The sequence below is a fragment of the Lithobates pipiens genome, unplaced genomic scaffold, assembly GCF_037356315.1.
Source record: "Lithobates pipiens isolate NorthernLeopardFrog02 unplaced genomic scaffold, aLitPip1_a1.2 Scaffold_22, whole genome shotgun sequence".
Classification (NCBI taxonomy): domain Eukaryota; kingdom Metazoa; phylum Chordata; class Amphibia; order Anura; family Ranidae; genus Lithobates; species Lithobates pipiens.
In genome coordinates this window covers 12,961,034-13,033,122 of record NW_027507784.1, presented here as the reverse complement: position 1 = coordinate 13,033,122, position 72,089 = coordinate 12,961,034, and the positions used below count along the sequence as shown (strand labels likewise).

General features: G+C 43.0%; 1 protein-coding gene across 1 annotated transcript; it reads left to right on the top strand.

The window, feature by feature from the left end:
* Positions 1-38,119: 38,119 nt before the first annotated feature.
* On the top strand, positions 38,120-68,694 carry LOC144000394 (uncharacterized). Its single transcript, XM_077494203.1, has 5 exons — positions 38,120-38,438; positions 41,103-41,381; positions 45,860-45,945; positions 52,553-52,603; positions 59,702-68,694. The coding sequence occupies exons 1-5, from the start codon at positions 38,132-38,134 to the stop codon at positions 62,783-62,785; spliced, it is 3,807 nt and encodes a 1,268-aa protein (XP_077350329.1). The 5' UTR covers positions 38,120-38,131; the 3' UTR covers positions 62,786-68,694.
* The last annotated feature ends 3,395 nt before the right edge of the window (positions 68,695-72,089 follow it).

Genomic DNA, 72,089 nt, shown 5'->3' with positions numbered 1-72,089 from the left:
CTTCCTTCCTGTCCCTATACAAACTGGCAAAAAAGAGTAGACTGGAACGATTAGTGGTTACTGGAATAGATCTTTTGTGGACCTGATAGTAACAGCTAATGATGATGATGATGATGACGACTAATCTGGCTGTCCCTAAAATAGCAGCAGACACAGCGCTCTGTCCCTTTCTCTAAACTGACAAAAGACACTCAGGCTGCTGCAACAATCAGTAGCACAGCAAAGCTATATACACCTAACACCTATACCAGTCCTGAAAAGAACTTTTGTGTAGCAAATAGCTAGCGATTTATCTCTCCCTGCTCCACACAGCAACCTTTCCCTATAGTGGCAGAAGAAAGAATGTAAAATGGCTGCCGGATCAGGTGTATTTATAGGTTAGGGGGAATGTCCAAGTGTCCATGTGCTGTCATGTCTCAATTGGCTGTCCTGTACCCCATGATGGATGTGTCAGCATAGGTCAAAGTTCGTTTACACATTAAACACGTAAGTCCGCCGGGCGAACGACGCCAATAGTCGGCGAAACGCGCGGACCGCGAACGACCGAAATTCGCCGCGAAACGACCGCCGGGCGAACCGTTCGGCCATCACTAATGGCCGCCATTACCGTTCCAATGCCAGAGCTAGGAAATGTTAACGTGAACCTGTCCATGTGCTCACAATACAGTAGTGGTGTAAGCAATCTATGCTGTTCACATTTGATAATCCTCCAATCAGTCTCTGTAAAAAGGCAATGAATCCCTGGTCCATGCTTTAGGCATCAACTCTCAACTGATGGCGTTCTAAGCCACACCTCCTGTCAGCACTATTCCCGACTTCTACATTTTAAGAGAGCAATGCTCAGGGATGTAGATAAGGGTGGATAAGGGGAGCCTCCCAGAGTATTATTTTCTGTACCAAATGAGCATACACTCCAATTTCACACCACAGTCACACACTATTATTATTATTTTCATTATACATTTATATACTGTATATAGAATTTTCTTTGTATATGTAAATATGTTTTTATTGTGTTTTACGTTTGCAAGATTTTTAATAAACAAAAATTTACATTTGAATGTCCCCCCCCCACAGTCATACACTATTATTATTATTATACATTTATATAGCTCTGACATATACCACAGTGCTATACAGAGATCACTGAGCCAGTCTCATCAGTCTCTGCACCAGTGGAGCTTCTCCACCCGGTGGTGCTGTTTTGCAAGGTGTTGTTGGCTCACTCTGCTTTGCTCATAGTTGGAGGAAATATCAAGCCTGGGCCTGGCCTGCAGGCTTCTCCCCCAGCCACCATGCAGTGGGTGGGGGGAGACGAAGGTGGAGGCTCTCCGGAAGCACTGATGCCTAGTCCATGTACTCAAGCTGCAATGGATCTTGGGCCTGTCTCTATGCAAGAGGAGTCCTTCCAGGATAGAGTGGTGAACAGACTTCGCCGCATTGCTAAGGAGGAACAGAAACTTGCTGTCATGAAAGAAGATCTCAGGAAAAAGAAATCCCTGCACAGTAAGTCTGAAAACAGTAAGAAGGAAGTTTCCAAGCTGAAGTCTCTGTAAGAGGCATTGAAAAAGCATGATAAGCTTACTTGATGATGGGACTGCTGGTATCTGTGGTACTTCTGGGACAATGGTGAGTGGGACTGTTGTGCTGGAGGGGAGGAGGGAGGATCAAGTGGTGGGTAATTTACCAAACCAGATTTCAGGGGTTCCTATGCAGCCAGTTAATATTCCTATGCAACCAGTTAATGTGTCATCTGTACCAGTTAGGAATTATGCTATGGCTGTGTCAGGACAAAGTCATGCTGCTGGTGGTGTAAGGGAGTCAGTTGTGCGACTTTCACCTAACGCACCTGCCATTAAATGCAGGAATGTGGTACAGCTCAGGTGGGAAGGAGAAGGTATTCCACCTATCAGGAGGGTGGTTGTAGATAAGATCCTAGCCATAGGTTTTAAGGTGGAGGATATTTATGCTCTTATCAGTCTGGCTGGTTCCTTTGAATATGATTCGTCATTTGTGAATCTGGAATCACTGTATCTGTTTGGGGAGCAGTTTGAGCATGTACAGTACCTGACCGTGAGATTGTGTGTCAAGGAGTCAGAAGAAGAGCCCCGAAGTCGGAAGTAGACCCCCGGAGCTGCCTAATAAATTACATTGAAAACCTGTATTGTGTTTTTTTTTTTATTGACACTTTTTTCCCCAGGTGAATGGGTAGGGGTACGATGTACCCCATACTCATTCACATAGGGTGGGGGCTTATTAAAGTGAGATCCTGGATTCCAATAAGCCCCCCGCCCGCAGATCCCGACAACCAATGGCCAGGATTGTCGGGAAGAAGCCCTTGTCCTCATTAACATGGGGACAAGGTGTTTTGGGGTGGGGGGCCGCAGGGCGCCCCCCTTTCCAAAAGCACCCACCCCCCATGCTGAGGGCATGCGGCCTGGTACGGTTCAGGGGGGGGGGGGCGCTCACTCGTCTCCACCCTCTTTTCTGACCGGCCAGGCTGCGTGCTCTGATAGGGGTCTGGTATGGATTTTGGGGGGACCCCACGCCGTTTTTTCGGAGTAGGGGGTTCCCCTGAGTGACTATCCTATTCCTCTTCAATGTTCATGTTGATAGCTGGTTCTGGGCACCACCACCAGTGGCTAAGGCCCAATTTTTCTGCTCCTGTTTAACAGGGGCGTGTAATTACAATTTTTTCTATAATATTTTGCAGCAGGGCTTGTTCCTGCGCTTAACTAGAGTATCTGTGAGGGATTGCAGTGTTGTGGCACCAGTGCCTAAAGCCCAATTGTTCTGCCCCTGTTGAACAGTTATTACAATTTTTGATGTAATATTTCACAGCAGGGCCCGTTCCTGCACCCACCAAGAATAACTGTGAGGGCTTACAGTGTTGTGGCAACACCACCACACCACCAAAGACCCAATTTTTCTGACCCTGTTCAAAAGGGGCATGTAATTACAATTCTTGATATAATATTTCACAGCACGGCCCGTTCCAGCGCCCACCAAGAGTAACTGTGAGGGCGTACAGTGTTCTGGTACCACCAACACCTAAGGCTCATATTTCTGAAGAGTATATAGGGCAGGCCCCTACTTTCAAAAATCTGACTTACAAATGACTCCTACTTACAAACGGAAGGAGACAACAGGAAGTGAGATGAAATCTACCCTTTGGAAGGGAAATTCTCTCTTATAAGAGTTAATATAAGAAAAAGGTGTCTCCACTGATGCTTTATCACCTATCCTTGTTTCCCTAAAAAAAAACACATTTTCAAAATCCAATTGTCATTGGGACAGAAAGTGAGGTGAAATCTTCTGAACAGGGGCACAGACAGCAAAGCAAATGTTACAGGGGTGATAACCCTTCCCTATGTTATCCAAAAATCAAGATTTTTTGGCTGGAGCTACACTTACAAAATGTTCCTGTTCCAAATTACAAACAGATTCAACTTAAGAACAAACCTACAGTCCCTCTCTTGTTTGCACCGCCTGTATACTGCTGTTCAGACTATATAGGGCCTGGGGGCCCCAATGCCTTTTCTTTTTTTAATTTGGGTTTGGGGCTCCTTAATATCCATACAAGACCCAAAGGGCCTGGTAATGGACTGAGGGGGGGGTACCCATGCTGTTTGTCTCACTGATTTTCATGCATCTTGCCGGGACCCGACATTACATTACAGCCGCAAGCAGTTTTAAATTACTTTTATTACTTTAGAAATGTAATTTTGTGCAGGGACTGTTCTAAACACGGGAAACATGTGACACTTTACAGGCATACTATAGACATCCCCTAGGCACGATATTTAAAGGAATATTTCACTTTTATTTTTTTCACTTTAAGCATCATTAAAATCACTTCTCCCGAAAAAACTGCAATTTTAAAAACAGTTTTTTGCATTTATCCATGTCCCCTGGGGCAGGAGCCGGGTCCCCAAACACTTTTTAGGACAATAACTTGCATATTAGCGATTAATTATTCGCACTTTTGATTTCTCGCGTTTGAGTCCCATAGACTTTAATGGTGTTTGAGAGTTTGCGCAAACTTTTGGTCTGTTCAAATGTTCTGGATGCAAACCGAACCGGGGATGTTTGCCTCAGTTTCAATTAGGCTGAGTGTGTGGGAATGTGGTTCAGCATTTGCCCTCCTCTGCCTTTATTGGTAGAAATAGGATTACCGTCTTTTACCCTGGTCAACCTAAGCTGTGCCATAAATGTGGAGTCTAGGGGCATTTCTCCTCTAAATGTCCAGAACAGAAGTGTTCTTTGTCCCAGGAACTGGGGCATCTGGCAAGGGACTGTAACATCTTTAAATGTAACCTATGTGATAAGGTTGGTCACCCTTATAGCCGGTGCCCTGAGGCTGTGCACAATAATGCCGCGTACACACGGGCGGACTTTTCGAGGGATTAAGTCTGACAGACTTCCGACGGAGTTCTGCCGGAGTTCCGATGGAGTTCCGACAGAGTTCTGACGGACTTTTCGACTGAGCGGACTTGGCCACACACAATCACACCAAACTCCGACGGATTCGAACGTGATGACGTACGACTGGACTCGAATAAGGAAGTTCATAGCCAGTAGCCAATAGCTGCCCTAGCGTCGGTTTTAGTCCGTTGGAATAGCACACACACGAGCGAATTTTTCGAAGGGACCGGGTCCGGCGGAGTTCTGTCAGAAAAATTTGAAGCATGTTCCGTATTCTAAAGTCCGTCAGACTTTTGCGAATCAAAAGTCCGTTGCAGCCCACACACGATCGAATAGTCTGACGGAATCATTCCGTCGGACTTTGGATGTTCAAAAGTCCGCTCGTGTGTACGGGGCTTTAGTCAGAGTTGGTGGAGGAATTTTTCCGGCTGGCTAGAGAAGAGTCTGGGTAGGCGGGGGTTGTACCAGGGGATCCTGGTGTCTCTGTCCCGTCAGAATATGTATCCGTGAGTCTGGCTGTAGTGTCAGTGTCCCCCCCAGTCTGTGGTTCTCCAGTCAGTGTCTGAAAGTGTAGTTGTCAAGTCTGTGTCCGCACCTATTGTTTCTCCTAGTGTAGTGAAGGCAGTGGAGGGAGCTGGACCAGCGTGTATGGTGGTGCTAGCCCCTCCTTCTTGGCATGGCAGAAGTGTGGCTGGAGGTTGGCAGACACCGAGGGGTGGAGTGAGGGATGGATTGGATGATGGTGAAGGGGGAGGTGGGAAAGGAATGAGAGTGGCTGGTGCAGAATGCAAGGTGAATGATGTGGAAGTCGGGGTGAATGATGTGGAGGAAGGAGTTAATGGGGGTGGGGGGGGGTTGGAATCACATCCTATTGGCAATTAAAGTGGTTGTAAACCCTTACAAACCACTTTGACCTACAGGTAAGCCTAGATTAAGGCTTACCTGTAGGTCCAAGCAATATCTCCTAAACCTATATGGTTTAGGAGATATTTGCCCAAAAATGGGCACCGCTGTCTACAGCGCATGCGCCGTAGACAGCGGCGCGCAGGCGCACTGAACGCGGCAGTTCCAAAAATGGAGCTGCCGCATTTGTCGACTCCCGTGCGCATGCGCGGGAGTGACGTCATCGCGGCTTCATGACAGCGGCGGAGCTGCGAGACGCCACCAGAAAGATGGATGCGGCGGACTACAGGGGACAGCGCGACTTCGCTGGCTCCTGTGTCAGGTAAGTGACACATAATGGGCTACTATGCGATGCGATGCGATGCGATGCGATGCATAGTAGTCCATTATGCTTTACCTTTGCAGGGAAAAAAAGAGGAAGTAAACTCATCAGGGTTTACTTCCTCTTTAAATCTCCAAATGTTTCTTAGCCTGGCTTGTGTTTAAGTTGAGGTTTGAAGTCTCTTTTTTTGTTGTCATTAAAATATGTTTCTTTCTATGTTATCTTTTCAGGAAATGGTTTTCTTTACTTGCTGATATAAGCATGCTTGTTTTTGTTTAGTTCTTGTTTATTGTTGTGTAAATATGTTTTTATTAATGAGCTGTATGTTTTTAAGATTTTTTAATAAACAAAAATGTGCACTCTAATGTCTCCCCCCCCCCACAGTCATACACTATTATTATTAGCAATAAAGGTGGTTTTCCCTATTCCCTAATATGTAACTCAGATTACTCTGGAAAGGACTTTGAGATGAAAAATTCCAGCTTTAGATAAGGCCAGTTAGTAACAAAACTACCCGCAGTGTGTGATGTGCTTCACAAGCCTGGTAAGTACAACAAAGCTTTTATTATTACTTTTATAATAATATATAATATAATAATGTACTGTATAATTTATATAATATCACATCTGTCTCAATTGTGTTTGGTGAATCTATGAATGTGTCTGTCCCTGCGGTGTTCTGTTCCATCTCTGCGGTGTTCCGTCTCTGCGGTGTTCCGTCCCTGCGGTGTTCCGTCCCTGCGGTGTTCCATCCCTGCAGCGTTCCGTCCCTGCGGTGTTACGTCCCTGTGGTGTTACGCCCCTGTGGTGTTCTGTCTCTGCGGTGTTCCGTCCCTGCGGTTTTCTGTCCCTGCAGTTTTACGTCCCTGTGGTGTTCTGCCTCTGCGGTGTTCCGTCCCTGCGGTGTTACGTCCCTGTGGTGTTCCGTCTCTGTGGTGTTACGTCCCTGCGGTGTTACGTCCCTGTGGTGTTCTGTCTCTGCGGTGTTACGTCCCTGCGGTGTTACGTCCCTGTGGTGTTCTGTCTCTGCGGTGTTCCATCTCTGCGGTGTTACGTCCCTGTGGTGTTCTGTCTCTGCGGTGTTACGTCCCTGCGGTGTTACGTCCCTGTGGTGTTCTGTCTCTGCGGTGTTCCATCTCTGCGGTGTTACGTCCCTGTGGTGTTCTGTCTCTGCGGTGTTACGTCCCTGCGGTGTTACGTCCCTGTGGTGTTCTGTCTCTGCGGTGTTCCATCTCTGCGGTGTTACGTCCCTGTGGTGTTCTGTCTCTGCGGTGTTACGTCCCTGCGGTGTTACGTCCCTGTGGTGTTCTGTCTCTGCGGTGTTCCGTCTCTGCGGTGTTACGTCCCTGTGGTGTTCCATCTCTGCGGTGTTCCGTCCCTGCGCTGTTCCGTCCCTGCAGTGTTACGTCCCTGTGGTGTTCTGTCTCTGCGGTGTTCCGTCCCTGCGTTGTTACGTCCCTGTGGTGTTCCGTCTCTGCGGTGTTTCGTCCCTGCGGTGTTACTATCGGACTCATATGCCACAGTCGTGTCACCTGAAGGAAGTCTATAATCTGTCATTGTTACAATGTGATAATTTAAGACACTTTGATCCTTAGACTGTTCCTCTTTCAGAATCTATAAGGGGGGGTGCAGCTTATATATGAAGTATTCAGGAAGGCAGAGTTTGTTTTTTTCTGCATTTGCAGCAGATTATTCCCAATCTTGCAGATTTTAGTTCACTTTACATGTGTTGTGTGGATTGCTGCTCTAAAGCTACATTTCTTTGGTAATATGAAGATCTTTTTCTTTTTAGTCAAATGTTCCCCTTTGAAAGCAGACAACATGCATCCCCTGCATTAGGATCAGCAGGTGAAATGTTATTCATTGATGGTGTACTGTACTCATGTTTAAAGCTGGACTTTAAGTACAAAACTTTCATTGAATACAGTGTCTTATCAATAGTCACAAAGAATACAAACTCTACTAACCCCAGACAGGGCACTCGAAACCCTTGAAGCCATTTTCAATGCTAATTTGCAAGTGGGTAGCGGGGGCATGGGTAGCTGGCACTGCCATAGTGGACATTCAACCCAAACCTGGAACTCATTAAGTCTCTAAAATTGTACTAGTCCAGGTTGGAAAAACATGATTGCGCCGTATGGAACCTATTTGATAATTGACATTGTTTTAGTTATGTATAGAGGTTTGAAATTGTATTTAATATGTTTAAAAGTGTCAATCAAGGCATTACAGATTACATTCATCAAGCAATTTTAACCAGTTGCCACCCAAGCCAATTCTGCCAATTCTCTCCTACATGTAAAAATCATCATCATCATCATCTTTCACATTATACAAAACAATCGGACTAACTTTACTGTTTTTTTTTTTATTTTTTATTCATGAAATAAAAAAAACAAACAAACAGTAAAGTTAGTCCGATTATTTTGTATAATGTGAAAGGTGATACTACACTGAGTAAATAGATACCTAAGGCCGCGTACACACGGGCGGACTGTCTGCCCAACTTAGTCCGCTGAACCGTGTTTCAGCGGACAATCCGCTCGTGTGTGGGCTTCAGCGGACTTTTTCAGCGGACTGTCTGACGAACCAAGTCTTACGGAATTTCCGTAATTTTGTCCATCCAAACTTGGTTTCAGCGGACAGTCCGCTCGTGAGTAGGCAAGTTGGACGGACTAAGTACGGCGCATGCTCAGAAAGGATTTACACGGCGAAGGTTGCATTGCAGTGTATTGGACGTCGAATTTCTAGTCCCGTCGTACGTGCTGTACACGTCATCGCGCAAGTTTTCAGCGGACTGTTCGTTCATCGTGTGTGGTCAAGTCCGTTCATTCAAAAGTTGGACGGATTGTCTGACGAACTTAGTTGGGCGGACAATCCTCTCGTGTGTACGCGGTCTTTCATGTCACGCTTTAAAATTGCACACACTTGAGGCGCTGAGCGATACGCTAACGTCACCTCGTGTTTGGAACAGTTCCAGGAGAACAGGTCTGTCCGCATGCGTCCGGCCGGCGCAACGCAACTTAAGGCTGATGATTTTTTTATACACTGTAAGTGCAATTTTACTTTTTAGTTTTTAGTAATAAAGGGTTTTACACTATTTGGAGTTCTATTTCTCTTCCATGGTTTTGGTTTACCTATCCTGAGTCCCTCTGAATTTATGAGAAAGATTTTTTGGGAGCGTTTTTCTACAATCCTTATATTGGAGTGGTGGCGCAAGGAGAATATCGAGGACCCCTCTGGATTGGGAGACGATTATATATTCATATGCCTTTTGTGACCCTCTGTAGTGGAGGGTCATGATTTTCTGGTAAGCGGCAAATTTAATTTTTTTGTTGGCGGATCAAGCACTACGTAATCGCACACAGCAGTGGATCGCTTATGGTTCATTTGTGGAGGACTTTATTCACACTCTTGAGAGAACTCTCTTTTGATTTACACATACAGACTTGTAATCCATACACTGGGTGTATTTAGAGTAGACATGTGCAAAAGGAAAAAATTTGTTTAGTTTCGTTTCGTTTTAATTAGTTAATTCATTAATTTCGTTTAGTTATATTCATTAACTTCCTTAAATTCGTTTTCGGATTTCGTTTAGTTTTCTACCGAATTCAAAAAATCGGCCACATTTGAAAATATTTTAACCAAATTCGAAAATATTTCTACCGGATTCAAAATGATTTCAACATGATTCGACGTTATTTCAACCACATTCGAAAATATTTTAACCAAATTCGAAAATATTTCTACCGGATTCAAAATGATTTCAACATGATTCGACATTATTTCAACCGCATTCGAAATGATTTCAACATGATTCAACGTTATTTCAACCACATTCGAAAATATTTTGTGACCCGACTTTAGGGCCATGTATCTCGGGGTTACTTGGTGCTAGAAACTTTGGATATGTTGTAGTGCTAGTACTATTGTGTTTGCATACCAAATTTGGGGTTTCTAGCTATAAGTGACCCCGAGATATGTGGCCCCAAAATCGGGTCGCAAAATGTTATTAGTTATTAGAGCAGAGAATAACATTTTGCGACCCGATTTTGGGGCCACATATCTCGGGGTCACTTATAGCTAGACACCCCAAATTTGATATGCAAACACAATAATACTAGCACTACAACATATCCAAATTTGAAGTGTCTAGCACCAAGTGACCCCGAGATACAGTCAGGTCACAAAATATTTTCGAATGTGGTTGAAATAATGTCGAATCATGTTGAAATCATTTCGAATGCGGTTGAAATAATTTCGAATCATGTCGAATTCATTCAAATTCATTTGTTATATTTCTTTCGTATTCGTTGTAATTTGTTATTTTTTTATTCGGACATTCGGATGCATCCGAATGTCCGAAAGATGCAAAATTCGTCCGAATTTCGATTCGTTACGAAACGAATTGCACAAGCCTGATTTAGAGTATGTATTGCTACACATAGGGGCATGCGACTTGGTCCTATACTGCAAGGAATAGGCAGTTCGCATGGCCTGAGTTTGTAATATTTATATGCATTTATTATTTTTGGTTTGATTTCATATTAATTTATGTTTAGAGGCTGGGAACAGCCCATAATTTATTGTTACTTTATTTACGTATACACAATTTGATGTTTGTGGGATTTAGCGCAGCTTATATTTTTATCTTAACGTAAGTGACAATGGATCGTATTGCTGTCTTCCCTGTCTGCTCCATGGCCTGTGACAGGATAACCACCACTCCATTCCGTATAGTCTCCCATAACGCACAGGGATTAAATTCCCCATTGAAACGAAGGAAAGCTTTTCAGGCAAATTGTTCTCAACATATTGACTTGGTCTTTTTGCAGGAGACCCACTTTCCAAAGTGGTAAACCCCCTCATTCCTCCATGCTCACTTCCCCCAGTTCTCCTTAACAGGAGATAAACCATAAAACGCAAATTCACACCACAAATTGAACATAGAGACCCGGAGGGAAGGTTTCTCCTAGTCAAGGGGATTGTAGAGGACCACCTATACTCCTTCATATCTTATTATGCTCCTAACAGAGGACAGTCTAAAATTTTAGATACTTCAAACCCTGGGGCCTCTGATGGAGGGCATCACAATTTTTGATGGTGACTCCAACATGGCCTTTGAATTAGGCCTAGATTAAACCAAACCCTATAAGGCTCAACAAGTTTGGGCCAGTAATGGTAGCACCAAGATAGCCAAACTGATTTTTCAATGATGAAATGGTGAACCCATCAAAATGAGGCTTTACGCATTTTTCAAGCCTGCATCAGTCGTACGCCAGAATAGACCGTATCCTAATCTCTAGATACCATATCCCCTTAGCCATTAAATCCTCCATTATAGACACGGTCTGGTCAAACACCTCCATGGTCCTACACTCATTACGTCAAAACTCACCTAGACTAAATGTACCTCACTGGAAACTGAATCAATCGCGTTTGAGTGACCCAATCTGAATTGCAGAGCTACAACGAGCTCTACAAGAATACTTTCAACGGGTGGAATAAATTTCAGCTGAGACGCTCTGGGCGGCTCATAAGGTGATGATTCAAGGCAAAATTATGCTAATAGCATCCCAATTAAAAAGGGAAATAGAGAGACTCGAGAAGGAAATAGATAAACTACACTCATAGCTCAAAAAAGATCACTCAAAGGCCCCTATATCTAAACTAGACACAGCACGATTATTCCTAAACTTACTAATGGTTAAAGCAGACAAGAATATTAGGTGAACTGGGGCTACGTTTTATCAACTACGGGACAAAATAGGACCTGTGCTAGCTTCAAAACTCTCCTCGAAAATGTAATCGTACACACTCCCAAAAATCAAGATGAATGATGGCACCTCAACTCTAAATCCACAGCGTACAATGCAATCTTTCCAGGCATACTACTCTGATCTATACAGGGCCGACTCGAATACTAACCTGAGACAGATAGATGCATTTTTTATTTTTTTTTGGAGAATCTGCCACTCCCATCCTTAGGGGAAGGCCACAGGATAGAACTAGAGGCACCCATCACTACTGAGAATGTTTCGGAGACCATCAAAAACTTAAAAGGGGGCACGGCACCAGGGCCAGATGGATTCCCTGTCTCTTATAATAAATTATTTGCATACATTCTAGCCCCATACCTAACCAGATTATTTGACTCTAAAAAGAATGGCACCCCATTAGATAACCAGCTAAATACTGCATTTGACTCAGTCATACCCAAACCTGATAAAGACGTGGGAATTGTAGGAAATCATCTGGCTTCTTTTATCAGTCTGTACATACACAAGGTCCAGGTGGAATTTAGACCGGGAAGACAGGGCCCTGATCATGTGAGACGAGCCGTAGATATAGTCTCAATACTACAATCCAGATGGGAGGGAGGTCCCCGACAAGAGGGTATGCCTAGCTAGACCTTCAGAAGACCTTTGATTCGATCTCCTGGCCGCATCTCTTCAGGGTGCTCCAATGCTGGGGATTTAGCCCGAACTTTATTTGGATCCTAGAGGCCCTGTATTCCACACCAGAAGCTAAAGTCTGGTTACAAGACTATCACTCAGACTCAATTAGGATAGCTAGAGGCACACGTCAGGTTTGTCCACTTTCACCCTTGATATTTGCCATGGCAATTGAATCATTAGCGATAGCTATCCGAGCCCACCAAGATATTAGGGGTGTTTAATGTGGCCAGTCATCCCATAAGTGCGCTCTCTTCGCTGATCTTCTTTTTATAACTTCCCTGCTTACCTCTTTCCCCAACTTATGTCAACTACTGAACAAATTAGCCAACATATCAGGCCTCAGGTAAATATGGCTAAATCTCAAGCACTAAACGTTTCCCTACAACACACCCTAATATCGCAACTGTAAAACTCCTACAAATTTGAATGGAGTACTTCGTCCATTCGATATTTGGGACTCAGTCTCACCCCAGGGTCGAACAACTATATCAAGGAAACGATCCCCCCATATACCGAAAACTAGAGTCTGATCTTAGGAACTGGGCCTCATATAAAATGGCTTGGATAGGTAGAATTAATTTGGTAAAGATGACCCTCCTTCCCAGGTTAATATACCTATTTCACTCCCTCCCAATCCCTATTAGAAGAGACCACCTCAAGTACTTCCGGGGGAAATCATTTGTTTTATTTGGGACCAGAAAGGCTCCCGATTTTCATAACGCAACCTTTTCAATCTTAAATCCAAAGGCGTGCTAGGTCTTTCAAACTTAGTATGGTGCTATCAAGCTGCCAGGTTGGCACAACTGTCTACCATCTACCTTAGAGTGGAAAAACCTGATTGGAGCATAGAGAGGCAGTCAATGCCAACATTTAGACTGGACTTCCTCCTATGGTGTCCCCCCAAGGGTAGACCCCCTATTCTATCGCCTACTATTTCCCACTCCTTTTCCATGTGGGATTATATTTTAAAACTTCCCTCTTGGTCTCAGAAATTCAACCACTAGCACACATTTTCCACATTTTCAACAATCCCCAATTTAAACCGGGCATGGATATCAAAATCTTTAAATGGTGGTTAGACAAGGGTCTGTACCACATTGGACATTTTTTCTCCTGCACAGGACCACTAGCTCTTAAGCATTATGAAAACAAACTAGAGCTTCCCACCTCGGTAAGATTTAGGTTCCACCAAATTTCACATTTGCTTCACTCCCTTTGGAGAAACAAACCAAACCTCCCCCCCCCCATGTTTATGGAATATGAGAATTGGTGCGGCCAGACCATGGAGCAGAGGGGAGATTTTATCTATGATCTATGCATCACTTGTGAGGAATACTACCAAACTATCATATATGTTGGTGTGGGAAAAAGATCTACAGGAAACATCGGATTTGGAGGATTGGCATGTCATTCTCCAGATCACTTAAAGGTATTTTCAATACCTCTCTCATAGAAGCCAACATTAAAATCTTCAAGAGATGGTACCTGGTCACCACTAGATTAGCTTTAATACTTCCCTCTTCATCTCCATTATGTTTCAGGGGCTGTCAGAGCCTAGGCACCATGCTACATGTTTGGTGGGAGTGCCCAAAAATTAGAGGGTTCCGGAATAAAATATTCCACCTCATCCACAAAGTCACAGGTTGCTCAAGCCCACAGACCCCGTCCATAGCTCTGCTTAACGGTTCCACCCCAAGTATTCCCAAACTCACCCAAAAATGTATCCTTTTTATCCTAACAGAGGCTAAAATCTCTATTGCCAAGGCCTGGAAACAACACATGGTTTCAATAATACCCACTAAAATGAAAATCTCTTGGATAATGGCCCAAGAAAAGATAGTAAGCGCCATCCTAGACACATACAAAAAATTCAAAGCGACTTGGGAACCCTGGGCCCAATATATAGACATCTCCCTGCTACCTGGAAACAATGGATCCTGAATATCAGGGAGAGCCTCCTAGAGGCTGACGATCCTTTAATTTCTCCTCTATACTCTACCCTCACTTTTCCCTTTTCTTCTAGTCTTCTCTCCACTCCACACTACCTGTTAAAAGTTCGTACGACTTAAGGTCTTTCCTGAATAACCAGGCTCATAGACTTTCCTAATGCTGATGTTCCCATGTAGACTGATCCCACAGAGGACCCATTGAACTTTTAAATCTGTGCCCTGGCTGTTGCCACAAGTTACAGAATGCTATGGGTCAGTGGTACCTCTGGATTACCCCAGACCTGGCTTGTTCCCATAGGGGGCAAAGGGGACTACCTCCGCCCACCTAATATATTTGAAGTACATGCCTTTATATAGATGTTAACAGAACAGCATTAGACTTGTGCACAACGGAAAATTTCGTTTAGTTTCGGTTCGTTGTCATTCGTAAAATACATCATTTCGTTCTGTTGTATTCGTTATGTTACGTTAATACGTTTTCGGATAATTTGTTATTATTCGTAGAGTGTCAAATTAATTTGTTCGTATTCCTTGAAATTCGCTATTTATGTATGTATAGACATTCGTGATAATGATTCGTAGTTTGGAAAGTCGTTTGTTTATTGAATCTTTTAACACACGCGATGACAACGTCTCTTCTCCTCAGCTCAAATACAATACAACACCCTTCTAAGGCCGCGTACACATGAGAGGATTGTCCGTCCAACTTAGTCCGCTGAAACGTGTTTCAGCGGATAATCCGCTTGTGCGTGGGCTTCAGCGGACTTTTTCAGCGGACAGTCTGGCGAACCAAGTCTTTCGGAATTTCCGTAATATTGTCCGTCAAACTTGGTTTCAGCGGACAGTCCGCTTGTGAGTAGGCAAGTTGGACGGACTAAGTATGGCGCATGCTCAGAAAGGATTTACACGGCCGAAGGTTGCATTGCAGTGTATTGGACGTCGTATTTCTAGTCCCGTCGTACGTGCTGTACACGTCATCGCGCAAGCTTTCAGCGGACTGTCTGTTCATCGTGTGTGGTCAAGTCCGTTCATTCAAAAGTTGGACGGACTGTCTGTTGGATTGTCGGACGGACTTAGTTGGGTGGACAATCCTCTCGTGTGTACGCGGCCTAACTCAGTTCTCAGGAATGCACTTTGCCAGTAATCCAACCTCCGGAGCAAAATTAATTAGCCGATTGGACTATAAGATTTACTTTGAGCTGACCTTTTGTTTCATTAGATCTTTAAAGAATTACCGAATCATGTGGAATTCATTCGAATTCATTCGTTATATTTCTTTCGTATTCGTTGTAATTCGTTATTTTTTTATTCGGATGCATCCGAATGTCCGAAAGATGCAAAATTCGGCCGAATTTAGATTCGTTACGAAACGAATTGCACAAGCCTAAACAGCTTGACGGCATTAATCTCTGCCACACAAACCTGTATAACTCAAACCTCTGTCAACAATGTGATCAATGTTTTGTACTCTGAATTTTATTTCTCTGTATTGTTTCTTTATTGAAAATCAATAAAAGCTTTGAAATGAAAATAAAAAATAAAAAGGGTGCATACTCGTGAAATGGCGCCAAACTTCGGTACTTAAAAATCTCCATAAGCTAAGTTTTAACATTTTCTACAGGTTGCCAGTTTAGGGTTACAGAGGAGGTCTAGTGCTAGAACTATTGTGCTCATTCTAACGTTTGCGGCGATACCTCACGTGTGGTTTGAATGTAGTTTACATATGCCGGCACGACCAAGGTATTCATACGCTTCTGTGTAGAACGGGGGCACTTTCATTTTTTTTTTTATTGTTTATTTTAGTTACATTTTTTATTTTTTACACTTTCCCTTGAATTTTTTACTTTCTGATCACTTTTATTCCTATTACAAGGAATGTAAACATCACTTGTAATAAGAATAGGGCATGACAGGTCCTCTTTATGTAGAGATGGGGGGTCTATAAGACCCCCCATCTCTCCTTTATACTGGAAAGTCTGAGCTGAAAAGAAAAGAAAACGATCTCGGCTTCCCAGCCGAATACATGGCAGTGTTCATAACATCACGCCCGGCCTCTGAGAGTCATAGAGATGACCAGGGACCATCTTGTCCTTGGTCAACTCTATGGTGAATTTCCACTGCCGGCGGATTCCTGTTCCGGCTCGTCGATCGCACAGGTGAGACCGGATGGGCACCAGAGGGCGGTGGGCTGCCCCCTCCCGCTGCCTGCAAAAACAATCAAGTGACTGAACAGCCGCTATGATTGTTTTTACAGTGCAGGGGGTCGCTGGCTGAAAAGAATGATATCTGGATGATGCCTGCAGCTGCACCCATCTTTATGATATCGCCACTTCAATCCACGCCGTCATATGCCGTGAACCCGGGTGAAGAGGTTAAGACAGCTGAGTCACACTCCAAGACTGGCATTATATAAAATCTTTATGAGGAATAGAACTTATATAATATTGCTTCTCCCCACACTATTTCCAAGGACACTCCCCAACAGTAGGCAGAAGCTAACAATAACACTGAGAGTAGGAAAAATGGGAAGAAAGTGGGACCAGTGGCGGAATGACCATTGGGCCACTTGGGCACTGCCCGAGGGCCCCATGCCACTAGGGGGCCCCATCAGGGTTGCCAGCCTCAGTAAGACTGGGGACAGTATGTAAAAATTTGTGGGTTTTTTTACATCTGTCTCTGAAATGTGCCTTACCGACATCCTTTTGGTCTAAAAATTCTAAGATTATAGCTGCCCCACCTCTCCAGTACCTTCTCAGCCAATAGAAACATGTCTGTGTATACTGTGTGATTGTATACTGTGTATGTGTGTTTGTGTCTACTGCATGGCCCCATAATCTCTGATTGCCTGGGGGCCCCATAATCTCCTATTGCCCGGGGGCCCCATGAGTTGTCAGTCCGCCCCTGAGTGGGACTTTCAATTAGTGCTCAGGCTGACTTCACAGTGGTAACTAGGAACAATATATGGGGGGGGGGCACATAAAATACCACAGTCAATACTGGAGAGTGCACTAATAATTTTCACCATAAAATCATACCACTGAAAAAAAAAAACTCTACCCCGTGAGGGCCACTTAAAGCGGGATTCCACTGCCGTTTTTTTTTTTTTACCTGTGTCACTGGTGGGCGATTTCTACGGTGTCTTTGCAGTCACGATCGGCGTCTTTTTAACCCCCGGTGTGACGATTTTATTGCTAAGGAAAACTTTTAAAAAAGGCAGTCTGGCGGTTTCCATTTTCACTGTGGGCGTTTGAAGCCCACAGGCATTTACTTCCTGGATGCGATGACGCTGAGCTCCCAGCATCCACCGCTCCATCTCGCACATGTTCATTGAGTGTCCTCTTTGTTTTCCTTCCTCTTGCCTCGTGTGCTATAGTGGTAATGGCAGATAGAGCTGCCTGCCCACTTTTAAAATGGCAATTTTCGGACACGACCTCGTCACGTGACCGGCGTCCTCCTTCCGAAATCTCACGAGATTTCGGCATGACTGTGTCCCCCATGGATTCCTGGGAAATAGCTAAAAAAGTTCCCAGGGACCATTGCGAAGCCGATAAACACGCCTACTCCCACGGGAGGAGAGCCAGGAAGTCGGCATAAACATTAAAAATAAAAGGTAAATACTGCATATTATTTTATTTCAATGGTCATAACTGCATCTATGTTCCAAAGCCATTTGAATGAGATGAACTTGCAATTTTCTGTACAAAACCGCTTTAAGGATATTTGACCCCAATGGATGCCTTGATCTTGCAAATCTCCTGACGACGGGTTCCAACATCACTGAATGCAATTATACAGACACCAAATTATGACACAGTAATCAAATAGTTATTTTACTTAGGGTTCTGAAATTTAAACAAATCAACGAGGAGTGGCATAGGCAAATATCTAGTTATTAACATTTAGCACAAATAGACAAGATAATCACAACCATTTTGTTTCAATGGGAAAGAGAGCAGCAACCAGTAACCTGAATAAGGCCTACAGGTAAGAAAAGGGAAGGAGAATGATCGGTATGATGTCAGACTACTCCCCTTTGCCCTCCTGAAGCCACAACCCCACATTAAATACAAAAATTCAAGAAGGTTTCAAAAGACTAAACACAAGATATAGGATTGCGAAGGAATGTAAGGTATGGTAGCCAACATCCCTTTGGGAGCGAAGAGCGGTGGAGTCCTTTTGTATCTGGTATTCTGTGTCTTCAGCCAACTTAACCAAGGGCCCAGTATAGTTCCTGGATAATGGCGTTTAATGTTGTAATGTAATGTAATCTCCCTAATGAGACTTTAGTGAGGGAAGCAAAGTAAAGGTGTCTGCATGCAGTGTCTCTTGGAGTGCAAAAAGTCTGGATTTCAAATGGGAAAAAGACCCTCTTATGGGATTTTGAAGGCAACAATAAATGCATGCATGATGCTCAAGCAAACTGTCTGCTGAATATCAAATCCTCCAAAGAGAAATGTATCAACTGCATATTGATGTGTGTAATGGATCTTGGCCTAAATATGGCCATGTGTGTTTTTAGCAAGGCTATGGGATTTATTTTCTAAAACTGGAGAGTGAAAAATGAGGCTGACTTCTGCATAGAAACAAACCAGCTTTCAGGTTTTATTGCCAAAGCTTAATTAAACAAGTTGAGGTTAGAAGCTAATTGGCTACCATGCACAGCTGCACCAGATTCTCATTTTAGTAAATCTACCCCTATGCCTTTTTCGAGTTTTGTAATAAAAGTGGTTTTGTATATAAATGTTTATTCATTTTTATTTTTTTGGTTTCCTTCAAAATCCCATAAGAGGGTCTTTTTCCCATTTCAAGTACAGAAATAGGGATGGTGGCAACCACTTCTCAGAACAGAATAAACATATATTAGAAGGGGGGGGGGGCGTGTCCAAGCTGCTGACCATGATGGCCGCTCAGCTCAGATTCTCCCTGCCACACCGGGATTCAGCAATGGCTCACAGCAACATTGATGGCTGTTTCCACCTCCAGGAGGGGGGCACAAGTATTGGGCAACGTTCAGGCTATGACCTGAAGAGGAAACCAGCCATGGGACCATGCTGCCTGACTGATTTCTTCATGCAGCCGACAAGCAGGCATGTCCAGGATGGCACCTGGGAGAACGGCCGCTCTCTTCCACCTCACACAAAGCCACAGCACGTACAGGAGCAGGACAGCCTTTCTGACATGGAGTATTCCACACAGCAGCAAGACAATTCCCAAGAGTCTGCTAGAGGTAAAAGAGCAGCAGACTCCCCTGCATAGTCTCCACAGAAACAGCCCTCAGCAAAGAAATTTCACTGGGCAGATAGATCTGAACCACGGTCAGACACATCAGCAGAGCACGCTGCACCCGCTAGCTGCCTTCCCTGCATCAGATGCCCCTGCCTCTGAAAAGACCACCAAGGCAATGCTACTATCTCTCCAAGCAGGCCTGCACTCTGAGTTAAGCTCCTTAGTATCCCACCTCACTCACAGAATGAATGGTATAGAGGACCACACAGACTACATAGAATCCCAGATAGACGTGGTCAAAAAAGCACACAATGAAATAGTGGATGCATGTGAGGGACAGGCAGACACGATCCGCAAGCTACAGTTAAAAATTGCAGACTTAGAGGATCGCTTTTGTCGTAGTAACCTAAAAATAAGGGGATTCCTGAAGCTGTTAAGCCGCAGGATCTCATACCTTACTTTCAGAAACTATTCCTCATCCCAGCTCTCACCTCTAGAGATCTAATGATGGACAGAGCACACAGAATACCCAAACCAACGCATTTGTCTGACATGGTTCCAAGAGATGTGCTAACCCAGGTCTACTTCTATCACATCAAAGAACGCCTGCTGAGAGCAGCTAGATCCACCCGCACGTTCTCACCTCCATATGCGGGAATAGCCCTATACCGAGTCCTCTCCTCTGCAACCTCCAAAATGAGGAAAGAATACACCCCCATTACTGCGATACTAAGGGAGGACAACATTGTTTACTGCTGGGGCTTCCCCATCAAACTGCTGGGCACGTATCAGACCCAAAAAAATTACTATCACATCATGGAAAGATGGCTACAAGATGATCCTTAACTGGGGCCTGACACCCTCACTGTCTACAAGACATCAGAGAAATAATTCAATCCCTAAAACCTAAATGACCGGCTATGCAGAAACCACAAAACCCACCCGATGCTCTTATTAATACTACTGCCATCCATCCTGCCTCTTGTCTAACTTCTCACAGATCACTTGACTTGAGTCCCGGAATGTGGACTAATATGCTGTTCTATACTTATTTGTTAATCCATTTCATGGTTATAACACACCCCTGGTATGAAGTGTGATAAGAACACAGCCTTCACCCGGTTTAACTGGTTCTGTTCTCTTCTTTGTGATAAATACAACTGTTTGTTTAGCTATAACCTACTGTTTATTAGTGATCTAGACTGAGTCCAGATACCATTCCTCACCTCCCTGTACACCTGCCAAAGAGAGATATACCTATCTTCTTACCCTACACTTATTCAACGTTAATCCTTCTTATTACAATGTCCATCCGCATCACCACTAGTAATGCAAATGGCCTTAACAGCCCCTTTAAGAGGTCCCGATTCTGGCAGGAAGCCAGGAGCGGACTGACAACTCATGGGGCCCCCGGGCAATAGGAGATTATGGGCCCCCAGGCAATCAGAGATTATGGGGCCACACAGTATACACACACACAGTATACAATCACACAGTATACACATACATGTACACAAAGTATACACAGACATGTTTCTATTGGCTGAGAAGGTACTGGAGAGGTGGGGCAGCCATAATCTCAGGATTTTTAGACCAAAAGGATGTTGGTAAGGGACATTTCAGAGACAGATGTAAAAAAAAAAAACACAGATTTTTACATACTGTCCCTGGTTTTAGTGAAGCTGGCAACTCTGATGGGGCCCCTTAGTGGCCCGGGACCCTCGGGCAGTGCCCGAGTGGCCAAATGGTCAGTCCGCCCCTGCAGGAAGCCATCAACCTAAAAACAGACATCCTATCGGACAAAGTTGTCGGAAAATTCGATCGTTCGGAACCTGATGGCGTTATTTAGTTACGACGGGACTACGTTCAGGCTAGTAGCCAATAGCTTTGGTCTAGGAATTTGATCTACGCATGCGTGGCACTTTGTCCGATCGTAATTCTCTACAAACGATCGGACAAAGTCCGATCGGATCATGTTGTTGGAAAATTTTATAGCCTAACTCTCAAACTTTGTTGGTCGGACATTCCGACGGAAAAAGTCCAATGAAGCCCACACACGGTAGGATTATCCGACAACACGGTTCGATCGGACATTTTCCGTCGGAATGTCCGACTGTGTGTACAAGGACTAAGATCCTTAGCCCTCTCCACACTCATACAACTAGAAGATCTATATGATCCCTGGCAGTGTTTACATGGAACAGAAAGGAACTTTACCTTCTATTCAGCTGCGCAAAAATCCTACTCCAGAATCAATCATTTCTTGCTACACAAACGCACCTTGCAAACTATCTCCCAAGCAGAAATAGGTTTAATAATATGGTCGGACCATGCACCAGTTATGATCAATATCTCAAGCAATCGATTGGGTAAGCAGCCCATCATCTGGCACATGAACACTTCCCTTTTATATCAACCCAAGTGTCAGGAAAAGATGAAACAGGAATTGGAGAATTACCTTGCTAGCAATGTAAATTCTGTATCAAACAACATAGTACTTTGGAACTCACATAAAGCATAAAGCTCGCATAAAGCTTTTATGAGAGGTGTTTTGATTAAGAGAAATGTGTGCGAAGCGAAAAACACAACCACTTCCTTGATCACATAAAAAACTTGAAAAAACAAATAAAACCTTTCCTAACAACGCTGACACTACCGGCTTATGCATATTCATCGAAGAATTTCCCACCTTCCTACACGCCTCCTTTGATCACCACATTTAACGGTTGAAAGTCCACTGGTACACCTTGGGAAACAGACCAGGTGCCCTCCTAGCTAGGTAATGAATCGCAAATCTGCCGATTCCAAAATTCCCTATATGCACACAACTCAAGAACACAGGGTCAGCAACCCCAAAGACATTGCCAACTGCTTTCGGTGCAAGTAATTCAGCTGGTTCTGTACTGCAGGTGTTGAGGTTGACCTTTCCGATTGTCACCAAGTGAACTGGAGCTGCCGATGGCAGATGCATCCAGACACTCCCACCAGAGGCTTCCCTTGTTGCTTAGGCCACAGTACCATCTCGCACTCTATCAACCGTCCGGTTCACTGATTCCACCTGAAGGCTGTGGTTCCAAGAGAGCGACTTCTACCCAACACAGCTCATTTATCACCTCTCCCAGCATTTTGTTATTACCAACTGGAACTTGGTAGTCCACAACGATCAACCCCTAGTGTACATTTGGTCTCTTTGGACTACATGTCCCAAGACCTGTGAGTTCTCACTCTGCATTCAGGATGTGACATGACAGAGTCCAGGCTGAGCACTAGCAGGAACAGCTTCACTGTGGCAGATGCTGTAAAGTGTCCAATAACAATAGAAAAAATTTAGCCAGCTCCTGGCTACATAAGATTACAAAAGACGAGAGTAATGCTGTATGCAAATATACCATTTTATTGTACTAACCTAACACTTAAAAAACAAGCTTTCAAGAATTTTCCTTTCTTCCTCAGACCTGAGAAATAGAGGAAAACTTTCAAAAGCTTTTCTTTATAGTTTAAAGTCATTTCAGCAAATGCCGGGGCTGTGTAAATAATCATCAATGTTAAATATGTCACTAATGAAGACCAATGAACAGAGTGTGTGTGTGTGTGTGCATGCCAGTTTACACATAATAATCCCCAGTATTGGTGCCGGTTTACACAGAAATAACCCCCAGCATTGGTGCCAGTTAACACAGAAATAACCCCCAGCAAAAGTTACGAACTCTTGGGAGCCATGGCTCAAAATTCAACACACCCTCAGTTAAAACACCTCACTGTTTGTACCCACACGGGTATCCTTGTTTGAATCACTTTAAGCAAACAACCTGTTGAAATTACTGTTAAGTTTTCCTTCCAGCTGAAATACGAAAGTGATGCCTGTTATACATATCTTATGTGTCTTCAATTTACCATCTGTAAAAATGTTAACCTTACATACATCCTTGGCAATTGTAAAGTGTTGTGTTCTTATGAAAATCCAATTAAAAAAAATAAATAAATAAAAAAAAAAATAACCCCCAGCATTAGTGCCAGTTTACACAGAAATAACCCCCAGCATCAGTGCCAGTTTACACAGAAATAACCCCCAGCATCAGTGCCAGTTTACACAGAAATAACCCCCAGCATCAGTGCCAGTTTACACAGAAATAACCCCCAGCATTGGTGCTAGTTTACACAGATATAACTCTCAGCATTGGTGCCAGCTTACACAGAAATGACCCCCAGCATCGGTGCCAGTTTACACAGAAATAACCCACAGCATCAGTGCCAGTTTACATAGAAATAAACCACCAACATTGGTGCCAGTTTACACAGAAATAACCCCCAAAATTGGTGCCAGTTTACACAGAAATAACCCCCAGCATCAGTGCCAGTTTACACAGAAATAACCCCCAGCATCAGTGCCAGTTTACACAGAAATAACCCCCAGCATTGGTGCTAGTTTACACAGATATAACTCTCAGCATTGGTGCCAGCTTACACAGAAATAACCCCCAGCATCGGTGCCAGTTTACACAGAAATAACCCACAGCATCAGTGCCAGTTTACATAGAAATAAACCACCAGCATTGGTGCCAGTTTACACAGAAATAACCGCCAAAATTGGTGCCAATTTACACAGAAATAACCCCCAGCATCAGTGCCAGTTTACACAGAAATAACCCCCAGCATTGGTGCCAGTTTACACAGAAATAACCCCCAGCATTGGTGCCAGTTTACACAGAAATAACCCACAGCATTGGTGTCAGTTTACACAGATATAACCCCCAGCATTGGTGCCAGTTTACATAGAAATAAACCCCCAGCATTGGTGCCAGTTTACACAGAAATAACCGCCAACATTGGTGCCAGTTTACACAGAAATAAACCCCAGCATTGGTGCCAGAGTATACAATAATAACCCCTAGTATTGGTGCCATTGTACACAGTAATAACCACCCAAAAACATTTGCAAAAATGGTTAACCCCTTAGGAAAATGAGGGGGCCTCTAGCCAGTAATGCAGGGGGTTAATGACAATTGTCACTATTGCAGTTTTGTACAAATAAATGATTAACCCCTTGGGGGAGTGAGGGGGTTAAACAACATTTCCATCAGCTAGTAATGCAAGGGGTTAATCAACGCTGCCTCTGGCCACTAATACAGCAATGACCAGGCCGATGCTATCCTTAGCTGCTGCGCTCACACTTGTGTTACCTCCATGCTGTTCGCCACCCACTCACCTCCTGACCTGGATATGACATCATGTCCGAGGAGCAGCAGCGGGCCAGACTAGCTTTCCCCCTGTTTTTTTACATTTCTTTTTTTGGGAATGTTTTATATAGTAACGTCAGAATCTGAATGTATTCAAAAGAAGCACGGCATATGATAGCTCTACGCACGTTTCGTGGCCTTTGTACCACTCATCAGGAGCAGAGCACGTGTTCAATCTATAATAAATAGTAATATGATATTCAGAAATAAGGTAAATGAAAAATAATAATAAAAACGCATGAAAAAGGGTGGGGTAAACAAGTCACCCACACCTAATACATGCTTACTCACTTAGGTGAGTGCACTAGTGGTCTAGTAGGTGGGTGCCGCAAGCCGTCCAATATACACCCCCAACAGGGAGCCGTGGTGGGTAACTCAATGGGGATAGCCACAAGGGCCGCAACACAAGCCGGCATGGAGTCACCACGAGGCACTTCTATAGAAAGAGTGAAAAATTAGAACCATTAAGAGATTTGCAAGATGTGAAGAGAGTGAAGGATTAAGAAAGATAGTTAGTGGAGCTGAATGTTAAGAAAAAAAGAAAGATATAAAAGGTGAGGGCTCACCGAGACAAAAAAGTGAGGGGACCAAACATAGCTGTGAATATAGGGGTAGAATAATAAGTAAATTTAGTTTTGAATTTAGTTTAGTTTTTTAGTTGAGACTTTAAGTCCACTTTAAGCTGCCCGAGGGTCACGAGTAGACCAGAGGGAGTGAGAGGGCCACTTGTGACCCCCAAAAACAGGTGTGAGATGTTCTACGTGCTCTTTTCTGTGGTGGAAAAAATGAGAATGGGAGATCCCCCCCCCCCGTGACTTCACCATTAATATCAACAACACAACCATTGGTGCCTCCACTCATGGCAGGGTCTTGGGTGTAATCCTTGACTCTGACCTCTCCTTCAGCCCCCACATCCAATCACTGGCTAAATTCTGCCGCCTTCACCTCCACAACATCTCCAGAATTCCACCTTCCTGACTAATGACACCACAAAGCAACTCGTTCACTCCGCGATTATTTCCCACCTTGACTACTGCAACTCTCTCCTTAATGGCGAACCCTTAAGCAGGCCCCTCCCCCCTTCAGTCTATTATGAATGCTGCTGCTAGACTAATACAGCTCACTAATCAGTCCGTGACTGCTGCCCCTCTCTGCCAATCCCTCCCTAAAATTCAAAATGTTAACCATAACATACAAAGCAATCCACAACCTCGCCCCCATCTACATCACCAACCTCATCTGCAGATATCGCCCAAATCGTCCCCTCCGCTCCTCCCAGGACCTCCTGCTCTCTAGCTCCCTTGTTACCTCCTCCCATGCTCGCCTTCAAGACTTCTCCAGAGCCTCTCCCATCTTCTGGAACTCCCTGCCCCAGTCTGTCCGCTCAGCCCCTACCCTGTCAACCTTAAGGAGTTCCCTGAAAACTCATTTATTCAGGGAAGCCTATCCTACACCCACCTAACTGACCTGAGCCACCCCCATCAAATCATTCTCTGCAGCTATTACCTTTTGTACCACCACCCCCTCCCTTTACAGTGTAAGCTCTACGAGCCGGGCCCTCCTGTACCTTTTGTATTGTACTGTAATTGTGTTGTCTCCCCTATACATTGTAAAGCGCTGCGTAAACTGTTGGTGCTATATAAATCAATAATAATAATCCTTCTTGGGGCAGACACTGATGTAGGATGTTCTACATCAGTGATATGCAATTAGCGGACCTCCAGCTGTTGCAAAACTACAAGTCCCATCATGCCTCTGCCTCTGGGTGTCATGCTTTGTGGCTGTCAGAGTCTCGCTATGCCTCATGGGACTTGTAGTTCTGCAACAGCTGGAGGTCTGCTAATTGCATATCCCAGTTCTACATGCTTTGTATTGTGGTCGAAACATGAGATAAGAAGCTTTTTCATGGGACAGAGACAGGAGATATTCTACATGCTCAGTATTGTGGTGGGAACATAATCACATCTGATTTGGATTCCTTTTCTACCACACGTCTTTTGTTTTTCTTGGGACTTATAATTTTGCACCATTGTCTCAAGATATGGACCGTACTTAATTATTATTTGTGGTTATATTTTACAAATTATTCATAGATATATGAATACACTGTACAGGGTTTCTCATACCCTCCTTAATATATATGTTCACTTTTTTATATTTATGAATTTTTTCAGCTTGTATTATTTTTTATTTAATCATTATGGCATCATATATTTACCGCTTACACTTTATATTTAACACAGAGACTGTTCTGGTGTGAAATATTCTACATGCTTTTTATTGTGCTGGGGACATGAAATTGGGGGCTCCTTCATGAGACAGAGACTGGTGTGAGATGTATATGCTCTGTACTGTGGTTGGAACTTGGGATTGGAAGCTCCTTCATGGGACAGACATGCAAGATGTTCTACATGCTGTATTGTGGTGGGAACATGAGATCTGGAGCTCCTTCCTGGGACAGAGACCAATGTGAGATGTACTACTTGTTCTGTATAGTGGTTGGAATTTAAGATTGAAAGCTCCTTCATGGGACAGACATGCAAGATATTCTACTTGCTCTGTTCTGTGCTGGGAACGTGAGATCAGGAGCTCCTTCTTGGGATGGAGATGTTGTGAGATGTTTTACATGCTCTATACTGTGGTAGGAACATGAGATTGGGAGCCCTATCCTGCTACAGTTGGAGTGATTTGAGATGTTCTACATGCTCTGTAAATGTTCTATACTGTGGTAGGAACCAGGGCCGTCTTTAATATTGATTGGACCCTGGACAAAACATTTCTTGCCCCCCCCCATGCGGTTTTGCTCTCCGTCTGCTCTGAGACATACAATAAATAGCAACTAGATTCAAAATCAGTTTACTGAATCAGATCAGGCAGCTATTGTGATTGGTTGTCAGAGGTTACAGTGCATCATTACTGCTAATTGACTGGTTGCTAGAGGTTACAGTGTACCATTAACGCTCATTGACTGGTTGCTAGAGGCTACAGCACACATTAAGGCTCACTGATTAGTTGCTAGAGGTTACGTCACATGATATCTGCTTGTTGATTGATTGCTAGAGATTACTGTGGATATGACCTCAGGGGGGCATGATATACATATGAATGCCGTCGGCCGTCCCTATTTACATAAGAATGCTGGTAATTTATAGGCTTGTGCAATTCGTTTCGTAACGAATCGAAATTCGGCCGAACTTTGCATCTTTCGGACATTCGGATGCATCCGAATGTCCGAATAAAAAATAACAAATTACAACGAATACGAAAGAAATATAACGAATGAATTCGAATGAATTCGACATGATTCGAAATTATTTCAACCGCATTCAAAATGATTTCAACATGATTCGACATTATTTCAACCGCATTCGAAAATATTTTGTGACCCGACTTTAGGGCCATGTATCTCGGGGTCACTTGGTGCTAGACACTTCAAATTTGGATATGTTGTAGAGCTGGTATTATTGTGTTTGCATACCAAATTTGGGGTTTCTAGCTATAAGTGACCCCGAGATGTGTGGCCCCAAAATCGGGTCGCAAAATGTCATTCTCTGCTCTATTAACTAATAACATTTTGCGTCCCGAGTTTGGGGCCACATATCTCGGGGTCACTTATAGCTAGAAACCCCAAATTTAGTATGCAAACACAATAATACTAGCACTACAACATATCCAAATTTGGAGTTTCTAGCACCAAGTGACCCCGAGATACATGGCCCTAAAGTCGGGTCACAAAATATTTTCGAATGTAGTTGAAATAATGTCGAATCGTGTTGAAATCATTTCGAATCCGGTAGAAATATTTTCGAATTTGGTTGAAATATTTTCGAATGTGGCCGATTTTTCGAATTCGGTAGAAAACTAAACGAAATCCGAAAACAAATTTAAGGAAGTTAATGAATATAACTAAACGAAATTAATGAATTAACAAATTAAAACGAAACTAAACGAATTTTTTCCTTTTGCACATGTCTAGTAATGTACATGTAAACACAGGGTCTGCAGGTGAGTCATCTTTACACAACAGTAGGGCAGAACTGGGCAGCATTAGTAGCAGCACTTTACACTGAGATATTGGGACACAGCACAGGACTAAAACCTCAAGGGACGAGGGAATTTAAACCAGGGTAGTTGGCAAGTATGAGGCAGCTGCTTTGGGTCCCACAACAATGACAGGGCCCAGGGCAGCTGCCCCTTTTGTCCTGCCTTAAAAACAGCCCTGGTAGGAACATGAGATTGGGAGCTCCATCCTGCTACAGAGAGTGATTTGAGATGTTCTACATGCTCTGAAAATGACTGCACACTAGAAGAACCCCCCATGAGATCAGGAGCTTCTTCCTGGGAAGGAAACTGTTGTGAGATGTTCTAAATGCTCTATACTGTGGTAGGAACATGAGTTTGGGAGCCCCATCCTGCTACAGAGAGTGATTTGAGATATTCTACATGCTCTGTAAATGTTCTATACTGTGGTAGGGACATGGGATTGGGAGCTCCATCCTGCTACAGATAGTGATTTGAGATGTTCTCCATGCTCTGTAAATGATTGCACATTAGAAGAACCCCCCATGAGATCAGGAGCTCCTTCTTGGGATGGAGACTGTTGTGAGATGTTCTACATCAGGGATCCTCAAACTACGGCCCTCCAGCTGTTGCAAAACTACACATCCCATGAGGCATTGTAAAACTCTGACATTCACAGACATATTTGCATATTTGTGGATACCTGATAGAAGAGTCACTGTGGACTATATATACATTTCTCTTAAAAAATTTTTTTTTCATTTTTTCTGTTTTTTATTTAGACTTTTTTTTTTTTTTATTTAGATTTTTTCACTGTTTTTCACCTTTTCTCTTAATTATAATTTATTACTTTATATATATAATTTTCCTGGTGCCTCCATGGCAGCATACCTGTGACAAGCTCCGCCTTGGCTCCTCCCTCAGGACTAGTGAATATTATAAAAGAAAAGGTTAGTACAGCCCCCGCATTCTCCTTTTTTTCCTCATACCTCATGGCAGTGAATCCTGGTCGGCGTCCTTACCTTCTGCATTCGGCAGCGTCCGTCCGGGTTCAAGCCTCTCCCGGACGCAGTTCCTTCTCTTGGGCAGCTAAATGCGCTTATAAGGTTGGAAGTCCCTTCTGTAGGATCTTTTGGGACAAGCAGTTTGTCTCTTAAGTAAGAGCTTTATCTGCAAATTGATCAGGCACCAGCTCATTCATGGTAACGGAGGCAGCAGCTATTTCTACATTTCTTTGTTTTTTCCCCTTCTCTCTTTTCTTCCTTCCTTTCCTTTCCCTTTTTTTAGGTTTTATATCTTTATCTTTTCCCTTTTCTCTTCCCTCTCTCTTTTGCTCTCTTCCCCTCCCCAACCTTCCATTTCTTTCTTTGTTTCTTTTCTTTTGACCTCCCATTTGTTGGTTTCTCTCAGACAATCTCCCTCTTAGCCCCTGTCGCCATTCCCGGCTCCATAGGAGCCGCGCGCGCTCAGCGCCGGCGTTTTATTTAACTTTCGGCGTTCCCCGCCGTGCTCTGCGCATGCGCCGGCGGCGTGAGGCTTCTAGCTTACTGGTCCGCCGATCGGCGCATGCGCAGTGGATTCGGAGGCCGCGGCGGCCATCTTTGATAAGGGCACAGTGACGTCTGTGCCCTCAAAATCTCAAAGACAGGATAGAGGCGTGCCCTGCCTCTCCTGTTCTACTGTTTATCTCCCTGATGGCCTCAGTGGAACGCCTGTGGCTGCAGGGAGAACTGCAACTCTGAGTTTAAAAAAAAAAAAAAAGAGAAGATGGATTAATTAATTAAATAGTATAAAATTAAATAAACATTAAATTATTAAATAAAATTAATAAAAAATAATTAAATAAATTATTTTATTTACAAAAAAAATAATAATAATAATAATTAAATAAGTTATTTTATTTACAAAAATAAATAAATAAATAAATAAAAAATTTTAAATATATATATAATTTAAATCCCCCCCCCCCCCAAAAAAAAAAAAAAAAAAAAAAGGACAGGAGGACAAAATGTAGATTTAGACGTATTTTAGATGTATTTATTAAAGTCCCTTTTTTCCAGTCAAGGACACGGTTGGTTGATTTTTCTCCTCTAAAACTCTTTTCTTAGCTGCTGCTTCTGCTAATCCGTCTAGTATGAGCCATTCGCCACCCGCACAAGATCCTACTCTACACCTGAGGTAAGGACCTACGTCCAGGTAAGTTGATACACTTTAAAAAAAAAAAAAAAAAAAAAAGAGTGCACTCAGGCTGGTACTTTATGTATTTCAGTCCTGTACGCCAGAAGATGTCTAAGAGGACCTCAAGGCGACATGAAGGCGATGATGACTCTAGTCACAGCAGAGACAGGTCGTCCTGGCATGGGGATTATAGAAGTGGCAGAAAGCATCGGCCAAAAAGGCGCCATCACTCATGCTCCCCGAGACCTAGATCTCCAAGATGTCAGGCATGTGGAGCTGCCCCACTTTCAGACAAACTGATCTGTTTGAGATTGCCTCAGGGACGATGCAGCTGAAGGTCTGCAAATGGCGGACCTACTTAAGAAAGCAGTAAAGGACTCCCTTGCGGAATTGGTAGCCACAATGATGACGCAACAACCAGCGTCTCCTCCTCAGGAGCAAACGGCTGAGGCTGAGGCTTCCATCCCGGGGATGTCCACAAGTGGAATTTTTCGTCTGTCGCCGGCATCCTCCTCTAAACATCAGGAAGAGAATGCCATCTCAGAGGAATCATCTGATGACCTAGATGCCTCTGGCTTTGCTTTCGCTATGGTCCAGCCTTATGTACAGGCAGCTAAACAAGCGATCGGCTGGGAGAGACCAACACAAAGGTTTAAGAAGTCTAAATCGTACTTCCCCTTTCTCAAACGTCAGATCTCCGTTTTTTCCTCTCATGGACGAGATCAGGGATGTGATTGAGGAAGAGTGGGAAAAGACAGAGAAAATGTTCTCTATTAATCGGTTGGGAAAGTTATTCCCTCTCTCATAGCCTGATTCCGCAATGCTGGAGGGTTCTCCAGTGGTCGATGCAGCAGTGGTAAGGTTGGCAAAGAATGTCACATTGCCCCCGGAAGACTCAACTTCTTTTAAGACTCCAGATGGCAGACAACGCCTGTAAACCTGTCATAGCCCTGACATCAGTGTCCAATGCGCTACGCGTCTGGACAGATAATATAGAGTCAGCAGTCCAACAGGACATCCCAGAGGAGGATATAATCAAGGCCTTGGATGAGCTGAAGTTCTCAGCAGACTTTATTGGTGAAGCCGTCATCGATTCAATTCGTTGCTCCGCAAGGGCAATGCTCCACACAGTTATGGCCAAATGGGCTTTGTGGCTGAAACCGTGGGCAGCAGATATCGCCTCCAAACAGAACTGGTGCAAGATACCATTTGATGGTGAAGCCTTGTTTGGGGGAAAAAAACTGGACAAGGACATCTCTCGAGTCACTGGTGGAAAATCAGGCCTGCTACCCCAAGACAGGTGATCTAGGTGCTCCAGGACAATCGCACCTATATTCCAATACTCCAAGAATAAGGATTACCGATAGTCCAGGCAGGGAAAAGGCTTCAGGCATAATTGGGAAAGCACACAGTCCACGTTCCTCAAAACCCGAAGACAGAGACCAATGCCTAACCCACAGGATTCTACTATATCCTTTCGACGCCTGGCCAGCCCAAGCGATTCCTGTGTGGGCCAAGCTAAAACACTTCTCAAAGATCTGGGAGCAAAAGTGCAGGGATTCTTGGGTAGTCTCCACAGTCAAATATGGCCATTTTGGGCCGTTCCTAGACAAACCTCCCAAGGTCCTCTTCTCCCTGACAAGGGTGTCAAGGTTCCCCCCTAAAAAACGGAAGTGCTACAGCAATCTCTTCTCTCCTTGCAGTAACAGCAAGCGGTAGTTCCAGTGCCTCCATCAGAGAGATTTTCGGGTTTTTACTCAACCCTGTTTCCAGTCCCCAAGAGAAATGGAGGGTGGAGACCCGTGATAGACCTAAAAAGTCTAAATCGTTATTTCTTCCTAGTAAGATTCAAAATGGAGTCACTACGAACGATTATTTGTGTAGACCAATCAGGGGGCTGGATGTTGTCAATAGACTTGCAGGACGCTTACCTGCATATACCCAAACTCCCTCCTTTCCAGAAGTATCTGAGATTGGCGGTGGGGCAGGTACATCTCTAATTCCAGAGTCTTCCATTGGGCCTCTGCGCATCGCCAAGAGTCTTCACAAAGACCCCAATTGCCATCATAGCCCCTCTGAGAGAATTGGGGCTTCGGGTATGCCACTACTTGGACGACCTTCTACTGCTGGCAAAAGACTGTGGAACAGGTGGTATCTATCCCAACCCATACACTTGACGACCTTGATGCTCAGGAGTCTGCATTGGTAGATGAAGAAACAGACACTTCTGAAATCACGCCGTTAGGGCATGTCGACTGGATCACAGTTAATACCAATGCCAGTGCAGCAGGTTGGGGAGCACACTGCAACCGGATCTCAGTGCAGCGTAGATGGTCCTTCCATACAACAGGCCTGGTGTCGAATGTCCTGCAGGTCAGAGCGGCCTACCTTGCGTTACTAGCCCTAAGGTTCGAGATTACAGGGAAACCTGTTCTCCTCCGAATGGACAACAGGGCTGCGGTATCCTATGTACACCGGCAAGGGGGGACACGCAGCAGGTCCCTCCTGAAGGAGGTGGAACCCATAATACTCTGGGCAGAAAGGAATCTAAAGGACCTGAGGGCAGTTTATCTGCCCGGCCATCTCAACTTGAGGGCCGACCGCCTTTCCCGCAAGTTTGCGGATGCCAACGAATGGTCTCTACACCCGGAGATTTTCGACTGGATAGTGAACCAGTGGGGTCCCCTCGAGATAGACCTATTTGCAACAGCACTCAATACCAAGCTTCCAAGGTGCATCTCAAGGCTTCCTCAACCCCAAGCGGAGGTATTAGATGCCCTCTCAGCCCCCTGGGCATGCAATCGGGCCTATGCCTTCCCTCCACGGCCTTTCATTCCAAGATTCCTGTCAAGGCTTATGATTATGAAACCTTGACAGTGATAACGGTCCTACTGTACTGGCCAACACGCCCTTGGTTCCCCACAGCAATGTATCTAAGTACCCGACTTCCAGTCAAGGTTCCAATAATACCTCTTCGCCTCTCGCAAGGATGTCACACCCTTCCAGATCCCCGCAGGCTGGATCTTCACATCTGACAGCTGAAAGGGAAAGGTTCCAATCTCTAGGGTGTTCCAACAAAGTGATCGCAACCCCGCTCAAGGCAAGAAAACCATCCACAAACAAAAGTTCAGGGCCTTCATGATTGGCAGAAGCTGTGATCTAGATTCCCCATCATCCTCTCAAATTCTTGAGTTTTTGCAGGCAGGCCTAGACCTAGGTCTTGCACTAGGTACACTAAAAGTACAGGTATCAGCATTTTCATTGGCAAACCAGTAGAAGATGGGCCGAGGACTCATTAATAATACAATTCTTCAAAGCTGTCAAAAAGATCCGACCGCCAACTAAACAATCTTTTCCCACTTGGGACCTTGCTATTATCCTAGAGTCCTTAGCCAGTCCACCTTTTTGCCCCTTCGGAGTCAGCATCGCTTTGGAATCTAGCCTAGAAGCTAGCCTTCCTGATAGCTATAACCTCTGGCAGACGGATTTCAGAGCTCCAAGCTTTAGGAGCAGATCATAATCATATCATATTCTATCCGGACAGAGTAGAACCCAGAACAGTGCGAGGATTTATTCCCAAAGTCGCATCATCCTTAAACATGTCAGAACCTTGGGCACTCCCAACATTTTCAGAACAGGACTCTGGTTCTCTTCATGAGCTAGACATTGCCTCCACTTTGAAATGCTATCTGCAGGCCACAGCATCATTCAGGGATTCCATCAGGCTGTTTATAATTCCCTGGGGCAAACACCAAGGCAAGGAGGCGTCAGCAAGAACGATTGCCTCATGGATCGTTAGACTCATTCACAAGGTGTACAGGACAAAGGGGCTGGAACCCCCTTTGGCGGTCAGGGCGCACTCCACCAGAGCAGTTTCTGCCTTTTGGGCGGCAAGAGCGAATGTGTTAATTGAAACTATTTGTGGGGCAGCGACTTGGTCGTCCCGACATACGTTTCTGAAACATTGCAGGGTGGACCCAGGAGCTCTTGCATCGGTGGAGTTTGGCAGACAGGCAGTCACATCAGCCCTCGCTTCTTCTAAATAATAATTTCTTTAAAATAGACTTCTAAGCATCCCACCCATCTCAGCTAGTTATTTGTCACAGGTATGCTGCCATGGAGGCACCAGGAAAACAGAAAATTGTACCATACTTACCGTAATTTTCTTTTCCTGGTGCCTATCCATGGCAGCATACAATCCCACCCTCGGTATTCTATATTACGGAGAATGCGGGGGCTGTACTAACCTTTTCTTTTATAATATTCACTAGTCCTGAGGGAGGAGCCAAGGCGGAGCTTGTCACAGGTATGCTGCCATGGATAGGCACCAGGAAAAGAAAATTACGGTAAGTATGGTACAATTTTCTGTTTTTATATATTTCTTTCACATATATAATCTCCCATTATAACACTCCTTGCCTATGAGTAGTCCAAGGAAGGTGTAGGATTGTGGTTTATATTTTTGTCTGTATTTTTTTTCTGCATTTTTTTCTATATTTTTTCTGGATATTTATCACATGGAATATTTTATGTAGTTGGCTTTGTTTAATACTGGGAGTCTAACTGTTATATTCCCTACTTAAGGTAAAAAAAAAATTCTTTCCGCTTTTTTGTTGTCACAGAATTGTTTAGATATTATGGAAGAATTCTGACTTTGAATCTCAGAATTCTGACTTTAAAACTCAGAATTCTGACTTTGAATCTCAGAATTCTGACTTTCAAACTCAGAATTCTGACTTTTAATCTCAGAATTCTGACTTTCAAACTCAGAATTCTGACTTTTAATCTCAGAATTCTGACTTTCAAACTCAGAATTGTAAATTTTTTTTTTTTTACAGAATTCTGAGATTCAAAGTCAGAAATCTGAGTTTGAAAGTCAGAATTCTGAGATTCAAAGTCAGAATTCTGAGTTCGAAAGTCAGAATTCTGAGATTCAAAGTCAGAATTCTGAGTTTGAAAGTCAGAATTCTGAGTTTCAAAGTCAGAATTCTGAGTTTCAAAGTCAGAATTCTGAGACTCAAAGTCAGAATTCTGAGTTTTAAAGTCAGAATTTTGAGATTCAAAGTCAGAATTCTGACTTTCAAACTCAGAATTCTGCTTTTTTTTTTTTTTTGATGGCCCCAGGGCTCTTCCATAGTTTTAGGTCACTTATGGTAGTTGGTATAAAAAATTGAGAAATTATAGTTTCTCTGAGTAAAATAGTGAGGAATCTTTCAGCCTATACACATTAGTTGATTGAAAGCACCAAACACTGAATATATCACAGGCCTCAGGGCCAGAAAACGGTGATCCAAATAAGTTTAGTTTCAATCCTTTTATATTTTGAATAGAAATAAATTTGAGGTAGCGCCAGTAGCCCATATTAATTATTTATTACATTCACAGACATGACTAGGCATGATGGGAATTGTAGATGTAATTAGATAATACCTCAAATTTATTGGGATTTTTAAGGCAATATAGAAAAAAGAAAGTATATACTAAAATATATATAGAAAAATATAAATTTTATTACAACTATCAAAAAGTATTACAAAACCACAATGATCCATAAAATAACAGTGTTGTGCTAACATAAACATGATGGGAATTGTAGTTGCTGAACAACCGGAGGGCCGTAGATTGAAAACCCCTGTTCTACATGCTTTATACTGTGGTAGGAACATGAGATTGGGAGCTCCATCCTTCTACAGAGAAGGATTTGAGATGTTCTTCATGCTCTGTAAATGACTGCACACTAGAAGAACCCCCAATTAGTTAAATATTTATTTTTCATCTAATGGATTTTATTTTATGATTTTGGGCTTTTTTTTTCTCCAAAGAATTGTATCCTTTTTTGCTATTCGTAGATTTAACTCAAATTTAGGAGAGAAAGTTACCCCTGCCCCATGTTTTTATACTAATCTTTAATTAACCGGTTCCCGACCGGCGCACGCCGATGTACGTCAGCAGAATGGCACGGACAGGCATATTGGCTTACAGGTACGTCCAATCTTCAATGCCGCCCTGCCATTGCAAGCGCGCCACCGGCGGCGCACTCACATGCCAGTCTGGACCCCCGTGAGTCCGGTCGTGGGTCCCGCGGACTCAATCGCTGCGGGCATACCTGCGATCGTCTCACGGGGCGGCTGAATGGAGGAAATGCAGTGTAAACAGCATTTCCCCATTCTGCCTAGCAACTAGTGACGCTGATCTCTGCTCCATGTGATTGGAGCAGAGATCAGTGTTCACTAAATGAAAGCCCAGCCCCCCCCCCCCCACAGTTAGTAACACACCCCTAGGAACACTTAACCCCCTACACTGCCACCCACTGGTTAACCCCTTCACTGCCGGTGTCATTTACACAGGAATCACTGCATTTATATAGCAGTGATTAATTACTGTATAAATGACAATGGTCCCAAAAATGTGTCAAAAATGTCTGATGTGTCCGCCGCAATGTCGCAGTCACAATAAAAATCGCTGATCGCCGCCATTACTAGTAAAAAAATAAATAATTAAAAATAATTAATAAAAATGCCATAAAACTATCCCTATTTTGTAAACGCTATAACTTTTGCGCAAACCAATCAATAATCACTTATTGTGATTTTTTTACTAAAAATATGTAGAAGAATATGTATCGTCCTAAACTGAGGAACTATAAACTATAAATTTTTGGGAGATATTTATTATGACAAAAAGTAAAAAACAATGCGCTTTTTTCAAAATTGTCGCTCTATTTTTGTTTATAGCGCAAAAAATAAAAACTGCAGAGGTGATCAAATACCACCAAAAGAAAGCTCTATTTGTGGGGAAAAAAAGGACTTCAATTTTGTTTGAGAGCCACAAAAAAATACTAAAAAATTATTAATAAAAATGCTATAAAACTATCCCTATTTTGTAAAAGCTATAACTTTTGCGCAAACCAATCAATAATAGCTTATTGTGATTTTTTTACTAAAAATATGTAGAAGAATATGTATCGGCCTAAACTGAGGGAAAAAAATGTTTTTTTTATAAATTTTTGGGAGATATTTATTATAACAAAAAATAAAAAATAATGCGTTTTTTTCAAAATTGTCGCTCTATTTTTGTTTATAGCGCAAAAAATAAAAACCACAGGGGTGATCAAATACCACCAAAACAAAGCCCTATTTGTGGGAAAAAAAAGGACTTCAATTTTGTTTGGGAGCCACGTCGCACGACCGCGCAATTGTCAGTTAAAGCGACGCAGTGCCGAATCGCAAAAAGTGCTCTGGTCTTTGACCAGCAAAATGGTCCGGGGCTGAAAGTGGTTAAAAATGAAAGGCTTGAATATATTTTTTTTTACAAATGTCTCTGAAAATGTGCCGAAAACGATTTATGAATTTATGTTGTCATTTTAAAAGCTATTTTTTTTTTAAATCTGTTTGAAGGATCTGCCCTTGGGAAATGGTGTCTGTGAAGCCGGTAGTTGGGATACTTTCTAAGGAACACCCAGAATCGTACCGGTGGTTGACTTCATTTCTGTCATCTCTACCAGAAGTGAAAGATGTCCTCAGCACTCGGCTTCCTGGGAACAACTCCCCGCACTTCAGAGAGGAAGTGTCTCAGTACGATTTTGTGGTTTTCTACACACCAAAGCACGTGGAAGAGGAGAGCAGAGAGGAGGAACGGTGGCGTGGACAGGACTTGGTTATAATCGATAAGACTGAGCCACCATATACTGAAGATCTGACACTTGTTTCAGACATGATAGGTACAATGAAAGAGGGACATACTAGCCAAGAATGAAACATTCCTCGTTCACCAATGCTCCACATTTTTTAAATTCGGTTCTTAACTCTGTCCAATCACTTTGTTATTTCTACTAAGGATATCTTACATTTTTCTGTAGATTAAGGTGATTCTAAGGCCGCGTACACACGGGCGGATTGTCCGCCCAACTAAGTACGGCAGACAGTCTGACAGACTGTCTGCCGTACTTTTTAATGAACGGACTTGACCACACACGTCGAACGAACAGTCCGCTGAAACCTTGCGCGATGACGTGTACAGCACGTACGACGGGACGAAAAAATCGACGTCCAATACACTGCAATGCAAGTTTCGGCCGTGTAAATCCTTTCTGAGCATGCGTCATACTTAGTCCGTCCAACATGCCTGCTCACGAGCGGACTGTCCGCTGAAACCAAGTTTGGACGGACAAAATTACGGAAATTCCGTAAGACTTTGTTCGTCAGACAATCCGCTCAAACAGTCCGCTGAAGCCCACACACGAGCGGATTGTCCGCTCAACTGTGTTTCAGCGGACTTAGTTGGGCAGACAATCCGCCCGTGTGTACGCGGCCTAAGGCCGCGTACATACGGGCGGACTGTCTGGCCAACTAAGTCCGTCAGACAATCCGACGGACAGTCCGTCCTACTTTCGAATGAACGGACTTGACCACACACGATGAACAGACAGTCCGTTGAAAACTTGCGCGATGACGTGTACAGCACGTGCGACGGGACTAGAAATAGGACGTCCAACCTTTCGCCGTGTAAATCCTTTCTGAGCATGCGCCATACTTAGTCCGTCCAACTAGCCTACTCACGAGCGGACTGTCCGCTGAAACCACATTTGGACGGACAATATTACGGAAATTCCGAAATACTTAGTCCGCCAGACTGCACGCTGAAAAAGTCCGCTGAAGCCCACACACGAGCGGACTGTCCGCTGAAATGTGTTTCGGCGGACTAAGTTGGCCAGACAGTCCGCCCGTGTGTACGCGGCCTTAAGGAAACAAAAAATAACAAACATGTTATACTTACCGGCTCTGTACAATGGTTTTGCACAGAGCGGCCCTCGATCCTCTTTTTTTGGGTCTCCCACCAGTATTCCTGGTCCTGCCCACCCCACCCCCCCAATATGAGGCAAAAAGGAAGTTCTGGACAGCCGCACTCCGGAATGTTGCCCGTAGAAAGAAGCTATTAGGAGGGTGGGATGGGAAGGGGATCCCCGCTTCAGGTGGAAATGTGGGTCTAGAACTCTCCTCGGAACCGGAACACCAGGTGCCGGCTATGCATATAGCAACATGAGGCAAAAAGGAAGTTCTGGACAGCCGCACTCCGGAATGTAGCCCGTAGAAAGAAGCTATTAGGAGGGTGGGATGGGAAGGGGATCCCCGCTTCAGGTGTAAATGTGGGTCTAGAACTCTCCTCGGAACTGGAACACCAGGTGCCGGCTATGCATATAGCAACATGAGGCAAAAAGGAAGTTCTAGACAGCCGCACTCCGGAATGTAGCCCCGTAACAAGAAGCTATTGGGGGGGGGGGGGGGTGGGATGGGAAGGGGATTCCCGCTTCAGGTGGAAATGTGGGTCTAGAACTCTCCTCGGAACTGGAACACCAGGTGCCGGCTATGCATATAGCAACATGAGGCAAAAAGGAAGTTCTGGACAGCCTCACTCCGGAATGTAGCCCGTAGAAAGAAGCTATTAGGAGGGTGGGATGGGAAGGGGATCCCCGCTTCAGGTGGAAATGTGGGTCTAGAACTCTCCTCGGAACTGGAACACCAGGTGCCGGCTATGCATATAGCAACATGAGGCAAAAAGGAAGTTCTGGACAGCCGCACTCCGGAATGTAGCCCCGTAGCAAGAAGCTATTGGGGGGGGTGGGATGGGAAGGGGATCCCCGCTTCAGGTGTAAATGTGGGTCTAGAACTCTCCTCGGAACTGGAACACCAGGTGCCGGCTATGCATATAGCAACATGAGGCAAAAAGGAAGATCTGGACAGCCGCACTCCGGGAAATAGCCTTTATTTGTAAAAAGTCCAACAGATACAAGCCACAGCAACGAAATGGGACAAATTAACTGACGTGTTTCACACTTAACAGTGCTTAGTCATAGCTATGACTAAGCACTGTCAAATGTTAAGTGTGAAACGCGTCAACTCATTTGCCCCATTTTTTTGCTGTGGCTTGTATCTGTTGGACTTTTTACAAATAATGGCTATATTTCCCGGAGTGCGGCTGTCCAGAACTTCACTTTTGGCTCATGTTGCTATATGCTTAGCCGGCACCTGGTGTTCCAGTTCCAAGGAGAGTTCTAGACCCACATTTCCACCTGAAGCGGGGATCCCCTTCCCATCCCACCCCCCAATAGCCTCTTGCTACGGGGGCCACCATATAGCTTCTGCAGGACAGAAAAGAAAAGAAAACTGGAAAAATTGCAATTTCGACCTTCAGAAGTCCATTTCTTCAAGCTATTTTTTTCACGATTGAATCCGGAGCCTTGCAGGCTTTACTCTTCTTCCTGATGGTTAGCGGGGGCGGGGCTCACATTAATATTAGTAATTTGGTTGGACAAGGACGTGAATAAGGAGTACACACATAGGTACATATTAAAACTGATATAAGTTCTGTCCTGACCCACTTCTAGGAGAGAGAAAAATTCTGATGGTGACCGATGAACCAGAGAGGAGCACCTCCGAGGAGAAGACCCAGAACCTCCAGAACCAGGACAGTTATAAGCAATGGATTCAAGAACTCTTCCAATTCACTGGACAAGACAACGCGTCTCCTCCCAATTCAAAGCACTCTAATGGGACGATGACGATGACGATGACAACCGATCTACAAAACAAAGATCTGTCCGGAACACAAATCCCAAATGAATCATTAAAGGAAGATTTGAGTGATAAGGATTCTGTTTTAAAAGGTCTGTAGAAAACACGTGTGATTCGTTTTTTTTTTTATATTATGAATAAAAATTCAGACAAAGTTCTCATTATTCGGAGATTCAGATGTATCCTAATTTCCAAATCGCAATAGTGAATGAGCTGAAATTGAAAACCAAAATGAATTAGCTGAAAAAACTGAATAGAATGGAATAAAACTGAATAAAAAAATGAAAGAATACAAGAGAATAGAATGTAAAAAAAAAAATAGAAAATAATAAAATAGAATAGAAAAAATAAAATACAATACAATAGAATAGAATGAAATAGCTGAATTTGAAACAAAACGAATTAACTGAATTTGAAAATGATTTTGAATTTGAACTGGAAACATATTGCAATCGATACAGTAATGTAGCAAAGTGAAATAATTGATATTCAATTAAATAAATGATGAATAGAATAGACTAGAATAGATTAGGACAGAATATAATAACATAGAAGTAAATAGAAAAAAAAAATAATAATAAATAGAACAAAATAGAAAAAAACTGAATAGAATGGAATAAAACAGAATAAAAAATGAAAGAATACAAGAGAATAGAATGTAAAAAAATAATAAAATACAATACAATACAATAGAATGAAATAGCTGAAATTGAAAACAAAAATGAATTAGCTGAATTTGAAACAAAACGAATTAACTGAATTTGAAAATGATTTTGAATTTGAACTGGAAACATATTGCAATAGATACAGTAATGTAGCAAAGTGAAATAATTAATATTCAATTAAATAAATGATAATTATTACTTAGGCTGCTTTATAGAACAGAATAGAATTGAATAAAATAGACTAGAATAGATTAGGACAGAATATAATAACATAGAAGTAAATAGAAAAAAAAATAGAACAGAATAGAAAAAACTGAATAGAATGGAATAAAACTGAATAAAAAAATGAAAGAATACAAGAGAATAGAATGTAAAAAAAAGAATAGAAAATAATAAAATACAATAGAAAAAATAAAATACAATACAATACAATAGAATGAAATAGCTGAATTTGAAACAAAACAAATTAACTGGATTTGAAAATGATTTTGAATTTGAAATGGAAACATATTGCAATAGATACAGTAATGTAGCAAAGTGAAATAATTGATATTCAATTAAATAAATGATGAGTAGAATAGACTAGAATAGATTAGGACAGAATATAATAACATAGAAGTAAATAGAAAAAAAAAATAATAAATAGAACAGAATAGAAAAAACTGAATAGAATGGAATAAAACAGAATAAAAAATGAAAGAATACAAGAGAATAGAATGTAAAAAAAAATAGAAAATAATAAAATACAATACAATAGAATAGAATGAAATAGCTGAAATTGAAAACAAAACGAATTAACTGAATTTGAAAATGATTTTGAATTTGAACTGGAAACATATTGCAATAGATACAATAACATAGCAAAGTGAAATAATTAATATTCAATTAAATAAATGATAATTATTACTTAGGCTGCTTTATAGAACAGAATAGAATTGAATAGAATAGACTAGAATAGATTAGGACAGAATATAATAACATAGAAGTAAATAGAAAAAAAAAAAAATAATAAATAGAACAGAATAGAAAAAAACTGAATAGAATGGAATAAAACAGAATAAAAAATGAAAGAATACAAGAGAATAGAATGTAAAAAAAATTTGAAAATAATAAAATACAATAGAAAAAATAAAATACAATAGAATAGAATAGAATGAAATAGCTGAAATTGAAAACAAAAATGAATTAGCTGAATTTGAAACAAAACGAATTAACTGAATTTGAAAATGATTTTGAATTTGAACTGGAAACATATTGCAATAGATACAATAACGTAGCAAAGTGAAATAATTAATATTCAATTAAATAAATGATAATTATTACTTAGGCTGCTTTATAGAACAGAATAGAATTGAATAGAATAGACTAGAATAGATTAGGACAGAATATAATAACATAGAAGTAAATAGAAAAAAAAAAAAATAATAAATAGAACAGAATAGAAAAAAACTGAATAGAATGGAATAAAACAGAATAAAAAATGAAAGAATACAAGAGAATAGAATGTAAAAAAAATTTGAAAATAATAAAATACAATAGAAAAAATAAAATACAATAGAATAGAATAGAATGAAATAGCTGAAATTGAAAACAAAAATGAATTAGCTGAATTTGAAACAAAACGAATTAACTGAATTTGAAAATGATTTTGAATTTGAACTGGAAACATATTGCAATAGATACAGTAATGTAGCAAAGTGAAATAATTAATATTCAATTAAATAAATGATAATTATTACTTAGGCTGCTTTATAGAACAGAATATAATTGAATAGAATAGACTAGAATTGATTAGGACAGAATATAATAACATAGAAGTAAATAGAAAAAAAAAAATAATAAATAGAACAGAATAGAAAAAAAACTGAATAGAATGGAATAAAACAGAATAAAAAATGAAAGAATACAAGAGAATAGAATGTAAAAAAAAATAGAAAATAATAAAATACAATACAATAGAATAGAATGAAATAGCAGAATTTGAAACAAAACGAATTAACTGAATTTGAAAATGATTTTGAATTTGAACTGGAAACATATTGCAATAGATACAGTAATGTAGCAAAGTGAAATAATTAATATTCAATTAAATAAATGATAATTATTACTTAGGCTGCTTTATAGAACAGAATATAATTGAATAGAATAGACTAGAATTGATTAGGACAGAATATAATAACATAGAAGTAAATAGAAAAAAAATAGAACAAAACAGAAAAACTGAATAGAATGGAATAAAACAGAATAAAAAATGAAAGAATACAAGAGAATAGAATGTAAAAAAAAATAGAAAATAATAAAATAGAATAGAAAAAATAAAATACAATACAATACAATAGAATGAAATAGCTGAAATTTAAAACAAAAACTAATTAACTGAATTTGAAAACGATTTTGAATTTGAACTGGAAACATATTGCAATAGATACAGTAATGTAGCAAAGTGAAATAATTGATATTCAATTAAATAAATGATAATTATTACTTAGGCTGCTTTATAGAATAGAATAGAATTGAATAAAATAGACTAGAATAGATTAGGACAGAATATAATAACATAGAAGTGAACAGAAAAAAAAAATAGAACAGAATAGAAAAAAATAGAATACAATGGAATAAAACAGATTAAAAAATGAAAGAATACAAGAGAATATAATAGAATGTAAAAAAAAAATAGAAAATAATAGAATAGAATAGAAAAAAGAAAAGAAAATACAATACAATAGAATGAATATAGGCATCTTCTGAAATATTTTTTTTTTTTAAATAATGAGTACACAAAATGAATCTGAATATACAAAACAAAACCTGAAAACAAATTTTTCAAACAAAATATTAACTTAAAGAGGGATTCCACTGGAAACAAAAATATTAAATGCCAGCAGCTATAAATACTGCAGCTGCTGACTTTTAATAAATGGATACTCACCTGTCCCGAGGTCCAGCGATGTCGGCAGCCGAGGCCGATCGATCGCTCGGCTCTCGGCTGCTGCCGCCGCCATTCTCAGCGAGGGAATCAGGAAGTGAAGCATTGCGGCTTCACTTCCCAGTTTCCTACTGCGCAATGCGCGAGTCGCCCCGTGCAATGAGAATGGTCCGCGCTGCCTCTGGGACCCGTGTGTGTCCCAGCAGACAGCGCGCAGGGACAGGAAGAGACATAGACTCCCGTGGGACTCTATGCCCAGAAGTGGGTGCAAATACCTGTCTTAGACAGGTATCTGCACCCCCTCCAGCCCCTGAAAGGTGCCAATTGTGACACCGGAGGGGGGGGGGGGTCCGATGAGTGGAACTTCCACTTTAGGGTGGAACCCCGCTTTAATAAACAAATCCTAGGCCAGCAGGGGGCCCAGGCAGCTGGGTGAATTGGATGTGGGCAGGAAAGGTAATCAGCATAGCAGGGAGGCAATTACTGGAACCTATCCCCTGTAGTGCTCTCTGCAGCAGCTGAAAGATGGCTTCTTCTCCTCTTCCTCCCGCCAGCTTTCAGCTGCTTCAGAGAGAGCCATACAGGAGATAGTTTCCAGTAATTGCCCCACTCCCCACCACAACCAATCACTCTCCCTGTGAACCATACATTTCCCCCTGCTGTACGCCCACATCCCTGTTGTGCATCTGGATTCCCTCCTCTCCTTCCTGCTGGCAGCTGTAAGCACACAAAGGGGTCCTTCAGGATGGAAAGTGGGGGAAGGGTCTGGTAAATATGTCATATATTTACCATCCCCTTCCTTTACTAAATGTGTGATTGGTACTGATCACTTATTGTGTTCATTCATAACTGAAGCAAAGTAAACAGTTTTTTTTTTGTGGGAGGGGGGCCCTGTTAGGTTGGCTGTATGGGGCCCCCATGGTTTTTAACAGCAGCCCTGCTCATAAGCATGATTTTTATTTATATTTCCTCTTGACAGGTGATGCTGAAGCTCCTTCGAGTTCATCAGTAGATGTCCAGACAATATTGTCCAGCAGGGGGAGCCCTGACAGCACCACAACCAATGTAAATATCATATAGTATCATATATGTTCATTTTTCTGCCTCTTACCTCTGTCACCATCATATAAATACTTTACATTATTTGTATTCCCAATCAAAAGATAAATGTGCCGCATTTAAAACGCCTTCTAAACCTATTTTAATTACGCTCTATTGGTTTGAACCAGCAAATAAAAAATGTGGTTTGAGGTTTATTTATTTTTTTTTTTTTTTTATTACAATCTCCTCAAAAATTTACAGGAGAACAAGGAATGATGTGATGGATAGTGATGAGCTTTTTTGGGTGCCCATTTTCTAAACCAATAAGCAGGGAGTCATCAAATAAATGGCATTGGGGGGGGGGGGGCGGGGGCGGGGGCTGGGACTGCCCTGAGGGGCATGTACTGAAGCAAAAAAAAGAATAATTCCAGTTGGAGGGGAGCAGCAATTTCAGTAAGGTTTAAAGTAAAACTTTCAAAACTCTGTGAAATAACATGTCCGGGGGGTGCCCTGACCCTGCCTGTGAAGTGGCGCATCTGTGTGACGTATACAACCTACTGCAGCAACACTGACATTTACAAAGGACAACGGGTGTTTAAATCGATGGCAAAATGACAGTTCCCGGCAGCTTCAAAGCAGCCATGGATTAGAGTAAACTAAGGGTTAAAAAGGGGTGAAACAGAGGAACATTCTATAGATATATATATATATATATATATATATATATATATATATATATATATATATATATTTTTTTTTTTTTTTTTTCACTTGTCAGGTTGCTTTAACTGATATCATCTGCAGATGGAAGACCATTCCTTTGATCTGTAGATGAATGAACAGAAAGATACAAAAGTTAACAATGTTTCATTGTATCTTTCTGTATTCGCGGCTGAGCAATGTTGTTGATAAACATTGCCAGACAGCTCCTGCTGCCCAGACCTTCTTTGTGTACTCGGCAAGGCAGCTGTGAGAATTAACATGTCTGGGGGGTGCCCTGACCCTGCCTGTGAAGTGGCACATCTGTGTGACGTATACAACCTACTGCAGCAACACTGACATTTACGATGGGTGTTTAAATCGATGGCAAAATGACAGTTCCCGGCAGCTTCAAAGCAGCCATGGATTAGAGTAAACTAAGGGTTAAAAAGGGATTAAACAGAGGAACATTATATATATATATATATATATATATATATATATATATATTTTTTTTTTTTTTTCACTTGTCAGGTTGCTTTAACTGATATCATCTGCAGATGGAAGACCATTCCTTTGATCTGTAGATGAATGAACAGAAAGATACAAAAGTAAACAATGTTTCATTGTATCTTTCTGTATTTGCGGCTGAGCAATGTTGTTGATAAACATTGCCAGACAGCTCCTGCTGCCCGAACCTTCTCTGTGTACTCAGCAAGGCAGCTGTGAGAATTAACATGCCTGGGGGGTGCCCTGACCCTGCCTGTGAAGTGGCGCATCTGTGTGACGTATACAACCTACTGCAGCAACACTGACATTTACAATGGGTTTAAATCGATGGCAAAATGACAGTTCCCGGCAGCTTCAAAGCAGCCATGGATTAGAGTAAACTAAGGGTTAAAAAGGGATTAAACAGAGGAACATTTTATATATATATATATATATATATATATATATATTTTTTTTTTTTTTTCACTTGTCAGGTTGCTTTAACTGATATCATCTGCAGATGGAAGACCATTCCTTTGATCTGTAGATGAATGAACAGAAAGATACAAAAGTTAACAATGTTTCATTGTATCTTTCTGTATTCGCGGCTGAGCAATGTTGTTGATAAACATTGCCAGACAGCTCCTGCTGCCCAGACCTTCTTTGTGTACTCGGCAAGGCAGCTGTGAGAATTAACATGTCTGGGGGGTGCCCTGACCCTGCCTGTGAAGTGGCACATCTGTGTGACGTATACAACCTACTGCAGCAACACTGACATTTACGATGGGTGTTTAAATCGATGGCAAAATGACAGTTCCCGGCAGCTTCAAAGCAGCCATGGATTAGAGTAAACTAAGGGTTAAAAAGGGATTAAACAGAGGAACATTATATATATATATATATATATATATATATATATATATATTTTTTTTTTTTTTTTCACTTGTCAGGTTGCTTTAACTGATATCATCTGCAGATGGAAGACCATTCCTTTGATCTGTAGATGAATGAACAGAAAGATACAAAAGTAAACAATGTTTCATTGTATCTTTCTGTATTTGCGGCTGAGCAATGTTGTTGATAAACATTGCCAGACAGCTCCTGCTGCCCGAACCTTCTCTGTGTACTCAGCAAGGCAGCTGTGAGAATTAACATGCCTGGGGGGTGCCCTGACCCTGCCTGTGAAGTGGCGCATCTGTGTGACGTATACAACCTACTGCAGCAACACTGACATTTACAATGGGTTTAAATCGATGGCAAAATGACAGTTCCCGGCAGCTTCAAAGCAGCCATGGATTAGAGTAAACTAAGGGTTAAAAAGGGATTAAACAGAGGAACATTTTATATATATATATATATATATATATATATATATATATATTTTTTTTTTTTTTTTCACTTGTCAGGTTGCTTTAACTGATATCATCTGCAGATGGAAGACCATTCCATTGATCTGTAGATGAATGAACAGCAAGATACAAAAGTTAACAATGTTTCATTGTATCTTTCTGTATTTGCGGCTGAGCAATGTTGTTGATAAACATTGCCAGACAGCTCCTGCTGCCCGAACCTTCTCTGTGTACTCGGCAGGGCAGCTGTGAGAATTAAAAGCTGAATTGCTCTGTAATGGGGCAGAGGGGGGGGGGGGGGGGGTCACGGCAGAAGAGCTGTTGGACTGGATGTACTAGACACGCCCTGCATTCAATGATGGCATTTCTTGGGCCATTTGTAGGACACCCAAAGCCTGCAAGTGGTTAATCTATTCCAGACCGTTGTCATAGATCAGGGATATGCAATTAGCAGATCTCCAGCTGTTGCAAAACTACAAGTCCCATCATGCCTCTGCCTCTGGGTGTCATGCTTGTGGCTGTCAGAGTCTTGCTATGCCTCATGGGACTTGTAGTTCTGCAACAGCTGGAGGTCCGCTAATTGCAAATCCCTGGTCTAGATGAAGGTATGATATAGATGTCTATGGGGGAAACCCACACAAAAAAGTGGTGTAGGGGATTCCATGATAATTCATACCAGGCCCTTCAGGTCTGGTGTGAATTTTAAGGTGGACCCCATACAAGAAAAATGGAGTGAGGTCTTCCACAAGTTCCATACCGGTGTTCTGGCGTATAGAGTCCGGGCATCACATAGTGTCCACTCTGTACTGCGCATGCGCAGTACGGAGCAGATGAAGCTTCGAAAAATCTCCGAAGCTGAACGGCGCCTGCGCCGTGAGTGGAGGTGGTAGCCCCACCATCCCAGCGGACATAGGGTTGTGAATATTAGAGGGCCCCTTGCGGGCGAGCTTCGCTTGCCACACTTCGGGCTCGGCCTCGCTGCTCTCGGCTCTTTTTTATTCAAACTCTATGTCCACTTGGATAGTGGGGATAGAACCTGGACTCACGGCGCAGGCGCCATTCATCCTCGGCAATTTTCGGAATCTGTGTTCCTGTGTACTGCGCATGCGCAGTACGCAGGGGACAATATCCGATGGAGGACGCTATTTGACAAGACACCGGCTCCCCAATCCGTCCTCAGCTAAATAAGGGAAAAGGCAGGGATAGTGGTGATTTCTGCAATGGCCCTGCCCATGTGCTTACGTTGCTGGGGGTTCCTGGCCTTGTAGGTCAATGTGCTTTTGATGACGGTTGCTAGGGAAGCAGCGGGGGCCAGCACCCACTGCTTCCTTAGGAACCATTGATAGCAGTAAGCTGCCATATATACAAGCAGTAGAAACACCACCAGCCATCATCTGTGTAGACAAGTTAGCTTGTGACTCCTTATTCTCTTAAATACTACTTAAGGAGGTATCATCGCTGCTTGAAGATTCAATACAAAAAATATTTGGGATGGGACTTTGTGTATACCCCCCAAAAATAATAACACATATATTTTATTAAAAAGTCAAGTTTTTATTAAGTATGAAAAAAGAGACACAAACATATAAAGACATTTTTTTTAAATAGTCACAAATCATGTGCGTTTACTTAATCACAAGTGTCTGGAGAACCTTCCTATAAAATTCTACTGAAGGTATCTCAGATGCATAACAGGTGAAGTTGACGCGTTTCGCTGGAATACTGCTTCCTCAGGAGCTCTTTAGCCTTTATTTTATTTTGCATGCAAAACAGATTTGGGGTCTTATAGATCCCAGATCTCTTCATAAAGAGGACTTGTCATCCCTTTTTTGTATTACAAGGGATGTTTACATTCCTTGATATAGGAATAAAAGGGATTAAAAAAAAGTGTAAAAATAAAGAAAAAGGCTAACAGTGAAAAAGAGGGTCATGCAAGTGATGATCCACACCAAAACTGAAGCACTCGATAGAGTGTCCACATTTGAAAAGCTCTGGAAACCACGGATCGATCATTACCTACCTCCACTGGGGGTCCTCCAGGCCTCGATAATTCCCTTTTAATACCTTGAGGGTGGAACCACACCTATTCCATCCTAAACAACTAATTGCTACTGCTTCTACTGGCCGTGGTCCTTCCTATGGACCCCTCTGACTTTCCCTCACCCTCCACATCATCTTCTTCTTCTTCTTTGGTAATCTAAAAATAGTTCTCGAGAAAATTCTCAAAATAACTGGATCAGTCTTCCAGAGACTAGGCCAAGGCACTATGGTGCAACAAAAAATGCATCATTAAAAATCTTGTAATTCAATTTTTTTTTTCTATTGACATCTTAAAAGTCCTATCTCCTGTATCTTGAAAATGTATTTGCACAAATACCATGTCACATCTCCGATACATGGCTTCTGCAGGAGGGGCCAAGATCTCCCTCTGACGTCAGCTGGGGAGGTCACATGGCGACCCCTCCCCCCCCCCCCCCCTGCAGTAGCCCTGAAAACCAAGTGAGCGGCCTGAAGATCGCTTTAAAAAGATATTTACATGCCTCGTTTTTATAAAAGATGTATACAGTGTGCTATGCCTATCTATAATAGAGGGGCTGGCAGTGACCATTTATAATTTTTTTGTATTTTTAATTATAGCGGTGTGCGGGGGGAGGGGTGCAGAGACACAGAATATGGAGCCGACAGGCAGGGAGGAGGGGGTGAGGGGGAGAAAGGAGAGCAGAGGAGGGCTGCAGATAATGGAGGGAAGTACTCTGACCATGGTGGTCAGGGCTCAGCAGCCCTGATTTTTGTGGTCAGTGCAGAGCGGGGGATACAGCAAGTTGCAGGTTCAGGCAGGTTCTTAACCTTGTAGCGAGGGGCAGAATACACAGCACAAGCACTGTTGGGGGGGGTTTGCAGAGACAGAAACACAGAACATGGAGCTGACAGGCAGGGAGGAGGGGGTGAGAGGGAGAAAGGAAAGCAGAGCAGGACTGAATAATGGAGGGACGTACGCTGACCACGGTGGTCAGGTCTCAGCAGCCTTGATTTTCATGGTCACTGCAGAGCAGGGGATACAGCAAGTTGCAGATTCAGGCAGGTTTTTAACCTTGTAGCGAGGGGCAGAATACACAGCACAAGCACTATTGGGGGGTGCAGAGACAGAGAAACTGTGAGGGGGGGTGCAGAGACAGAAACACAGAACATGGAGATGACAGGCAGGGAAGAGGGGGTGAGAGGGAGAAAGGAGAGCAGAGCAGGGCTGCGGATAACAGAGGGACGTACGCTGACCACCGTGGTCAGGGCTCAGCAGCCTTGATTTTCATGGTCACTGCAGAGTGGGGGATACAGTAAGTTGCAGTTTCAGGCAGGTTTTTAACCTTGTAGTGAGGGGCAGAATACACAGCACAAGCACTGTTGGGGGGGGTGCAGAGACAAAGACACCATGGGGGGGGGTGCAGAGACAGAAACACAGAACATGGAGCTGACAGGCAGGGAGGAGGGGGTGAGTGGGAGAAAGGAGAATAGAGCAGGGCTGCGGATAAGGGATGGAAGTACTCTGACCACAGTGGTCAGGGCTCAGCAGCTTTGATTTTCACGGTCAGTGCAGAGCGAGGGATACAGCAAGTTGCAGGTTCAGACAGGTTTTTAACCTTGTAGCGAGGGGCAGAATACACAGCACAAGCACTGTTGGGGGGGTGCAGAGATAGAGACACCATGGGGGGGGCGCAGAGACAGAAACACAGAACATGGAGCTGACAGGTAGGGAGGAGGGGGTGAGAGGGAGAAAGGAGAGCAGAGCAGGGCTGCGGATAACAGAGGGATGTATGCTGACCATGGTGGTCAGGGCTCAGCAGCCCTGATTTTTTTGGTCAGCGCAGAGCAGGGTATACAGCAAGACAGCAAAAAGGAGAAATCTGAGAATATTTTTTCAAAATATCAGGGCGATCTTCTGAAAATATAAAGGGCAGGGCCAAAAGGTGGGACAGAATCAACAAAATGAATCAACAATGATTAAATCCGTAATATTTTCTCTTTTCTTTTCCCCCTCCTTTTATTGAAACTGAAAATGAGTCCTTTGCAGCTCCTGACACTTATGTTGTATTTGGCAGGAGGACATTGAGAGCTTTTTTGAGGATACCCGCAAGAAGAGTACTTTCCAGGTTGGTGATCCCCTTAAGAGAACCAGTTGTGATGTAATGCAAGAATATTCCGTCTCACATTAGTGGTCAGGCAATGGACATTTAAAGTTTCATTCCAGGCTTACCCTTGTAGTGTCGTCTAGTATGGACTTGGGAGGGACCCCATGCCACCTTTTTTTTTTTTTGCCCAGGGCCCCTCTCAAAATCCTTTAGTAGACCATATTCAGGACCTGAAACATTTTTTTTTTCTCTTGTTTTTCTTTAAGGCATGTGGTCTGGTATGGTTCAGGAGTGGGGTTCACTCCTCCTTTCCTGGCCACTAAGGCTGCATATCTAGAAAAGGGTCTGGTATAGATTTTGAAGATCGCCCATAGAAATGAACATACAAGTGTGGCCCCCTCTCATAATCTTTAGCAGACCCTTAACCTTGAGGGAACCTCACACAAAAGAAAAAATAGAAAAATATGGCATGGGTTCCCTTCATAATCCACACCCTCGCCCCCTCCCAGCATTACTTTTTTCTCCCATTTTGATGGGACAAGGACCTCTTTCCCATATCGCTGGCACCATGAATGGTATGGTCTTTTGTGGGGGGGAACCTATCAAAATTTGGAAACTCCCTTTAGAATCAAGGGGCCCTCAGATATCTCATAGACCCCTTACCTGAGTACAGGATACATATTAGTTTTTGAAACATAAAAATAATGTGCGTCACGGACAACTCAATACTTACTACTACTACTACTACTTAAAGGAGAATTCCAACCTGATTTTTTGGCTGGGCTCCTCCTATGGGTCACAAGAGTGCAATTCATTTGCACTCCTGTGACCTGTTTTCAGCCGAGAGAGGTCTTCAGTCCGCTCTCTGCTGACGTTGCGGATTTCAGTCCAGGCACCCCATCATCACCACAATAAAGTCTGGATCCGCCATGTGCTTGGACTGATACCCATTTCAGCCTCTCAACGAGCCGCTGAGAGATGGCCAATCCCCGCCCCACCACAGCGCAGTGCTCCAGTGAGCACGGGAAGGAGCAGAGCAGGGGTGTTTTTGGATTGACAGGCAGCAGCTCTCCGATCGGGGAGCTGTGAGAACTGAACCATCGGAGATGTTCGATCGCTCGGTTCTCAGTGCAGAGGCAGTGGAAGACCGATGCTGCATCCACCTAGGTAAGTATGATTAGGGAAAAAACATACTTCTCTTTTAATACTACAAGGTGTGTATAAAAGGTGCAGCTTCTATCGGTAGGATGTATGAAAAACACCCAAGAATAAGCAAATGTCTAGACAGCACTACAATAAAAAGAGATATACAATATATAATAATACATCACAACTAATAAATAATACTTCTTCTAAAAATCCATCTAAAATATGCTGCGTCAATTCATCAAAGTTACATAGTTACATAGTAGGTAAGGTTGAAAAAAGACACAAGTCCAACAAGTCCAACCCATGTGTGTGATTACATGTCAGTATTACATTGTATATCTCTGTATGTTGCAGTTGTTCAGGTGATTATCTAATAGTTTCTTGAAACTATCAATACCCCCCGCTGAGACCACCGCCTGTGGAAGGGAATTCCACATCCTTGCTGCTCTTACAGTAAAGGACCTTCTACATAGATTAAGGTTAAACCTCTTTTCTTCTAATTTTAGTGAATGGCCACGTGTCTTGTTAAACTCCCTTTTGCAAAAAAGTTTTTTCCCTATCGTGGGGTTACCAGTCCAGTATTTGTATATTGTGGGGTCGCCAGTCCGGTATTTGTATATTGTGGGGTCACCAGTCCGGTATTTGTATATTGTGGGGTCACCAGTCCGGTATTTATATATTGTGGGGTCACCAGTCCGGTATTTATATATTGTGGGGTCACCAGTCCGGTATTTATATATTGTTGGGTCACCAGTCCGGTATTTATATATTGAAATCATATCCCCTCTCAAGCGTCTCTTCTCCAGAGAGAATAAATTCAGAGCTCACAACCTTTCCTCATAACTAATATCCTCCAGACCCTTTATCAGCTTTGTTTCCCTTCTTTCTACTCTCTCCATTTCCAGCACATCCTTCCTGAGGACTGGTGCCCAGAACTGGACAGTATACTCCAGGTGCGGCCGGACCAGAGTCTTGTAGAGCCGGAGAATTGTCTTTTTATCTTTGTTATTAGTTACGAGGAAAGGTTGCGAGTGCTGAACTTATTCTCTCTGGAGAAGAGACGCTTGAGAGGGGATATGACTTCAGTTTATAAATGCCGTACTGGTGACCCCACAATAGGGAGAAAACTTTTTTTGCGGAAAGGAGTTTAACAAGACACGTGGCCACTCATTAAAATTTGAAGAAAAGAGGTTAAACCTTAAACTATGTAGAGGGTTCTCTACTGTAAGCCCTTGTACACACTGTCGGAGATTCCGTCGGAATGTGTCCTATCGGACCGTGTTGTCGGATAATCCGACTGTGTGTGGTCTGCATCGGACTGATTTCGTCGGAATATCCGTCGGACCAAATTTTCCAACTTGCTGGAAATATGCTCCGATCGGACATACTCCGATCATGTGTAGAGAATTCCGATCGGACAAAGTGCCACGCATGCTCAGATCAAATTCCTACATCAAAGCTATTGGCTACTAGCCTGAACATAGTCCCGTCGTAACGAAATGACGTCATCACGTTCTAAAAGATCAGATTTTTTCGTCAACTTTGTCTGACCGTGTGTATGCAACAGTTTTGGACAAGATCCGACGGACAAAATCCGACGGATTTGGTTGTCGGAATCTCCGACCGTGTGTACAAGGGCTAAGGATGTGGAATTCCCTTCCACAGGCGGTGGCCTCAGCGGGGGGGCATCGATAGTTTCAAGAAACTATTAGATAAGCACCTGAACGACTGCAACATACAGGGATATACAATGTGATACTGACATATAATCACACACATAGGTTGTGTCTTTTTTCAGCCTCACTTACTATGTAACTATGTAAGTATCGGTATCTGTGCCAATACCGAGCATTTGCCCGATGTATTCTTTAGTATTTTACTAAGATACATGAATTAATTTGGAGGAAGAATGAGGCATTTTTGGCCCTATTCATTTCAACAGAAGTGGAAAAAAAATACACAAAAGGTGTGCATTATGAGCATTTATTAGGGGCTCCCTGGCCGCCCTGGGGCTGAAAGCTTGTGATCCTAACCCAAAGAAGCTCTTCTATGGCACATTACACTTAGGCCGCGTACACACGGGCGGACTGTTCGTCCAACCTTGTTTGTCAAACAGTTTGTCAAACAGTCCGCTCAAAATTTGCATGAGCAAACTTGCCCACACACGAGCGGACTGTTTGAGCGGACTGTTTGCCAAACAGTTCGCTCAAGTTTTGAAATGAACGGACTCGCCCACATAAGGCGGAGGCAAGTCCGCCCATTTCGAGCGCGTGTACAGGTAGGCGGGGCCCGCGAAGGAGACGTCGCGGGCACCGCCGCCTGGTATGGACTTAAAGGGACAACCAACGCCGAAAAAAATCGGCGTGGGGGTTCCCCCAAAGTCCACAACAGACCCTTGTCCGAGCACGCTACCCGGCCGGCCAGGAAAGGGGGGCGAGCGAGCGCGCCCCCCCCTCCTGAGCCGTACCAGGCCGCGTGCCCTCAACATGGGGGGTGCCTTGGGGAAGGGGGGGCCGCGCGGCCCCCCCACCCCAAAGCACCTTGTCCCCATGTTGATGAGGACAAGGGCCTCTTCCCGACAACCCTGGCCGTTGGTTGTCGGGGTCTGCGGGCGGGGGGCTTATCGGAATCCGGGAGCCCCCTTTAAGAAGGGGGCCCCCGGATACCGGCCCCCCACCCTATGTGAATGAGTATGGGGTACAATGTACCCCTACCCATTCACCTGTGAAATAAAGTACAAAAAAAACCACAACACAGAGATAAAATATTTTATTGCACAGCTCCGGGGGTCTTCCGTCTTCGGGGGTCTTCTCCGGACTCCTCCGCTATCTTCTTGTAGCTCTTTTAGTAGCGGAGGAGTCCGGCTTTCTTCCTCCCCGCCGCGGCCTCTTCTCCCGACTTCGGGGGTCTTGTCCCCCTCTTCGGTTCTTCTGCCGGGCCACCGCGCCTTCTTATAGCTCTTTTTGAGGCGGTGGCCCGGTCTTCTGTCGCCGCCGCCGTCCGTTCTTCTTGTTCTTCTTCTTCTTCTTCTTCTTCTTCTTCTTCTTCTTCTTGTTCTTCTCCAGGAGATGTTGACACGTCGCTCTCTCCGGCCGGAATGCCAGAGCCGCTCTGTGCTCTCACTTATATAGTGCCAATGGGGCAGTGTCACATGGTATATGTCACATGGGTTGGTCACATGGTATATGTCACATGGGGACTATGACATCGTAAGGGGGCGGGGTCACCATGTGACATATACCATGTGACCAACCCATGTGACATATACCATGTGACACTGCCCCATTGGCACTATATAAGTGAGAGCACAGAGCGGCTCTGGCATTCCGGCCGGAGAGAGCGACGTGTCAACATCTCCTGGAGAAGAACAAGAAGAAGAAGAAGAAGAAGAAGAAGAAGAAGAAGAAGAAGAACAAGAAGAACGGACGGCGGCGGCGACAGAAGACCGGGCCACCGCCTCAAAAAGAGCTATAAGAAGGCGCGGTGGCCCGGCAGAAGAACCGAAGAGGGGGACAAGACCCCCGAAGTCGGGAGAAGAGGCCGCGGCGGGGAGGAAGAAAGCCGGACTCCTCCGCTACTAAAAGAGCTACAAGAAGATAGCGGAGGAGTCCGGAGAAGACCCCCGAAGACGGAAGACCCCCGGAGCTGTGCAATAAAATATTTTATCTCTGTGTTGTGTTTTTTTTTGTACTTTTTTTCACAGGTGAATGGGTAGGGGTACATTGTACCCCATACTCATTCACATAGGGTGGGGGGCCGGTATCCGGGGGCCCCCTTCTTAAAGGGGGCTCCCGGATTCCGATAAGCCCCCCGCCCGCAGACCCCGACAACCAACGGCCAGGGTTGTCGGGAAGAGGCCCTTGTCCTCATCAACATGGGGACAAGGTGCTTTGGGGTGGGGGGGCCGCGCGGCCCCCCCTTCCCCAAGGCACCCCCCATGTTGAGGGCACGCGGCCTGGTACGGCTCAGGAGGGGGGGGGCGCGCTCGCTCGCCCCCCTTTCCTGGCCGGCCGGTAGCGTGCTCGGCAAGGGTCTGTTGTGGACTTTGGGGGAACCCCCACGCCGATTTTTTTCGGCGTTGGGTGTCCCTTTAAGTCCATACCAGGCGGCGGTGCCCGCGACGTCTCCTTCGCGGGCCCCGCCTACCTGTACACGCGCTCGAAATGGGCGGACTTTTCCGTGCGGGAAAAGTACGCCCATTTCAAAAGTTGAGCGAACAAGCCTACACACGGGCGGACTGTCCGCTCAAACAAGGTTTCAGCGGACAGTTTTTCGGAATTTCCGAAAAACCTTGTCCGTCCAACTGTCTGCTGAAACTGTCCGCTGAACGCCCACACACGAGCGGACTGTCCGCTTAAACACTGTTCAGCGGACAAAGTTGGGCGAACAGTCCGCCCGTGTGTACGCGGCCTTAAAAAAAAATTGCAAATAACTTCAAAATGACCAACGTCAATAACGTTGTTGAGGGATTTCGATCCATTATTACGATGAGCCCCCCAATGACCCACAGACCCAATGACCACTGCTATGACTAACCTCTCCCACCAATACTCCTGTTGGAAAAGGGGCTGCTGTCATTGATCATACAGTATATATGGTCAACGCTTCCGTGGAATCTCCACTGATTTTGTTGACAATGCGAAAGAAGCCGGAGGGCAAGAAGCCGTCATTTAGTGGGTTTAGTGACATTGCCACTAAATGAATGAGCTCTGGGTGTAGCTGCTGGAGGTTTGTCTAGGCTAATCCAGATATATACTTTATATGTCCCGTGTCATAGTGATCAGTGGCTTTGTTAATAAACAAAGTCAACCCTAAGCCCTTGTACACACGGTCGGAGAATCCGTCAGAATGTGTCCTATCGGACCGTGTTGTCGGATATTCCGACTGTGTGTGGTATGCATCGGACTGATTCAGTCGGAATATCCGTCGGACCCAATTTTCCAACATGTTGGAAATATTTTCCGACCAACTGGGCCGGTCGGACATACTCCGGTCATGTGTAGAGAATTTTGATCGGACCAAGTGCCACGCATGCTCAGATCAAATTCCCATATCAAAGCTATTGGCTACTAGCCTGAACGTAGTCCCATCGTAACAAAATTACGTCATCACGTTCTGAATGATCGGATTTTTCGACAAATTGGTCCGACCGTGTGTATGCAACAGTTTCGGACAAGATCCAACGGGCAAAATCCGACGGATTTGGTTGTCGAAATCTCCGACCGTGTGTACAAGGGCTTAGGCTCCTTTTCACACGGGCTGTCTATTCAGGTCCATATATCCGTTTTTCAAGAGTCAGGACCATCCATTCACTCCCTATGGAGCAACAGATGTGACATCCCTAAAAACCACCAAAATTACGTTATTTGAAACTTCCCCATTGACTTACGACTTTCGAATTTGCCAAAATTCTGCAATTTTTTTGCAAAAATTTCAGTGAATGTTCTCAATTTTGCTGGTCTCTATCTCTTAGCATGGTCTCTTTGTCCTTGTACACACGGTCGGACATTTCCGATGGACAATGTCCGATAGGACCGTGTTGTCGGATAATCCGACAGTGTGTGGGCTCCATCGGACTGTTTCCGACAGACCAAGTTTTCCAGCCGGGCTATAAAATTTTCCGACAACATGATCCGATCGGACTTTGTCCAATCATGTGTAGAGAATTCCGATCGGACAAAGTGCCACGCATGCTCAGGTCAAATTCCTACATCAAAGCTATTGGCTACTAGCCTAAACGTAGTCCCGTCCTAACGAAATAACGTCATCACGTTATGTACAATCAAATTTTCTGACAACTTTGTCCGACTGTGTGTATGCAACAGTTTTGGACAAAATCCGTCTGACAAAATCCAACGGATTTGGTTGTCGGAATGTCCGACCCGTGGGTACAAGGGCTTAGTATTACATGATGAGCAATGCCATCACCTATGTTTAATAGATCCATCAAATGCTGTTTATGTCTTTCAGAAATACTTCTATTGGATAACTATCTTAGTTATTTTCAATATTATGATCCTCATCACGGGGCTGGGAGTAAATGAAGTAAACCGACAAAATGAAAAAAACATCACAGCCATCCCGGAAAATCACACCACCATGGCAACTTCGGGGAATATTATGACCAAAACGACATCTCTTTCTTTATATACAACGCAAAATGCCACAACGCCAAGTATTTATACTACAGAATATACAACACCTCGTGAAACGACGACAAAAGGTTACACTACTGATTATGTCACAAACACTACTACAGCATTAACAACTAACACAACTACTCTTCTAACCACAATGAGCCCAGGAATCTCCACTACTCACTATCCAGAAGACACCACCAATACAACATTGGGGAGCAGCATTAATGAAAGTACCACCTCCCCTTCAGTACATACAACACCAACAACTTATAATGTCACAACCCCAGGAGGCTATAGTGATAATGTCACAAACATTAGCACAACATCAACCACTAATACAACTACTCTTCCAGCCATGACCACAACAAGCCCAGGAATCTCTACTGACATTCCAAAAGACACCATCAATACAACATCTGGGAGCAGCGTGAATGAAAGTGCCATCTCTTCTTATGTAGATACAACCCCAAATCATTTTACAACAGAGTATACAACATATAATGTCACAAACATTACCACAGCACTAACGGCTAACACAACTACTCTTCCAACCATGACCACAACAAGCCCGGGAATCTCTACTGAATATTTAGGAATCTCAACCAAAACAACATTGGGGAGCAGCGTGAATGAAAGTGCCACCTCTCCTTATGTAGATACAACCCCAAATAATTTTACAAACATTACCACAACACTAACGGCTAACACAACTACTCTTCCAACCATGACCACAACAATTCCAGGAATCTCTACTGAATATCCAGGAGACACCACCAATACAACATTGGGGAGCAGCATGAATGAAAGTACCACCCCTCCTTATGTAGATACAACCCCAAATAATTATACAACAGAGTATACAACATATAATGTCACAAACATTACCACAGCACTAACGGCTAACACAACTACTCTTCCAACCATGACCACAACAAGCCCAGGAATCTCTACTGACTATCCAGGAGACACCACCAATACAACATATAATGTCACAACCACAGGGGGCTATAGTGATAATGTCACAAACATTAGCACTACACCAACCACTAACACAACTACTCTTCCAGCCATGACCACAACAATTCCAGGAATCTCTACTGACATTGCAAAAGACACCATCAATACAACATCTGGGAGCAGCGTGAATGAAAGTGTCACCTCTCCTTATGTAGATACAACCCCAAATCATTTTACAACAGAGTATACAACATATAATGTCACAAACATTACCACAGCACTAACGGCTAACACAACTACTCTTCCAACCATGACCACAACAAGCATAGGAATCTCTACTGACTATCCAGGAGACACCACCAATACAACATATAATGTCACAACCACAGGAGGCTATAGTGATAATGTCACAAACATTAGCACAACACCAACCACTAACACAACTACTCTTCCAGCCATGACCACAACAATTCCAGGAATCTCTACTGAATATTTAGGAGTCACCACCAATACAACATCTGGGAGCAGCGTGAATGAAAGTGCCACCTCTCCTTATGTAGATACAACCCCAAATAATTTCACAAACATTACCACAACACTAACGGCTAACACAACTACTCTTCCAACCATGACCACAACAAGTCCAGGAATCTCTACAGACATTCCAAAAGACACCACCAATGCAACATTGGGGAGCAGCGTGAATGAAAGTGCCACCTCTCCTTATGTAGATACAACCCCAAATAATTTTACAACAGAGTATACAACATATAATATCACAAACATTACCACAGCACTAACGGCTAACACAACTACTCTTCCAGCCACGACCACAACAATTCCATTAATCTCTACTGACTATCCAGGAGACACCTCCAATACAACATTGGGGAGCAGCATGAATGAAAGTTCCACCCCTCCTTATGTGGATACAACCCCAAATAATTATACAACAGAGTATACAACATATAATGTCACAAACATTACCACAGCACTAATGGCTAACACAACTACTCTTCCAACCATGACCACAACAAGCATAGGAATCTCTACTGACTATCCAGGAGACACCACCAATACAACATATAATGTCACAACCACAGGAGGCTATAGTGATAATGTCACAAACATTAGCACAACACCAACCACTAACACAACTACTCTTCCAGCCATGACCACAACAATTCCAGGAATCTCTACTGAATATTTAGGAGTCACCACCAATACAACATTGGGGAGTGGCATGAATGAAAGTACCACCCCTCCATATGTACACACAACCCCAAATAATTATACAACAGAGTTTACAACATATAATGTCACAAACATTACCATAGCACTAACGGCTAACACAAATACTCTTCCAACCATGACCACAACAAGTAAAGGAATTTCTACTGACTATCCAAAAGACACCACCAATGCAACATTGGGGAGCAGCATAAATGAAAGTACAACCTTTCCTGAATATACACCAAATAATTATACTACAGAATATATAACATTTAATGTCACAACCACAGGAGGCTACACCAATGATAATATCACAAGCATTATCACAGCACTAACGGCTAACACAACTACTCTTCCAACCATGACCACAAAAAGCCCAGGAATCTCTACTGAATATTTAGGAGTCACCACCAATACAACATTGGGGAGCAGCGTGAATGAAAGTACCACCTCTCCTTATGTAGATACAACCCCAAATAATTTTACAAACATTACCACAGCACTAACAGCTAACACAACTACTCTTCCAACCATGACCACAACAAGTCCAGGAATCTCTACTGACTATCCAGGAGACACCACCAATACAACATATAATGTTACAAACATTAGCACAACACCAACCACTAACACAACTGCTCTTCCAGCCACGACCACAACAATTCCATTAATCTCTACTGACTATCCAGGAGACACCACCAATACAACATTGGGAGCAGCATGAATGAAAGTACCACCCCTCCTTATGTGGATACAACCCCAAATAATTATACAACAGAGTATACAACATATAATGTCACAAACATTACCATAGCACTAACGGCTAACACAACTACTCTTCCAACCATGACCACAAAAAGCCCAGGAATCTCTACTGAATATTTAGGAGTCACCACCAATACAACATTGGGGAGCAGCATGAATGAAAGTGCCACCTCTCCTTATGTAGATACAACCCCAAATAATTATACAACAGAGTATACAACATATAATTTTACAAACATTACCACAGCACTAACGGCTAACACAACTACTCTTCCAACCATGACCACAACAAGTCCAGGAATCTTTACTGAATATCCAGGAGACACCACCAATACAACATATAATGTTACAACCACAGGGGGCTATAGTGATAATGTCACAAACATTAGCACAACATCAACCACTAACACAACTACTCTTTTAGCCATGACCACAACAAGTCCAGGAATCTCTACTGAATATTTAGGAGTCACCACCAATACAACATTGGGGAGCAGCGTGAATGAAAGTGCCACCTCTCCTTATGTAGATACAACCCCAAATAATTTTACAAACATTACCACAGCACTAACGGCTAACACAACTACTTTTCCAACCATGACCACAACAAGTCCAGGAATCTCTACTGACTATCCAAAAAACACCACCAATTCAACATTGGGGAGCAGCATACATGAAAGTACTATCTCTCCTTCTTCAGATACACCAAATAATTATACTACAGAGTATACAACATATAATATCACAACCACAGGAGGCTACACTAGTGATAATGTCACAAAGATTATCACAACACTAACCACTAACACAGCTTCTCATCTAAACACAACTACAAGTCAAGGAATCTCTACAGACTATCCAAAGACACTACCATTACACCACTGGGGGGCCACATAAATGAAAGTAGCACCTCTCCTTCTGAAGATACAAAACCACATAATTATACAACAGAATATGCAACATATAATGTCACAACCACAGGAGGCTCCAAGAATGATAATGTGACACGACCACCACAACAAGCCCAGGAATATCTACTGATTATCCACAAGACACCACCAATGGAACATTGGGGAGCAGCATAAATGAGAGTACCACCTCTCCTTCTGTAGCTACAATACCACATAATAATACAGAGTATACAACATATAATATCACAGCAACATGAGACTACACTAGTGATAATGTCACGAACATTATCACGGCACTAATCACTAACACAGCGACTCTTCTAAACACAACCACCAGTCCAGGAATCTCTAAAGACTATCCAAAAGACACTACCAGTGCAACATTAGGGAACAACATACATGGAAGTACTACCTCTCCTTCTGTACATACCACGCAGAATGGAACAACGCAAAGCAATTATATTACACAGTACACAACATATAATACAACAACAAGAGGCTACACGATCGATAATGGTGCAAACATTACTACAACGCTAACAACTAACATATCTACTCTTCTAACCATGACCACAAAAAGCCCAAGAATCTCTACTGACTATCCTGGAGATACCGCCAATACAACATTAGGGAATAATATAAATGAAAGTTCCACCTCCACATCTGTACATGTAACACAGAATGCCACAATGTCAAGCAATTATATTACAAACTATACTACAGAAAATGCCACAACAACAAGAGGCTACACTAGCGATAACGTCACAAACATTATCACAACACTAGAAACTAACACAACTACTCTTCCAACCATGACTGCAGCAAACTCAGGAATCTCTACCGACTATCCCAAAGACACTACCAGTCCAACATTAGGGAACAACATAAATGGAGGTACCGCTTCTCCTTCTGTACATACGACACAGAATGCCACAATGCAAAGCAACACAACAACCACAACAACAAGAAGCTACATAAGTTATAATGTTACAAACATTATCACAACACTAGCAACTAACACAACTACTCTTCTAAACACAACCAGAACACATCCAGGAATCTCTGCTGACTATCCAGAAGACACCACCAATGCAACATTGGGGAGCAGCATAAATGAAGGTAGCACCTCTCCTTCAGTACATACAATGCCAAGAACTTATACTACAAAGTTTACAACATATAATGTCACAGCCACAGGAGGCTACACCAGAAATAATATCACAACAACGCCAACCACTAACATAACTACTCTTCCAACCATGACCACAACAAGCCCAGGAATCTCTACCGACTACCCTGAAGACACCACCAATACAACATTGGGAAATAACATAAATGGAAGTTCTACCTCCACATCTGTCCATACAACATAGAATGCCACAATGCCAAGCAAATATACTACAGAGTATACAACATATAATGCCGCAACAAGAAGAGGATACACTAGCGATAAAATCACAAACATTATCACAACACTAGAAACTAACATAACTACTCTTCTAAACACAGCCACAACAAGCCCAGTAATCTCCAGCGACTTTCCAGAAGACACCAACAATACAACATCAGGGAGCAGCATAAATGAAAATACCACCTCTCCTTCAGTACATACAATGCCGAGAACTTATACTACAGAGAATACAATATATAATGGCACAACGAAGAGGATACACTAGCGATAAAATCACAAACATTATCACAACACTATAAAACTAACATAACTACTTTTTAAACACAAACACCAGCTCAGGAATCTGTACTGACTGTCCAAAAGAGACAACCAGTGCCACATTGGGGAACAACATAGATGCATTTTGATCTCCCCTTCTGTACACTCAACACAGAATACAACAACAGTAAATAATTATACTCCAGAATATTCAACATATAATGGCACAATGACAGGTGGCTCCACTAGTGATGAAGTCACAAACATTATCACAGCACTAACATCTAACACAATTCATCCAAACAGAACCACAACACGTCTAGGAATCGCTACTGACTATGCAAAAGAGACCACCATTACAACATTGGGGAGCAGCATGAATGAGAGCACCATCTCTCCTTTGATACATACAACACAGAATGCCACAACACCAAGGAATTATATTACAGACTATACTACAGATAATGCCACCATAACAAGAGGTTACACTAGTGATAAAGCCACAAACATTATCACAATACTAACAACTAATACAACCCAACACAACCAAGACCACAACAAGCCCAGGAATCTCCACTGACTATTCACACCATCAATGCAACATTAAGAAGCAATATACACAAAAGTACCACCTTCTGTTCTGTACAAAAAAAAACACAGAATGCCACAATGCTAATAAGTATTCTACAGAATATAAAACATGTAATGACACAATAACAGGAGGCTATGCTATTGATGAAATCACAAACATTATCACAACACTAACATCTAACACAACTACTCTTTCGAACACAACCACAACAAATCCAGGAATCTCTACTGATCATCCAAAAGACACAACCAATGGAACCAACATTAGGAAACAAGATAGATAAAAGTGGCACTACCCCTTCTGTACATACAACACAGAATACCACAATGCCAACAAATGACACAATTGCAGCACACATGTTACCACAACTCCAGGCAATGGCACCAAGGTTACAGAACCTAGAACATTTACCAGCTGTAACCAGTTCTAACATATCAACGCTAATTCCAGGAAACTATACCACCCAGGAATCCCTCTGAACAGATCCTGCATCAAAAAAGGGCAGACAGTTCCCACAGTCCCTATGAGAAGTCTTGGATCCCCTTCATGCTTTCCAGTGCAAACAATCCCTCCTAACAAAGTGACAACATAAATGATTACATTGACCACAAAGAATACATCTCTTCATTCAGAGGAGACTACAGAAAGTATTGTAACCTTCCCACAAGCTACAAGCTCAGCTCCGGAATACGTAACTCTTAACACTGCAAACAAATTCTGCTATAAAAAACATCCTGAGAAACATCTCCATCAACAGGAGACCCCACCATCCCTAATTCAGAAACTCCACTCTCAGTTTCTGTACATGTCTCCATAATCACAGGAACATACATGACTAATACTCTGTTTACAGTGGATATACTCTATCTGCGGATGTAGAACCTACTACTTTAGAGGACATTGATAGTAATGCTGCAATTAAAACTTCAGCACCAGGCCATGAAACGTTGATAACTAGTTCTGAAATACCCACATTTGTTCTAAGAATAACTGTATATTGAAGACACCACTACAAATCAGGAGCTGAAAACCAAAAGTCTGCTATAACACTTTAAGAAATCACAATAAATGTTTTCGGAACACATAGCCCTGAAGATGTCACCTCTGATCACCAGACTGGAACACCTGACCCTGAAGATGTCACCTCTGATCACAAGACTGGAACACCTGACCCTGAAGATGTCACCTCTGATCACCAGACTGGAACACCTGACCCTGAAGATGTCCCCTCTGATGCCCAGAATGGAACACTTAGCCCAGAAGATGTCACCTCTGATATCCAGACTGGAACTTTTGACCCTAAAGATGTTACCTCAGATCTCCAGACTGGAACACTTGGTCCCGAAGATGTTACCTCTGATCCCCTGACTAGAACTCTTCACCCTAAAGATGTCACCTCTGGTCTCCAGACTGGAACACTTTGCTCTAAGGCATCACCTCTGATCCCCAGACCAGAACTAGTCTTGACCTTATTAATGTGACTTTGGGTCTCCAAATCGTAACACTTGGTTCTGAAGATGTTTCCTCTGATTAGAGCTCTATACCCTAAAGATTTCACCTCTAATCCTCAAACTACAACTAAACTTCACCCTATTGATGTGATGTCAGGTCTCCAGGCTGGAACACTAGACCCTGAAGATGTCACCGCTTATTTCCAGACTGAAACTCTTGACCCTGATGATATCATGTCACGTCTGATCCCCAAGAAACATTCAATTACACCAAAACAATCACTTGTGCTAACAGACTCAAATCCATGATGCAACAACACCACATCATAAAAGATTAATGCTAATAAAGCAGATAAAACTTCTGAATCAGAAGATGCAAACACAGATCATTACAATATTGTATTGAACTGTGCAGATAATTTCTTAGAAACGTTATTTAAGAAGTCGGACAATAAAATGAGCTTTATAAGCTTTACTAATGGTGGACTTACTTAATGATCAGTAAGGTTTAAGCTAAGTTAGTCCAGTACTTTAATGTCTTAAAGAATACAGTTCTGAATACAGCAGTATTTTCAAAATGATGCTAACTAATCTAAAATGTACATATAATATTGAAATAAAAGTAAATGATTAAACTTTAGACTTTCTATTCTAAAATTAATAACTAAAAACTGCATATGCTTTTCAGATTAAAAACAGAAGTCTGCGTTGCATGTAGATACAAATATGTTTGAAACCACACCGTCCCTTCTGTCCATGTGAGTTCACAAGTTACGACCCTAAAAGAGACAAACAGACGTTTACTTACCCACCCAAAATGCATTTTTATTGTTTTTGTGTCCACAGTGGAGGTAATAACCCATATTTTCAGTTTTTTGCAACCACTGTGACCGGGGCCAGATGTGGAAATTTCTGTTTTTAACACAAATTGTTATTGTATATAAACTTTGTGTGCTGACTGGTTAACTGTGATCAGGAATTCTTTGTATTGCATTGTTCTGTTAGCCCTTGTACACACGGTCGGAGATTCCGACGGAATGTGTCCGATTGGACCGTTTTCTTGGATATTCCGACTGTGTGTGGTCTCCATCGGACTGTTTCCATAGGAGTATCCGACGGACCAAGTTTTCCAACTTGTTGGTAAAATTTTCCGACAAAATGCTCCGATCGGACATACTCCGATCATGTGTAGAGAATTCCGATCGGACAAAGTGCCACGCATGCTCAGATCAAATTTCTACACCAAAGCTATTGGCTACTAGCCTGAACGTAGTCCCGTCGTAACGAAATAACATTATTCTCGTTCTGAACGATTGGATTTTCTGACAACTTTGTCTGACCGTGTGTATGCAACAGTTTCGGACAAGATCCGTCGGACAAAATCCGATGGATTTGGTTGTCAGAATGTCCGACCGTGAGTTCAAGGGCTAATAGCCCTGGTTACACGTGCCACCAACAAGTCATTGTTTTTCTTTTCCAGTGGGCCAAAGAGCGGCAGGCATTATGATTGATGATGGATGTACAACAAGGCCCATTTTTGGGGATTTTTATTTTTATGAAGGACTTTTCAAATGTTTGGGTGTAAGGTTACAATGCTTTTTAATGTAAATGAGTAGAGGTATCACTGTATGTACCACATACTCATTCAAATGAAGGGGGGAAACTGGAATCCAGGAGTTCCCTTATAATTTCTAAAACCTGGGGATGATTCCAGGAAAGTGAATATGCACTCCTAAACAGTACATGAATCAAAATGGGAGCGCAAACCTGTGCACAAAAAAAGAAAAACAAATGTAGGCAAAAAGACACATTAACGTACAACTGGTGCAAAATAAGTGCATACAAGTAAAATACCGACTAAAGTGCACATATATGTGATGGTTTTTTTGAACACACAGACACATAGGGCGTTTATTTACGAAAGGCAAATGCACTTTGCACTGAAAGTGCACTTGGAAGTGCAGTTGCTGTAAATCTAAGCCCTTGTACACACGGGTCGGACATTCCGACAACAAAATCCATCGGATTTTTTTTTTGACGGATTTTGTCCGAAACTTGTGTTGCATACACACGGTCGGACAAAGTTGTCAGAAAATCCGATCGTTCGTAACGTGATGACATTATTTCGTTACGACAGGACTACGTTCAGGCTAGTAGCCAATAGCTTTGGTCTAGGAATTTGATCTGAGCATGCGTGGCACTTTGTCCGATCGGAATTCTCTACAAACGATCGGACAAAGTCTGATCGGATCATGCTGTCGGAATATTTTATAGCCCAGCTCTAAAAATTTTTTGGTCGGATATTCCGACGGAAACAATCCGATGGAGCCCACACACGGTCGGATTATCTGACAACACGGTCCGATCGGCCATTTTCCGTCTGAATGTCCGACCGTGTGTACAAGGGCTAAGGAGTAGATCTGAAATGAGTGGAAGCTCTTCTGATTTTATCATCCAATCATGTGCAAGCTAAAATGCTGTTTTTTTTATTTTCCTCACATGTCCCCCCCCCCCTCGGATCTACAGCGACTGCACTTCCAAGTGCACTTGCAGTGTATTCAATCCATGTTGAAAATATCAAAAAGAATCGCAATATAATAAAAAGTGATAAGTCCACAGGGATGAGAAATCAAACAAATGACACAATGTGACAAAATGGTCAGTCCACAAAGATGAAGTGTCGGCAAGTGATAACAATGTGATGGTAAGTCCATATGCATGGGACATCAAAGTAAAATCACAATAGGATCTTAGGTGAAATGTCGACGCTTTTGCAAATGTTGGTGATCAAACATTCAAAAAATTCCACAGCACCCAGATTGTTGGTCTAGTATGGAGTTCCCTCGTGCATTTTATGTATTTTGTGTGTGTGTGTGAGATACCTCCTTCACATCTACACAAATGATAATAATCTCAAATTTACCACGGCCCATGACCATAAAATCATTACATTTCTAGATGTTCAGGTGATGTGTAACCTAGAAGATACATTTTGCAGGACTCTGTTCCGCAAGGACAGTTTCCATCCAACCCCGTAAAAAAATAAAATAAATAACTCTATCCCATATGGTACAATATCTACGAAGAAATTGTTCCAATGATGTCCTCTTCAGGGAAGAGGCTGGCAAACTCCAAAATAGATTGCTAGAAAAAGGGGTATAGTTGCTCCTATTTGTGCAAAGCCTACAACAAGAACATTTGATAAGTCACGACATGAACTACAATACCAGGGGGGGGCACTTTCGCCCCCCTTCCTTCCCAGCCCAATTTTCAGCTTTCATCGCTCTCGCACTTTCAATGACAATTGCGCGGTCGTGCTACGCTGCACCCAAATTAAATTTTTATCATTTTGTTTGCACAAATAGAGCTTTATTTTGGTGGTATTTATTCACGACTCTTTTTTTTTTTCGATATAAGTGAAAAAAGAGCGTACATTTGGAAAAAAAAAAACAATATTTTCTTCTTTCTATTTTAAAAGAAATCCAATAAAATCGAATTTTGTCATAAATGTACCGTATATACTCGAGTATAGGCCGACCCGAATATAAGCCGAGGCCCCCAATTTACCACAAAAAAAACTGGGAAACTTATTGACTCGTGTATAAGCCGAGGGTGAGATATCCCTGTGTCCCGTCCATCCCTGTGTCCATCCCTGTGTCCCGTCCATCCCTGTGTCCATCCCTGTGTCCCGTCCATCCCTGTGTCCATCCCTGTGTCCCGTCCATCCCTGTGTCCATTCCTGTGTCCCGTCCATCCCTGTGTCCATTCCTGTGTCCCGTCCATCCCTGTGTCCATCCCTGTGTCCTGTCCATCCCTGTGTCCATCCCTGTGTCCCGTCCATCCCTGTGTCCATCCCTGTGTCCATTCCTGTGTCCAGTCCGTCCCTGTGTCCATCCCTGTGTCCCGTCCATCCCTGTGTCCATCCCTGTGTCCCGTCCATCCCTGTGTCCATCCCTGTGTCCATTCCTGTGTCCAGTCCGTCCCTGTGTCCATTACTGTGTCCCGTCCATCCCTGTGTCCATCCCTGTGGCCCGTCCATCCCTGTGTCCATCCCTGTGTCCCGTCCATCCCTGTGTCCATCCCTGTGTCCATTCCTGTGTCCAGTCCGTCCCTGTGTCCATCCCTGTGTCCCGTCCATCCCTGTGTCCATCCCTGTGTCCCGTCCATCCCTGTGTCCATCCCTGTGTCCCGTCCATCCCTGTGTCCATTCCTGTGTCCCGTCCGTCCCTGTGTCCAGTCCGTCCCTGTGTCCAGTCCGTCCCTGGGCCTGTCCGTCGCTGTGTCCCGTCCGTCGCTGTGTCCCGTCCGTCGCTGTGTCCCTGTGTCCCGTCCATCGCTGTGTCCCGTCCGTCGCTGTGTCCCGTCCGTCGCTGTGTCCCTGTGTCCCGTCCGTCGCTGTGCTGTGCTCTGCTGTCCGTCCATCCATCCCTGCCTACCTGTGCCAATCTGCAGCCTCTGTGTGCCACGCTCTCCTCCTGGCAGACGGCAGCCATTCCTCTGTTCAAAAGCCGCGCCTCCCTGTCTGTGATAGGCGGAACACTCAATTTCTCAGCAGGCAGTGTTCCGCCTATCACGGACATCCGCTCATTCTCATACTATGGACGAGGATGAGAGGATGTCCATGATAGGCGGAACACTGC

What these genes read in the sequence shown, in the direction of transcription:
- LOC144000394 (XM_077494203.1), top strand. Translation starts at nt 38,132, where the DNA reads ATGGTGTCTGTGAAGCCGGTAGTTGGGATACTTTCTAAGGAACACCCA. An exon ending in TAAGGATTCTGTTTTAAAAG is followed by an intron (nt 41,382 to 45,859) that starts GTCTGTAGAAAA and finishes TCCTCTTGACAG; the next exon opens with GTGATGCTGAAGCTCCTTCG. An exon ending in GCAAGAAGAGTACTTTCCAG is followed by an intron (nt 52,604 to 59,701) that starts GTTGGTGATCCC and finishes TATGTCTTTCAG; the next exon opens with AAATACTTCTATTGGATAAC.